This window comes from Mytilus edulis, chromosome 5 (assembly GCF_963676685.1).
Source record: "Mytilus edulis chromosome 5, xbMytEdul2.2, whole genome shotgun sequence".
NCBI classification, from domain to species: domain Eukaryota; kingdom Metazoa; phylum Mollusca; class Bivalvia; order Mytilida; family Mytilidae; genus Mytilus; species Mytilus edulis.
This window is the reverse complement of record NC_092348.1, coordinates 27447281-27519369: the sequence shown is the minus strand read 5'-3', so window position 1 is coordinate 27519369 and position 72089 is coordinate 27447281. Positions and strand designations below refer to the sequence as shown.

The 72089-nt window shown below is 32.2% G+C and overlaps 4 protein-coding genes and 3 long non-coding RNA genes across 10 annotated transcripts in view; 5 read left to right on the top strand and 2 right to left on the bottom strand.

Annotated features, from left to right (window-relative positions):
• The window catches only part of LOC139525020 (signal peptide, CUB and EGF-like domain-containing protein 2), an 11945-nt gene extending 5974 nt beyond the window's left edge, over window positions 1-5971 (top strand). The window contains exons 4-11 of the mRNA XM_071320196.1: window positions 432-717; window positions 1388-1549; window positions 1952-2113; window positions 2710-2899; window positions 3412-3575; window positions 4078-4260; window positions 5178-5404; window positions 5801-5971. Coding sequence (XP_071176297.1) covers window positions 432-717; window positions 1388-1549; window positions 1952-2113; window positions 2710-2899; window positions 3412-3575; window positions 4078-4260; window positions 5178-5404 — 1374 coding nt within the window. The 3' untranslated portion in view covers window positions 5801-5971. The remainder of the gene's footprint in view (window positions 1-431; window positions 718-1387; window positions 1550-1951; window positions 2114-2709; window positions 2900-3411; window positions 3576-4077; window positions 4261-5177; window positions 5405-5800) is intronic.
• On the top strand, window positions 5858-11684 carry LOC139525019 (uncharacterized). Its single transcript, XM_071320195.1, has 6 exons — window positions 5858-5950; window positions 6512-6662; window positions 6890-7147; window positions 8176-8361; window positions 11043-11194; window positions 11400-11684. Exons 1-6 carry the CDS (start codon window positions 5858-5860, stop codon window positions 11451-11453), a joined length of 894 nt encoding a protein of 297 aa, XP_071176296.1. The 3' UTR covers window positions 11454-11684.
• Window positions 11685-16058: 4374 nt separating this feature from the next.
• LOC139523329 (uncharacterized) lies at window positions 16059-17478 on the top strand. Its single transcript, XR_011664595.1, has 3 exons — window positions 16059-16283; window positions 16680-16850; window positions 17389-17478. It is a non-coding gene; the product is annotated as an uncharacterized lncRNA (long non-coding RNA).
• Window positions 17479-17501: 23 nt separating this feature from the next.
• Window positions 17502-21423, top strand: LOC139523328 (uncharacterized). The gene is made up of 3 exons (XM_071317207.1): window positions 17502-17994; window positions 18675-18738; window positions 20109-21423. The coding sequence occupies exons 2-3, from the start codon at window positions 18715-18717 to the stop codon at window positions 21348-21350; spliced, it is 1266 nt and encodes a 421-aa protein (XP_071173308.1). The 5' UTR covers window positions 17502-17994; window positions 18675-18714; the 3' UTR covers window positions 21351-21423.
• Window positions 21424-33697: 12274 nt separating this feature from the next.
• LOC139523333 (uncharacterized) lies at window positions 33698-37360 on the bottom strand. The gene is made up of 3 exons (XR_011664597.1): window positions 37127-37360; window positions 36383-36446; window positions 33698-35012 (listed from the first exon to the last, which is right to left on the bottom strand). It is a non-coding gene; the product is annotated as an uncharacterized lncRNA (long non-coding RNA).
• Window positions 37361-39269: 1909 nt separating this feature from the next.
• LOC139523332 (uncharacterized) lies at window positions 39270-42704 on the top strand. The gene is made up of 3 exons (XR_011664596.1): window positions 39270-39447; window positions 42012-42167; window positions 42618-42704. It is a non-coding gene; the product is annotated as an uncharacterized lncRNA (long non-coding RNA).
• Window positions 42705-48531: 5827 nt separating this feature from the next.
• On the bottom strand, window positions 48532-71075 carry LOC139523330 (tripartite motif-containing protein 2-like). Of its 4 annotated transcripts, XM_071317210.1 has the most exons (4): window positions 70906-71054; window positions 63553-63629; window positions 62134-62257; window positions 48532-51805 (listed from the first exon to the last, which is right to left on the bottom strand). In XM_071317210.1, the coding sequence occupies exon 4, from the start codon at window positions 51786-51788 to the stop codon at window positions 48870-48872; it is 2919 nt and encodes a 972-aa protein (XP_071173311.1). In that variant the 5' UTR covers window positions 51789-51805; window positions 62134-62257; window positions 63553-63629; window positions 70906-71054; the 3' UTR covers window positions 48532-48869. The 4 variants fall into 4 exon arrangements, with proteins under 4 accessions (XP_071173311.1, XP_071173309.1, XP_071173312.1 ...); XM_071317208.1 differs by lacking the exon at window positions 63553-63629 and having other exon boundaries at window positions 70906-71075; XM_071317211.1 differs by lacking the exons at window positions 63553-63629; window positions 70906-71054 and adding an exon at window positions 62887-63192.
• Window positions 71076-72089: the final 1014 nt, after the last annotated feature.

The window sequence follows — 72089 nt, the reverse complement described above, 5'->3', positions numbered from 1 at the left end:
TGATACTGTATACTCAATCAATTTACCATTGATTAATAAACTTCTTCGAGAACTCTCAAGTTGATGTCTTTTGTCTTTTGCTTGTTTTTGTGTGTCTTGTCGATCAGCTTTACATAAATCATACCTGTGCTTTTCTCATAATAATTGCTAACCTTTTGTCAAAACCGGCCTAGCTTTCTGTACATTATTGGGTGACATATTGTTTTGAAAAACCGTAAACTAACGTTAAGTTGACTTTATCCACATAAGTTTGACTCTAGTCGATATTAACATGTTATATTCAATATAAAAATAAATCGTCACACAGTAACTGTATCTTGAATAATTTGTTCGAATTCTATTCGAACTGATGATATGGTATCAAAAATTAGTCTGCTTAATATAAAAGGGAATGTATTTTTTTTTTAATTATGCATCGCATATTATTTCAGGTTGTTTGCGGAGAAACATCCCGAAAACGTTCAACTGGCAACATGAAAGTTGACGTAGAAATTTATTTCGGAACAGAAAACACAACGATTACATCAGTCGAATATGAAAAAGAAGTATTGACTGTAACCGAACTGATGTTTGTAATTGAAAACGAGTTCTCTTTAGAGAACGTGACACTTGTTAAGGCCAATCATACTACATACCTCTTAGGAATTTCGTCAAATGGACTGGAGATTGAATGCCCCGATAATGCCGTTCCAGTGTATGGTAATATAATAAGTTGTAGTAAGTATATCAGTATATTTTTTTTATTGAACTAAATCAAAATTATAAATGAATGCTCCGGTATGTCGCAACTGTTTTTTTAAACATAGAGTGAACTATAAAAGAGGGACGAAAGATACCAGAGGGACAGTCAAACTATAAATGTTCAGGAGAATTATTGACTTGTGCATACAGCGTTCGTATGTGATTTTTTTCAAATTACAATATTATAACTCAAACTGTATTAAATAATGGCAACAGTAGTTTACCGATGTTCAATTCTAATCAATCGATTAAGACAATAAAAATCAAGGTAACAAAGAGAAACGGATGAAGTTTTATTAAAAAAAAATTTAAAAAAAATATCGGTATCGGGTGTCTAACAGGGTAAGCATTAACTGCATACGATTTTACGCTAAGTCGTTAAACTTATGGACTCTTATTTTCAATCTTTATAATTTGGTAGACCATTATACAGTTATTACAATTATTACAGTTGAGCAAAGATATGCTCCACAACTCCTTTTTATGTTCGTGTTTCCTTTGATCAATGTGATGACCTTCTTTTTTTCGACAATTTGTTATTCTTTTACACTATCTATTCCTGTCCCATATGCATGTTTTCCAATTTTGTTTTATAATTTAGAAAATAAAATAATAAAAAAGAATATTTTTTAACTTTTTATGAAAGTGCCTTGTCCAGCTGGATCATATTATGACACTGTTGTGAGTGAATGCATCAAGTGTAAAAGAGGGTCATATCAACCAACTTCTGGACAAAGAAATTGCATTACATGCCCCGAAAGGCTGATAACAGCTAAAGAAGGGGCTATCGACTCATCAGAATGTGAAGGTAATATTTCTCAAATACTTCTTTAATTTCACCAATTCAACATATTATATGGACCATTTGATATATTTGCAAAACAGATAGTTTCATGTAAATTCAATTTCTTAATGACAAAGTTGTATCGAATTAAAATATTAAAATGATTGAAATCTTATGAATTAAGCTATGAATAGTCAATCTTTTATATGTGAATCGGTACTGTTAAAGCAACATATTTTCTTCAATTTGTAGCTAAAAAAAATAAATCAAATGTTGATATTGTAAAACAATTTAAGTAGAAATTTATGATAAAATCCATGAAGTCTGTAATAACAGTCACAGTTTGTATACTGGTATATTATCTGAAAGCAAAAAAATATCTAAATTTTACAAGATATGCAATTAATACGGTATTGAACTTTGTAGAATCCTGTGTTCCAGGAACATGGTCTACAACTGGATTACCACCTTGCATTAAATGTGATATTGGATATTATGAAGAGTCTTATGGGTCTGTGAGTTGTTCAAAATGTCCCGGTAACAAAATAACCTTGATGGAAAGAAGAAGTAATGTGTCAGAATGCTTTGGTAAGATATTTCTTATTGATAGTCGAAAGATACTTTTGAAAAATAACGAATCATAGTTATCATGCTGTTCATGGATTATAAATGACAACATCAATAGAAAAGTTCACTTTTTAAACAGATTTCTTTTATTGTCTTTTTTTATATTTTAAATTCCATATATCTTGTAAGTACTGTAAATGAAAGCAAAAAAGATAGATATTTTTAGGGCGTCTGAGGCCAATTTCTAGTTTGCTTGCATGAGGAACGCTCTTACCAAAATTTATTTTTGGAAGATAAGAAGGTAAAGGTAGTCGAATACGTACTTCAAAGAACAGACACCTAATCGATCGAACTCAATTTTTTCATTAGGAAGTTTCTTTGTAAATTCCAAAAGTAGAATATAAAACAGGTTATTTTGTAAGTAAGGATATTATCCAAACTAATGAGCTTTTCTCGGAACATAACAGTCCAGCATCAGTGCAATCGACTAAGCACTGTTGTAGATGAAATTTATATAGCAAAACATAGATAGCTAAGTTAGATTGTTATATTAATCAATAGAAACATTAAACCGCAAACCACGCATTCTAAGAAAAATAAATTTTGTCTATTTGCAGATTTTGACATAGGCTTTCCTAATATGTCAGATGTTAGTTATACGGACCTAGAGATATCAACAATATCATTCCCTTTCTTTATAACATTTCATGCAAAATGCGACTCGAATTCCTCCGGAACCATCTTTCGATTATCCTCAGGTTTGGTTGTACTTTTGGAGCTAGATGTAAATCATGTGTTATTTTACAAGTAAGTAAAACTATTTTAATAATTCAAATGACCAGCTAAACTGTCACCCCACTTAGGTAATCACTTGCAACTTCAGATTCGTGCTTTTGGTTTTTATTTCTAAAATTATTTGGTTGCTATTCTCAATTTTACAATAATTCTTTTCAACGTTAAACAAAAGATCTATCTATTAAAGACTCTCAAACATTTTATTCGGAAGTGTTTTGATCTTTAAAATCAGGATATGCTTCATTGTCACAAGATATATATTCTCACGTGAAAACTTGTTCAGTATTAAACCATTTTCATATAAATAACAAAAGAGAAAGAACTATGTGTACTTAAAAAAAAGACACAAGCACTGTATATTGAAAAAGTTATGACCTATTTCTTTTGTTTTCTAGAATACAGTTGTCTTTCTTCATGTCACAAAATCTGAAGCCATAATATATATTCCCCGGAATATTCCGATAAGCAATTTCGCATTAATCTAAATATGACGTTTTTATTCATATCATTAATTTTCCTTTTAGTAACACAGTACAGATGCCAGAAGATTTGTGTCAAGGATGGGTGTATATTGAGATACATGTGAAACATAATTTCACCATTATGTATATTGATAGGAAAGAAATATTCAAAACATTGATCAACTTTGATGTAGATGAGATCTCCGGCTTAAATATTACCTTAGGAGGTATATATGGGGTTTTTTTTCTTGAGAGTATAGTTTACCTCTGGTCAAAAGTCATAATGCAATTTGGCAAAACCAAATACGGGTAACAAGTTCAAACCGATGGAAAACCATCAACTTTAAGAGGAAAACAACGGACCAACGAAACACTGACCTACAAAAAAGCAGTAACAGTACAAACAATGAACAAACTATAAAATATGTCAAGACAATTTAAGAACAATTTTTAACAAGAAAAAATACATAACTAATACATATGAATATCAAAGTAATCATAGAACTTTTCCTTTTCTATAGTCTCTATCGGTCAGTTATATTTCATGACTTGTGATAAAGTATAAAAACGAAATTCTGATTTTTTAACGTTTACACAAACATTTACCTTTCACATTCAGTTAACCGTAGTGAATATAATTACTAATGATGTTGCTTTATTTGATATGAATGAACAGTTCAAAAATAATGCATACGTTTAACCTAGTTAAATTATTTTTTTTTAAATCAGGGAGTGGTTTTAGTGGCTACATTTCACAGTTTAATGTAAGGTCATTAGCAGCTAACTCAACAGAAGGTCATACATTCCCCATGTGCAGTAGTGAAGACATAGAAGATGGATATGTCAACTGGGAAGACTTTTCTTATAGTAACCTTGTCAACGCCTACATTCGTATTCCTGGCCAGTGTGATGGTATACCAATTAAGTCTTGTGCATGCATTTAATATACAGCTAAGCTCGTAATAGCATTTAATGTACTAGATGTACATGGTTCTAGATTAAAAGGACTAACTTAAGTGTACATTCGCAGGTAACTGTAAACGAATGCTCCTCAAGAACCGTTTTACATTTTGACTCTTTAAATGTTTCAAGTTTTCAACTGAATCACTCAGAATAGAAAAAAAACTCAAGCATGAATCAAACTAGCTTCTATATTTTAATTTCAATACCACACAATTATCACTGACTTGTAATTTCTAAATGTTTTAACGATTATGGATATGTGTATTTAACCCGATGAACAATACATTTGATTTCGAAAGTTTAATTTTTAAATTATGCATATTTTAGTGTAACTCAGATTGAAACTTTTATGTATGCTATTTAGAACCATAGTTATATTGAGAAATGCGAATACTATATGTATTTGCCACCCCTGATTGTGTTGTTAGAGTTTATGGATATTTGATTTAAGTTTCCGTCATAACATTTAAATTGTGCATAAAGGAAAAATGAGCTATAACTGTTCCTTTTGGGTTTCTTATCATTGCAAAACATATGCTATACACAAAGAACTGTCTTTTCAACCCATCAGTTACTAGTATTCATATCATAAAACAGGGGTTCAGTTACGTTTTTTCTAGATATTGCGCATTGAAGATGATTTTGCTTTTTGCAAACAGAAGTAAGATGTTTATATGAAAGATGCAGATTGATAAGTATTACTCTTACTAACTATAATGTTAAAGATCCCCAAAACACTGAAAAATGTTAGCCTGTATATGTTGAAATGTGCATTACTTCAAGATGCGCGTTTTGAGTTTGCGTTAGACTCCATTTTTTAAACAAAGTCATAGACGATTAATACTGTGTCATTTCTTTATGTGCAGCTATAGCTGACTGTATGAGTAATCCTTTTATACACGGGACGTGTACCGACTATGAGGCTACAGATGTAAGTGACAAAGGGGATTTATTGGATCAAACTGTGATGTTAATATCGACGATTGTATCGCTAATGTATGCCAGAATAAAGCTACATGTGTGGACGGTATTTCAGCTTATTCGTGTCTGTGCAGTTATAAATATACGGGAAGGCTTTGTGAAATTTCTGTAGGTTGGTATAATTTCTTCTTATAGTTTACTGCATATATAGTACTATTGAAGTAATTTTCCGGACATCAAACAAAAGGAAATTATGGATCATGTTAAGTTAGACATTTATATCATTTTTACATGTAGATGAACACTGAAAAGACATTTTTAATTGCGAATAGTGTGTAAATTGTAGTTTCATTAAACCACTAGACTGTAAATATTACAACAGCAAAACTAGACTTGGATATCGAAACTCTTCATTCACTCGGATTAGACAGTTGCTATCCGTTCGTTTGATGTGCTTGGGCTTTTGGTTTGGCATTTGATTAGAGAATTTTCATTTTGAATTTTCATCGGAGTTCAGTATATTTATGATTTTACTTTTTTCTACCACCACACTTATTCATGTATTTAGTTGATGGTGAATGGACTCATTGGGATAATTGGACTGAATGTTCTACTAGTTGTGGAAATGGGACACGACATAGAGGCAGATCTTGTTCTAATCCTCTCCCTGATAATGGAGGCCAAACATGTAATGGAACTGATACAGAAATTGGGAACTGTACTTTAGACCCATGTCCAGGTACCAGTAAAACTTTAGAGTTCTAAAAAGAGGAGGTGAAGAGTATACATCAATGGAAAACCTGTGACAAAAAATCCGATAAAAATAGACAGGCATTGTTCAACACTCTATGAAACAAACATATGTCAAGCTCTATAGTTCAGAAAAGGTTGAAGAAGTTACGGGGAATTACAAGATATTCTTTCATCACAAAATTCGATCCCAACAAATCGGTTCAGCAATCATAAAACACAACCACTGAAAATTAACCGGACGTCGGTCTAGATCATCCATTCCTTTTCTGAGTAACTGATATCTTTTTTTTTCTGCTAGAGACAAACTGTTTAAAATATTCAGTTAGGAGCGTAAAGACAAATTGGTTTATCAATAGTCGTATTGCAGTTCTTTATTGCACATGTAATAGCTATGATTTTGATAGTTTAAACATATTTATTCTGAAACAATCTTTTTATCTTAAACTGAGGGATTTATTGTTGTTGTATGCAATAACCATTATCATAAAGTGATATAGACGTATATGAATTCTTTTTATCATTTAAGAATGCCTTGAACTCCAACCTACACATCACTCTTCCCTATTCTGCAACGAATGAGGATGTCAGGCCTCATTATCGGTGTGGAAATGAAACATTCCATTTGTGGGATTTTCAAACAGAGGAAAATCCATATGCACGACTACCATCTTGCTCCAGTAAGTAATCGTTTAGATTGTTTATACGGGTAAACTTATTGCAAATATAGAATTTTCTCTGTTTAAATGACAACTCCTCATGCTAATTAATAAAAAATAGAAGGTTTTCAATCATGCGATTTCCAAAATCATTTTAATCTTCATTTGTGGGCGACTTTTTATTAAATGTATGGTACTCATGATCAATTATGCAAATGTTCGTTTTTTAATACATTTTTTGCTTTTAGATATTCAAGAGTCGTTAATGGTTTATGTGAACTATACTTCTTTTTACGACTTATTGGAATGTGACAGTGAAACAGAAATGGCAATAGCTTCAAAAATAAGCAATGGATATAAACAGTTGTCATGTTATATGTCAGCATCTTGCATTATGACAAACTATGAGATTCATAATTGTAATGAAAATTATCAGCGTACCAGGCGTAATATCAACAATGTTTATATTGGATATTCTGTTACCATCGCCTGCAATACCACAAAACGTAAGATTTGGATAGTTTAGAATAATACTTATAAAAGTCTGGGTGTTTGTAAAGATGTTCACAATTTTATTTTTGTAGCTTAGACTGAAAAGTGATTGACTATTTTTCATTCGTCTTTTTTTTCGGTTTTTCCTTCACGTTACAAAATATGATTAGTTCAATATAGGTAGTATCTTTGTGACTACAATCTATTTTCAAAAAAGGACTAAGCAACTCAAATCCTTATCATATGTGCATATGTTTTTTTCTGAAATTGACATCTTTGTATGTTCGTATCAGGAACAAATAAAAAGTCAGAACAAGGTATTATTGTATTACAAAAATGGAATCAGAACATTTGAGTATACTCCCGTTTTTCATTACATTCGTATGTATGAAGTACAATATTTGGTAAAATTTTGACAATTATACAAAAAGCTCGATTAAGGTTCCGCAGAACTATTAGCCCTGTCATTGGTTATGTTGATTGCCCAAACTTTAAGACCTTTTATATGTTAAATACCAAAGAGTTTGCATATAAATTTTCAAACTTTTCTCTGGATACTAACAATGGACTTATAAGCTCCAGTCTTGTCTAAATTTTTATGCAATTCTATGAAGGTTTATCAAAGTAATTGATGTCTTTATATCTTTAATCCAAGACTGAACCACCGTAGTGTTCACAACGCCTACAAATTACGAATTTCGCAGCGCGCTACAACAAAATAGAAAGTGTCACGGGACTTAATGTAAGAATAGTGTGTCTCACCTCACTAGCGACATTTGCAGTCGTAGATACCCAAAATTGTGGTCAAATCTGCAACTTCAACGACTATCTCCTATTCTCGATTGTCATAGTTTGACTGATTCTAGATTCGCATAGAGGCTGACGGTTATCCCGTCGAACAAATCCGATCTCGCTCAATTTAGAATTCATTCGATTCCATCACCTTGATATGGCGTCTTACTCCACCATTTAGTATGAGGTTTGAACAAATGTATTTGCGATAACGAATTTCAACTTTCCTATTCACACTTATTTATTTAAGATGACACACAGACATGCTACTATGGACTTGCAAATGCTGTTGCGGAAATGAAGTCTCTAGAAAACAATGGTCAATCGTTTAATATTCTCCTGGGTAACAATACCTACCACATCAAACAGAATCAATCGACCTCAGACAGTTGGTTAATGTGTCCATCTGGTTCTATTGCTAACGTGGCGTTTTGTGGTAAGATTAGAATATACATGTGTATATTGAGTTTATTTGAAATATTTTTTATTCAAATAAACAATAAGGATAAATACAAGAACGTGTACCCTATTTATCTATAATCTAACATTTACTGATGAAAAGTATTTTAATAGGAAAAAAAACTAATCTAAAAAATACAGTGTTCATCCCAAAGGCTTTTTGAAACACCTTCATCAAGTTTGCTTGTGATTGAACGTTTAAAAAAATAACAATGTAGAACATTTGAGACATTTAAAAATCCAAAACAGTCTATTCTGTAAATTGCAAGAATTATAAGTTTAAGAAAGTTGATGGATGTCAAGCTGGTTCAACATTCACCATTCAACATGTTCAACATTCATTTTTAAGTTTTTTAGCATTCATTTTAACATTAAACATTCGATTTCAACGTGCAACATTAATGAACATTTGTATTCCCTATTTATGGGCATTATGTTTTCTGGTCTGATCGATCGTTCCGTCCGTTAGTCCGTTCTGTCCGTTCGTCCGTTCCGTCCGTTCGTCTGTCTGTTCGTTCGTCCAGTCGTCCGTCTGTCCCGACTCAGGTTAAAATTGTTGGTCGAGGTAGTTTTTGTTGAAGTTGAAATCCAATCAACATGAAACTTTGTATACATGTTCCTTATGATATGATCTTTCTAATTTTAATGCCAAACTAGAGTTTTTATCCCGTTTTCACAGTCCGCTGAACGTAGAAAATGATAGTAGGATGGGTCATCCCTGTACATTGGATCAATTGGCACATTCTTGTTTTCGATTTTTTTATCATTCAACGTTCAACATTCGTTTTCAATATTCAACATTCGTTTTCAACATTCAACATTCGTTTTCAACATTCAACAATCGTTTTCAACATTCAACATTCGTTTTCAACATTCGATTTTCAACATTCAATATTTGTTCAAGAATTGGAAAGTTAGCGTTCAAAACTTCACGTTACTCTCAATAGATTATTTTGTATTGAGAAAAATAAAAGCTGTATCTATTCAATTGAACTTGAAATAAAGCATACAACAGATGCAGTTAGTTATTTTCATATCTAGATTAACATCTAGAATTTGATTCTAGAACGAACCATAACGACAAAAGACATAATTCCAGCTACCAATTATGAACTTAACATTTCGAATCAGAAATATTTCAGCAGCACCTGCATAAAGGGTCCAGTTTCTTCAAGTTGGTACAATATTCCAGACCTGCGTTTCTATTTCCAGAGAAGCGCTTTGGACGTCCGAAATATATGGATTAATTCATCGAAGATACATTGTACCAGGATTGTCATTTTGTATTTGCGCCAGCAATATCTTTATTTTCTAGCAATAGGTATCTATCACTGCAGAAGTATTGTTAGTCGCCGAGTTCTCGCCGTGTTCATTATGAACTCGGTAGTCAGTGATTTGTAATTTTACTTCCTTAAATTCCCTGTTTATAAAGGTATAAATTACTAAGCAAATTTACGTTAGATGAATTTTGCGATTAGACGTGTTTAGACATCCCTGCTTTTAAACTAGTATTCATGTTGGTAAATTTAGAGAAATCTAATTGAAAGCTTTAGGAACACCATCATCATTTTAGTTTATCGTTATGCAGTATCAGTTTCAAGTTTCACAGATCATCACGGATATTTACATGTATAGCAGCCACAACTCCGTAAGTGGGTCCCGTTTGGGGCATATTCTATTTAGACTTATTATCGAATTTACACTTACCATAAACAGCGATGAATTTTGCGATTAGACGTGTTTAGACATCTCTGCTTTTAAACTAGTATTCATGTTGGTAAATTTAGAGAAATCTAATTGAAAGCTTTAGGAACACCATCATCATTTTAGTTTATCGTTATGCAGTATCAGTTTCAAGTTTCACAGATCATCACGGATATTTACATGTATAGCAGCCACAACTCCGTAAGTGGGTCCCGTTTGGGGCATATTCTATTTAGACTTATTATCGAATTTACACTTACCATAAACAGTGACACGTGCCATATTTAGAGCAAGATATATTTACCAATCTGGAGCATCTAAGATTACTCGTGTGATTTTGATGTTGAACAGTGTTTTGTATCTGCTCCAACTGATCTATGAGAAACACGACTGAAATCGACATTACAAGTTTTACGGTGACCATCTCAAATTGTGTAGCGACTTGTAGTCTTATTTCTTTAGGTATCAGGTTTGTAGTCATATCTATAATTTTACTTCTAGTCCAATTCCCAAGTAACTGGGTAATGAGTGGGGTGTAAGAATAGAATAGACGGGGATGCTTATCCATCGACGCACTTGATCTCATTATTTTCGATTCCCTCAGTTTTTTATTTGCTTTCTAGATATACTTACGCGTACATATATGATATATGACCATTACTTAAAATATGTTGCTCCCCATATATCCATATTTTCGTCTTATAGTTTATTTTTTATGTTCCTCCCTTTAAATTGTTATTTTCCATTTGGTTAATTTAAAAAACAAAAAAGTAACACTCAAAAGGTACAAAAACAAAAAACAAAAACAAAGGCTTCTAATTTCATTTTTGGTACGGTTGGATTGTGTTTAAAACATTATATGCGTCACTCTCGTAATATGTAATTGCATTTGAATTTGTAAACATTAATTTGTATTCCCAATGGACAATTCATTTGTTATTTCATTTTCTTCAGTTCCTTGCAGTATTGGTCATTATCTATCAATTGAAGAATGTTTACCGTGTAGTGTCGGGACATACCAGCTATTGACAGGCCAGACATTTTGTTTTGTCCAACGGGAACAACTACTGGAGGAACTAGCTCAGTTTCTATATATGATTGTAACCGTGAGTCTTTATGTGTCCTTATTGCATACATTTGTAGAATTATTGATAAACGATTATATAAATAAATGTTAAACTGAATATTATTTCACGCCATAAACATACATATACATATATATATCTATAAACATTGAATATGTTATCAAGGCTTCGTTTGTTTTATTTCTTGCAATAAATTTTCTAATATTTATTTCTCAACTTCTTTCAGAATCAACTGCAACTGATGAAACAGACACTCGTACGTATCGTAAGTAATGTATAAGTAAAGCAATCTATCTTTTCTCTATTTATTGTATGGATTTTCTTTTACTTGGTGATATAACACGAGCTACGGTTATCACCGACAAAGCGAACGATTAATGATAAAATCAAATTACCATGATGGAAAAGCAACTACAATTCAACATATTTGTTAACTGTGTTAATGAAAGGAGTTTGCCATAGTTATCAGTTCTTTCTCCTGTTATTTATGACTCAGCTTTAAGATTTAAGATTTTAGTAGTTATAGGTTTAAATCATACAGATCCTATGTTGTGGATGACCACAAAAACATTAAATACAACGACCTTAACCCAATAACATATTTGAAAATTTAGTCAGTGATACAACAGAAACGTGAACGTTTACATAATCTTTGAAATTGTAAAAACAAAAGACCTAGCTGCATCTTGTAATGGGATATAAGTGATCTACATGTCATTTATTTTTAATGATCAATTCGGTAAATGGACATCATCTAATTGAATAATGCAGTTAAGTATACTGGAGTCCAGATGAGCACTTTTAGTTCCGACAACTATTTAAGAGGCATATTCACTATACAAAGCAAATAAAATGTCAACATCATAAATTATACTATTCGAGAACTGTTCAGATACTTAACTAATGCCGCTTTAAGTATTATCATGTGTATATCTATTACCATTCTTCTATTATTTCTTATACTGCAATTTCTGTAGTTTTTTTTTCTTTTCTAAAAGTGGTCAATACCTTACGATTTAAAACGTCATTTTGCCTATGTAAGTGTCAAGTTTTCCTTTTACATTATTTAACTTTTTAACATTATACAATAAAATCAATATCTTCTCGTGAACCAGAGATATTTAAAAGTTCAAATCTTACAAATACTGCACCATTCTTGCTGTTAATTATCCGATTTATAATTTAATTGTTTTTTGATGGGTTTTTTTACAGGTTTAACAACGTTGGTATTGATTATTGGCATATTGGTGTCCCTTATCATTTTCATGATAATCGTTATTCTAATTATCATTTCTAGACGGAAACGGTATGTATGAATACATTATGTATGCGTAATAAGTCAGTGTAATTTGCTTACATATGATGTAAGGTTTGTTTGGTGTCGCAACATATCAAAAATATTAAAAAATCATTTTAGTTTATTACATGTTAGACGTACTGTATTTTCAGTAGCTAAAATTGTTTGTTTGTTGGGGTGTCATTACTAGAGTTCTTACTGTTGACCCTGCAAGGGCATCTGAGATCAACAATGTGGTTTTTTTTTATAGATCGTGTAAGTCAATCTGTAGTGTGAGTAGTGCTTTGTTGACAGTTGATTCCGGTTTTTTTCTTTCTTTTCCTTTTTCCTCCTAAGATTGTATGATGACTACAAATTGTGGTTTTGATTGAACATCTTTTTCATCTTTATTTTGTCTTCAACTTAAATAAAATTTGTATGTTCTATTTGAATACTTTCAATACTATATTTTTGAGAGGTGGTTTCTGAAATCGGGGGAACTCTTTGACAAAATAAATTGATTATCGTATGTAAAATAATTTCTTACAAACAAATTTCTCATAACAGTATTGAGACGTCACTAACTATGAATCGTCCTATCGTTTTAAGAATGCTCATGTTCTCTGTTCAAATGGTTCACATTGGAAACTAAATGACATTACTGGAAAGTAAAAGTGATGTGTCAGAATGCTTTGGTAAGAAATTATTATTAATAGTCAAACGAGGCATTTGAGAAAAAGAAATATGCTTTTGAGATGCAGTTCATGGAATATAAATGACCACAGCAATAATAAAAATAGTCATTTTTTCAAACAGATTTCACGTGCAAGTTTTTTTCATCTTTGTCCTGGTAGAAAAATTACACTACTGGAAAGTAGAAGTAATGTGTAGGAATGCTTTGGTAAGAAATTCTTGTTAATATTCGAAACAGACATTTGCTCTCATGATGAACGTATTAACCAAACATATATGTTGAAGGTTATGATTGTAAAGGTACTCGATACATACCCAAAAGGACAGAAAAATAATAATTTTTCGGAAGTCCCAGCTAATTTCAAAAGAAGTTGCTCCGAACTTTAAAAAAAGGTTATTTTATATAAAAGAGGGACGAAAGATACCAAAGGGACAGTCAAACTCATAAATCTAAAACAAACTGACAACGCCATGGCTAAAAATGAAAAAAAACAAACAAACAACAGCACACACGACACAACATAGAAAACTAAAGAATAAACAACACGAACCCCACCAAGTAATGATATTATCAAAAATAATGAGCTAATGCTTACCTCTGAAGCTAACAGTCCAGCAGCAGTGTTAGCGACTAAGAACTGTTGTAGTTATAATTTATATAGCAAAACATAGATAGCTATGTTTGATTATTATATTTAAAAAAAAACACATTAAACCCCAACCACAAACTTTCAGAAACAAATATTTTGTCTATTTGTAGATTTTGACAAAGGGTTTCCTAATATGTCAGAGGATAGTTATACGGATCTAGAGATATCGACCATATCTTTCCCTTTCTTGATAACATTGCATGCAAAATGTGACACGAACTCCTCTGGAACCATCTTTCGGTTATCCTCAGACGTGGTTACTCTTTTGGAGCTAGATGTAAAACAAGTAGTAATTTACAAGTAAGAAAAACTGTTTCAATATTTTAATAGACAAGCTGCTTACCGACTTTAGTTTATTACTTGCAGTTCCGTGCTTTTGGATATTATTTTTCAAAATTCTTTGGTTGTTATTCTCGATTTTACAATAAATCTGTTCAACGTTAAACAAAAGATCTATCGATTAAAGACTCTCAAACATTTTATTCGGAATAGTTTTGATATTTAAAATCAGGATATACTTCATTGCTACAAAATATATATTCTCACGTGAAAACTTGTTCAGTATCAAAACATTTTCATATAAGTAACGAAAGAGAAAGAACTATGTGTACTAGTTAAAAAAAAAGACACAAAAAAAATATATTTGCAAGTATATTGAAAAAGTTATGAACTATTTTTTTCTAGAAAAGAGTTGTCTTTCTTCATGTCACCAAATCTGAAGTCAAAGTACATGTTCCCCATATTATTCCGATAAGCAATTTAGCATTAATCTAAATATAACGGTTTTATTCATATCAGTAGTTTTCCTTTTAGTAAGACCGTACAGATGCCAGAAGATTTGTGTCAACGATGGGTGTATGTTGAGATACATGTGAAACAGAATTTTACCATTATATATATTGATAGGGAAGAATTATTCAGAACATTGATCAACTTTGATGTAGATGAGATATCCGGCTTAAATATTACATTAGGAGGTATATATGGGGTATTTTTTAGAGTATAGCTTACTTCTGGTCAATAGTCATAATGTAATTTGGCAAAAACAAATACGGGTAACAAGTTTGAATCGATGGAAACACATCAACTTTAAGAGGAAAACAACGGACCAAAAGAAACACTGACCTCCAAGAAAGCAGTAACAGCACAAACAATGAACAAACTATAAAATATGTGAAGAAAATTTAAGAACCATCTTTAACAAGAAAACATACATAACTAATACATATGAATATCAAATCATACAACTTCTCCTTTTTTATAGTCTCTATTGGTCAGTTATATTTCATGAGTTGTGATAAAGTATAAAAACGGAATTCTGATTTTTTAATTTTTACACAAACATTTACCCTTCACATTCAGTTAACCGTAGTGAATTTAATTACTAATGATGTTGCTTTATTAGATATGAATGAACAGTTAAAAAATAATGCATACGTTTAACCTAGTTAAATATTTGGGGTTTTTTTAAATCAGGGAGTGGTTTAAGTGTTTACATTTCACAGTTTAACATAATGTCGTTATCAGCTAACACAACAGAAGGTCATACATTCCCCATGTGCAGTAGTGAAGACATATAAGATGGATATGTCAACTGGGAAGAATTTCCTTATAGTAACCTTGTCAACGCCTACATTCGTATTCCTGGCCAGTTTGATGGTATACCAATTAAGTCTTGCGCATGCATTTAATATACAACTAAGCTCGTAATAGCATTTAATGTACTAGATGTACATGGTTCTAGATTAAAAGGACTAACTTTGAGAAATGCGAATACTATATGTATTTGCCACCCCTGATTGTGTTGTTAGAGTTTATGGATATTTTATTTAAGTTTCCATCATAACATTTAAATTGTGCATAAAAGAAAAGTGAGCCATAACTGTTCCTTTTGGGTTTCTTATCACTGCAAAACATATGCTCCACACAAAGATCTGTCTTTTCAACCAATCAGTTACTAGTATTCATATCATATAACAGGGGTTCAGTTGAACATTGTGTACGTTTTTTCTCGATATTGCGCATTGAAGATGATTTTGCTTTTTGTAAACAGATGTAAGATGTTTATATGAAAGATGCAGATTGATAAGTATTACTCTTACTAACTATAATGTTAAAGATCCCAAAAACACTGAAAAATGTTAGCCTGTATATGTCGAAATGTGCATTACTTCAAGATGCGCGTTTTGAGTGCGCGTTAGGCTCTATTTTTTAAACAAAGTCATAGACGATTAATACTGTGTCATTTCTTTATGTGCAGATATAACTGACTGTATGAGTAATCCTTGTATACACGGGAAGTGTACCGATGAACTAGGAGGCTACAGATGTAAGTGTCAAAGGGGATTTATTGGATCAAACTGTGATGTTAATATCGACGATTGTATCGCTAATGTATGCCAGAATAAAGCTATATGTGTGGACGGTATTTCAGCTTACTCGTGTCTGTGCAGTTATAAATATACGGGAAGGCTTTGTGAAATTTCTGTAGGTTGGTATAATTTCTTCTTATAGTTTACTGCATATATAGTACTATTGAAGTAATTTTCCAGACATAAAACAAAAGGAAATTATGGATCACGTTAAGTTAGACATTTATATCATTTTTACTTGTAGATGAACACTGAAAAGACATTTTTAATTGCGAATAGTGTGTAAATTGTAGTTTCATTAAACCACTAGACTGTAAATATTACAACAGCAAAACTAGACTTGGATATCGAAACTATTCATTCACTCGGATTAGACAGTTGCTATCCGTTCGTTTGATGTGCTTGGGCTTTTGGTTTGGCATTTGATTAGAGAATTTTCATTTTATATTTTCATCGGAGTTCAGTATATTTAGGATTTTACTTTTTTCTACCACCATACTTATTCATGTATTTAGTTGATGGTGAATGGACTCATTGGGATAATTGGACTGAATGTTCTACTAGTTGTGGAAATGGGACACGACAAAGAGGCAGATCTTGTTCTAGTCCTCTCCCTGATAATGGAGGCCAAACATGTAATGGAACTGATACAGAAATTGGAAACTGTACTTTAGACCCATGTCCAGGTACCAGTAAAATTTTAGAGTTCTGAAAAGAGGAGGTGAAGAGTATACATCAATGGAAAACCTGCGACAAAAAATCCGATAAAAATATACAGGCATTGTTCAACACTCTATGAAACAAACATATGTCAAGCTCTATATTTCAGAAAAGGTTGATTAAGTTAAGGGGAATTACAAGCTATTCTTTCATCACAAAATTCGATCCCAACAAATCGGTTCAGCAATCATAAAACACAACCACTGAAAATTAACCGGACGTCGGTCTAGATCATCCATTCCTTTTCTGAGTAACTGATATCTTTTTTTCTGCTAGAGACAAACTGTTTAAAATATTCAGTTAGGAGCGTAAAGACAAATTGGTTTATCAAAAGTTGTATTGCAGTTCTTTATTGCACATGTAATAGCTATGATTTTGATAGTTTGAATATATTTATTCCGAAACAATCTTTTTATCTTAAACTGAGGGATTTGTTGTTGTTGTATGCAATAACCATTATCATAAAGTGATATAGACGTATATGAATTCTTTTTATCATTTAAGAATGCCTTGAACTCCAACCTACACATCACTCTTCCCTATTCTGCAACGAATCTAACAACATGATTGTTTGTTATCACAATTGTGATGACGGTTATTTATGGAAGCGCATATGGTACACCCCTTGTAAAGTTATTTTGTTGCTAATAAGTCGGAATTATTAGTCAAGTTGTGTGTTATAAGCTGGAATCTTATCATCAAGTTGAAGTCAAGTTGTCGGAATGATGTAGAAAAATTGTTTTACAATGTCGACTTGCTGATATAAATATAATGGCATAGTAATAAGAAGCCGGCATGTTGAATTCAACTTGTTAATTGATTAAGTCGACAACTTGTTTATTTGATATTAAATCATCATGTTGAAGTCAACTTGTCGGAATGCTACAGAAAAAGTTTTAATTACAATGTCGACTTGCTAATATAAATGTAAATGACATAAAATAAGAAGTCGACTTGTTTATTAATTAAGTCAACTTGCTTATTTGATGTTAACTTTATTCGTTCTCACGGTCAGATTCCCACGGTCCGTATTTTACTTCCTGTGCTGACACATTAAAGATGGAGATCGACAGCAACAACATCAGCGGGAGCAGTGGAAACGAGTCATAAGTAAGTTTATATTTGTTTTCTTTGGAGACTTAGCGTTATATTTTAATATGAAGCAATACTGAACACAAAATGAAAAAGATCATAGGGAGAAAAAACGTTATTGTTTGAATGAACGGGCATTGAAAAGTTACAGTTTAACGTGACCTGTGATAAGATCTAGAGTAAGACGTCTGCTATTATTAAAGATATATTTTACTTAAAGGGTTTCACCCCTCTCCCCACCATCCCATCACAAGTACACTACCCGTTCTGTACGACTGTCAATGAAAAATGGAAAAAAACTGAATGGTCCCTCCCTTTCGCCTTTCAGAGTCCTTTGTAGATCAATCTCCATGACTCATTTAATTCATAACAGCTAAGCAAAAAAAAATTAGTAATCTAAACAAATAATTTGATTCACAACTAGCAGGGTGGATCTTGTCATTTATAAGGGTTGGGTATGGGGATCCTAGCCCACGATAAAGGGGAGTTCCAACTATATGTCCCCATTCAATTGCATTGATCTTCCAAATAAATGTAAAAAAGGGTTCCAACCCCTGACCCCCTGGATTCGCCACTAATGCCAGGTAGAAAAGCATGATGCGAAACGAAATATGTGTTCACTTTATTTTGATATTGACCGATTAGAAGATTTTGCTATTCATTAAACATTTCAATTGAAGAAATATCGTCTATTTCAGCTGCTTGGTCACCTGCCCGTCTAATAAATGGTCAAAGACTATGGAATCAAGCAATATTTTAAAGGTAATGTTGAAAGTAAAACAAAGAAATATGTTGCTGACATCGAACATCAAATCAACACACTTTGGCTTAAAAACAAACAAAATTTGTCAAAACTTTCTTGTATAGTTTTTATAATGTTTTTCTTCATTTAAACTAATCAGCTCCATCTTCGTGGAAAGTATGAAAAAGGTTTAATACTGTATTGTGATTTATTTTTTGTAAAAACTGCACCTTAAACGGCCAAAAATTACAAAAAATAAAGGATTACCAAAATAGGAAAAATGAGCACACATTTACACGGCTCTAGCGAAAAATATAGTGAACCATGATATAAAGTTTTCTTCATATTTTGTCTAGCATGCGCAGTAAAAGCGAGACATGTAGGTACGGTTTTACAGGCGACGGTGAATATATGGCGTTAACATTGCAACCAAGTTTGCTGTTCATGTCTTTATCTCGTGAAGCATAACGAGTAAGGTTCTTATATTTAGGATGCAGATTTCCTACATATTGTTCTTGCCAGTCAGTCATGTGCCATTTATCTTTGACCTATTTTAAATGCTTGAATGACCCTGAAGAACTCTAATAGTCAATTTTGCAACCGAGTTTACTGCTTAAGTCCATATCTCAAGAAATAGAAGTCTAAGGTTGATAATATTTGGCATTAACGTCTCCAACTACAAGGGGATGATAGTCTGAAGTGTAATTTTAGCTTTGACTTAGGTTGATGATATTAGACAAGGAGGTTCCCCACTACCAGGGGATGTCATTTTGATACCTGTAATTTGATCTTGGCCTTGTTTTTATGGTTGATTGACTTTGACAATATGCGACCAAATTTTATAAATTAGTCAATGATTGATAAAGAACTAGATATCATGTTTAAGGAGGCATGATGTTACAACAAATTTAGCAAAAATTGAAACATATTTTTTTCATAACAAATTTTATTCATTAGGTACACTATTCGTTGTTTCTTTAAGATATGGTACAAAAATCAACCAAACAAAATAAATTCGTTTAGGCATCAGATGACTTTTAAAATGTTTATTCGATTGCAATATGCTGGAAGAAGATATGTCCTCTTGTTTGAAAATGAAAACATGTTCAAATGTAAAAATATCATATGCTTATACCTGATACCTATAACGGGTAAATTTAAAAATGAAATATGTTATAAATATCGCCATGAAGATTTATTTTGGATTGTCAAAACTTACTGTGTATTTTTCCATTTCGTATTCCATTAAATGTGAAGGCGCAGCGCATTTCCTAGTAGTTGTATAGTAAGCTAATGACGTCACAGTGAACACCCTATTTAGATATCAAGCCAATCGGATTTTTCATTTTATCATTACATCATACGTGTAATTTCTATCTTTATGTTTCAGTTACTCTGTTGTCTCCTTTGTGTTGCTGATCATGACGTTACAGGAATACCTTACCCAGGCGATGATGCTTCTGTGCCTGAACTAGTCCAATACTATCATCAATTATGCTACACGTCCCTTCAAATATGTGGATTTCTCTTGTTTGTTCACGGAACATTCATGAGTTGTTCCATGTTAAAAAGACTTAAGAGAAGATTAAATATCAGACGGCGTAACAACCAGTCGCCATTACCTACAGTTGTAAGGACAATCCTGGCTTTACACCGTAATGGCCTGTCTAATGTTGGATACAGGTATATGTGGAGGACTCTGAACATAGGCTTTGGACTTTGCGTCACACAATCAAGAGCAAGGCTTTGCTTAAGAACAATAGACCAACAGGGTGTACTTAACAGATCACATCGAGTTCTTCGAAGGAGAGTGTACTACAATAGAGGACCAAACTATCTGATTCATGTCGATGGTTACGATAAATTAAAACCCTACGGCATAGCTATACATGGGGCAATCGATGGATACTCTCGTAAACTTTTATGGTTGATAGCAAGTCCCTCCAACAATAACCCCAGATATGTCGGTTACTGGTATCTTAATTGGATCAAACAAAGAAAGATGCTTCCAAGGGTTGTTCGATCGGATGCAAGAACAGAAAACGTCATAATGAGGGATTTACAAAGATCGTTGCGACATAATCAAAACGATGAAATGTCGGGACAAAATTCTTTTCTCGTCGGCAGATCTGTTGCAAATCAAAGAATAGAAAGGCTTTGGGGTACACTAAAAACGAGTTTCACCCAGTTTTGGAGAAACCGTTTCCAGGATTTCCAAGACACTGGACTTCTTAATGTATCGTGTCCAGTACATAAAGAATGTGTTCGATTTTGTTTCCTCTCCGTTATCCAACATCAATTGGACATGTTTGCTGAGAACTGGAACTCACATAGAATAAGAAGACAACGTGCTGAAGTTGTAACACCAAGTGGTATTCCAAATATGTTATACTATCAGCCAGAGATCTTTGGTGGAAGAGACTGTTCATTTCCTTTACCATGTAACTTACAAACAATTGACAATCTCATAGAGGAATATACAGAGAACTTTCCAGAGCATGGCTGTAGCAATGAATTTATTAACATTGTCGAGTTGCTTACTGGAAACAGACGAGATCAGTTTCCCATCATCACATCATACGATGACGCAGAGCTATTGTTTCGGACATTGATTGCTGCCTTACCGAATTGAACATTTGCTATACATTTTTTATACAATAATGATTTTGCATAAACATTTTTTTAGAAATTAATTATATATATAATATAAGTTGGTTTGATATTTGGTTTTACCATACAAGAATTAAATCAAACAAAATTACTAGGAGTTACTATATACTGTTTCTTGGTCTAGATTTTTTGTTGTTGATTATGGTAAATATAAAAGAAAATACTCTCTACGCCTAGTGCAGCATGATACGATCACATTTATCAAGGGAACAAACAGTAGGGCAAGTGTTGACACAAAGCTCATGCCTGATTTGTAACGCCTGGTCTCGGCACAAAAAAGTTTGCCAATGGGATATGATATTCCTATGTTGATCGCATTCGTTTGAATGGTTTTGTTTCTACTTTCTTGTACTCAAGGATCTAGTTTAATGACAAACTTTTTGCGCCAATACTTTAGGATATGAAACAAAAGACTATTAAGAGGCTGTATCGCTCACATCAACCGTGGCTACATAAGCCAGCCCAATTTAGACCCCGATATAATATGTATGTTCCCCGTTATTGCCCATCAAGGATGGATATAGCACTGCTTGAAAAGTGTTCATACAAAAACAAATGTTATCAAATTTGGTCTCAGTAGTTTTGTTTAAGATCTTTGATCCCCCTAGCCTTCAGCTCAGGGTCCAATGTTAAACTATGTTGTTAGTAATTCCTGCAATCTTGGGTTATAGTCTTGAACCTACCAGACATAGTTTGCCTGTGCATTTTAAAAGATCATTGTGACCAAGTTTCATTGTAATTTGCACTGTACTTTTAGAAAATATCTTTCAATAAATTTCGCCATATGGTATAATCTCAACTACGTTCGTCACTGGCAATCAAGTTGGATTGTACCCTGTCCTGCCGAACACAATTTTGCTAGAAGGCCATCCAATGATAAGTTTTGCTTCAATTTGCTTAGTAGTTTCTAAGAAGAAGATCTTTCTATGCATTTCCAAATAAGATGCACTTACACTACGTTTTCCGCGGGCGGCCATCTACGATTGGAGACATACCTGACAGATATATTTATTGTAAGGATTTACTAGTAGTTTGTTTGCAATTAGTTCTATAAATTCTGTGTAAAAATGTGCTCCGTAGAGCGTAGCAAGTAACGACCGTATAAAGGGTACATTCGGGTAAGTGTTGACACAAAGTAAATGTAGACATATTAAATTGCTAGACTTCATCTAATTCAATCGCCCCGAAAGGGCCAATCACATCTCTAGACCCGATTTGGGCCTCTTGTTTGTTGGAAACGATAAACAAAAAACTTAAAAAATTAAGTAAAACACAATGTATGAAATCTACAAAATAAAAATATAAATCTATAAAGTATACACATGTCGAACAACATTTTTCGTTTCATCAAGTTGAAGCATTTTCAGTCTAGATCCTTTTTGGTACTCTTCTTTTTCAAAACCGCCAACAAATTACATAATCCATTAAAATACCTTCATATGATTTCTGTTCCAAACATCTTCATCAAAATCGGACAAAAAAAAATTGATTTCCAATTTGTTCTTGGTTCACCCCTTTTGGCCTTGTGTTTCTCAAAAACGGTAAATTCAACATCAAATATTTAAAACTATCTCCTACAGGGTCCAATGTGAAATCGTTGTTCCCCTCGGAGGCCTTGGATCAAACCAAAACCGGCCGGAAACAATTTGCAAAGGGAACTAGGTTTTGTTCCAATTGGTTGTTTTGAGCAACTGTTTAACTATGTTCCCGCTATGCCAGATCGTTTAAAAAGAATCAATACAAGAACCAATGTAAACAAGTTTGGTTCCAATTGACCTATAATTGTTAATGTTTGTGTCATTTTGGTCTTTTGTGGATAGTTGTCTCATTGGCAATCATACCACATCTTCTTTTTTATAAGTAAGTTCAGAGAAGATATTTGAATGCATTTCATACAAGTGAGGCAGTTAGTAGATAGATATAGGAAGATGTGGTGTGAGTGCCAATGAGACAACTCTCCATCCAAATAACAATTTAAAAATTAAACCATTATAGGTTAAAGTACGGCCTTCAACACGGAGCCTTGGCTCACACCGAACAACAAGCTATAAAGGGCCCCAAAATTACTAGTGTAAAACCATTCAAACGGGAAAACCAACGGTCTAATCTATATAAACAAAACGAGAAACACGTATATATTACATAAACAAACGACAACTACTGTACATCAGATTCCTGACTTAGGACAGGTGCAAACATTTGCAGCGAGTTTCTGATTTAGGTCTGGCATATCTGGAAAGTAGGATGAAAACAATTTTAAAACTAGATCATCATTGCTGAGTGTTATCCATGCCCGCCGTCATTTTACACCAAATTTATGAAATTTTGGAAGTCTTTTCGAATATTCTCTAGAAAATCTTCAATGGGTTTTTAAATTTTTATTGTAAATATACACACTGCAGGTTAATATTCATAGATCAGTAAAAAAAATATATTGTTCTCTTGCATCCAATCACGGCGTTTCTAAGTTGACTTCCTTCATCTGCCTTGGGTACACAAAAGGCCAACCTAATGTTGGGGAAATGTAATATATTGTAGTACCGGTTTCCCTTTAAATGATAATTTAATTTTTTTTTTTTATTTTTTTTTTACAAAACTTTGGAATTTGCCCAACAAATTTTGCATGCAGTATCACAATAATAATGATTTGTCCTCTGAAACGTCAAATATTACTTTTGAATCATATATTTTCTTGTTTTCCAAAAACAAATGCGTTAAATTTCCATCTTAGAAACTGCCAACTTTAAGTTTGAGAGTTTTACTCGAGGATGGTATTAAATTTATGTCTTCATCAGTCCAATGATCCTTGATTATGTGTGCATCGAAAAGTTTAATAAAAAGAGTCAATAAATAACAAAATGATTTTGGTTTTAGGATTTAAAGGTGACTACTAACACCGTAAATTGAGGTGTATACCCAATTAAAAGTGCTAAAATACAAAAATGTGATCACAAAACTTTTTATGAACAGAAAGAAATTTAAATCTATATACTAGTCTATCATTTAAAACAATTTGCAGCCGTGTTTTATTCCGGAACTGTTATATTATAAAAAAGAAGATGTGGTATGATTGCCAATGAGGCAACTATAAATATCCACAAAAATGACCCAAACATTAACAACTATAGGTCATCGTACGGCCTTCAACAATGAGCAAAGCCCATACCGCATAGTCAGCTATAAAAGGCCACGATAAGACCGGTAAAACAATTCAGACGAGAAAACTAACGGCCTTATTTATGTAAAAAAACAATGAACATTAAACTGTTAACTAAGCGTCTCTTTTGAGATCAGTTGCAGTACTGTAATGCCAATTATATAAAGAGGCACAGCCTGGACACTGTGTTATGTCTGGACGACCTGATCACTATAAGGCATCAGCCACATTTTGTAGCTGGGTCCTAATAAACCAATACATAACTGAACATACAAAATGCGTTTACAAAGAAAGATACAAGAATAACAGATACTAATAACATCTGTTTCATTGTTAATTTTGACTCAATCAGTGCCCAGATGAAGTATAAAGTCAAGTATATTCAACTTTTTAAAATGAATACTTGAATGTTTTGATAACCCAAGTCAAAGTAGACAGCAGTTTATTAGCATTCACAGTTCTAACTAATGACAGCAGTTCATTAGCATTCACAGTTGACAAATTCAAGGCAATGGCTAGTTTGCATAATGGGCATTTCATAGCAGTTTATTTAGCCTTCACAATTATTAGCATGTTTTTGTGACGAAAATTTTAAATGAGATACATGTACCCCAAAAAACTGATGTCAGCACTGAATATTCATGAGAACTGGTATACTAACAGCTATCAATAATGCATATTCATACAAAGTGCTAAGTTGATTTTCTAAGCTGTACATCAGAGAAACAGATTTCACCACTAATAACTCGTGTACTACAATATTTCTCCATTCTCCACAGTAAAATTTAAAAAAACTAAGAAAGCCTAGCACTTAAAATATTGAAAATTAACTGTCTCCAGTGGAGAAATATTGCAACACACTTGTTGCAGTGGTGAAACTATATTAATTCTCTTTCTCTTTTGGATTTAAAAAAAAAAAATAATACACGTAATAATAATGTTATGTAATATGTAAAACATTGTATTATGTTTCCAAAATTATGTTTCCAATTTTGGAAACAAACTTCAGTAACATACATCAACTTCATTAAAAGAGGGACGAAAGATACCAGAGGGACAGTCAAACTCATAAAATGGATTGTTTGGTCAATATTAACCATAACCAATCGGCTATTTGCAGCCTATGTTTACCTAATACTCCCTCCCCGTTTTTCAAGTCTTGAATAATGAATATGATGTATTTTTGTTTTTTAACAAAATCATATTAAAATAGTCGTATCTTCATTTTCAAATAACATCTTGCACTGCAAGTATATGATATTAGTTTATTACATTCCTGCCAACATCAACTATTCTATTTGAATAAACCAGTATCCCCCCTTTTTGGGCTGTCTGTGTGATTTCTGTTTTCCCCTACAAATTTATGTCAGAATATACACATGCATTAACTGTAACTTCAACTTACTGTACTGTGGGTTTGTGAATGCATTCCATTTAGCCTAAATTATAATTTATAATTGACAAAAATAGTTTTTCACTAGCAAGAATTTACACAGTTTGGAGCCAAAAATGCACATTTGATCATTCAAATGAAGGTTTACTTTCAAGCTGAAAACACAAGTCAGGTCCAAGTATTTTTATAACAAAGATTAAAATCCAATCAGCTATCTAACTGCTATGGAACTGCTGTCATAACTGTTGTCCAATTGACAACACTTTAAAAGGTACCATGACTGCTAAGAAATGGTCAAATTAGACAGTTTTTTCAAACTGGTATTATATGGAATGCTAAGAACAGCTAAAATAATGCCAAAAATATGAAGAACTGGTAAATAACAGCTATTAGCTAACGATAGCAGTTCAGTTTGACTTGGTAAATTCATAGTTTGGGTGGAATTAATAAAGTGATGACTTCACCGAATATTAATCACATTTTTCTCAGCAACTACCCATCTTTGAATCCTGATGGACAATTCATTATGTATTAATGCCATACCCTGGGTGCAATCAGAGAGCAATTAAACATTCACTTCTTCTTTATCGTGGACTTCATTTTATATGGCCTCAAACAGTTTTTGTGGTTGCATATTGGTATGGCATGAATTGTGAGATCTGTTCCTTCCTATGCCAATTAGAACCAAACTCTATCACAAGTATTCACGGATGGCGTCCTTTAAAAATTGTGTCTGGTAGGTTCAATCTATAAGATTACTGCCAGCATGGAACATAGTTAAACATTGGACCATAAGGAAAGTCTTTGAAACTACTTGCCAAATTGTAACCAAACATGGTCAAAATGGGTATCCAGAAGGTTCGGGTCCGATCCAAGATGGGTAACAACATGCCACAGATCTTAATTGAACATTTGAACTTAAAAGGGAAACACAATCTAAGATAGCTGAAAGTATTTGGCCAATAAGGATCAAAATTGATCATGGTGGTCCTTGGAATGTAACCTTTTTATGCAGTTAAGCTGCTTTATGCAAGCACCCTGGATTTGTGTTCTACCCAATAAATGCTGAAATACTTGCCATTGTTCTTATCTAGCTGGTAACTTTGCTATTTATAACTTAAAGGATAGTTTTTTCATACTTTTCGTTCTGGATTACAAAAGATATGACCAGAAAAACCTTAAATGATCGATTTTCCCAAAAGTTTTGAAGTTGCACGTAGGAAGTAGAGCACATTAGGATTCCTTATGTTGTTTATAATCCCCCGAGTCGAAACAGTCGAGATCCCCACCTTTAAATTAAACCATATATATTCATGATTGAGAACTAATCAAATGAAATATAGGGAGAGTCCTTAGGGTGACCCTACACACTCCTGTTTGATAACTTAGAAACAGAAATTTATATCCAAAATTTTCCACTTTATTTCATCTGGATTATAAGTCTGCTAGTCACTGATGTTTCAAATAATACTTCCTCAACCATATATATCCATGTATTGGACAACATAACAAATCAAATGAAATATACAAGGATCATCCCACCCCTCCTGTTTGAAAACTTGATAACGATTGAGATCCCCACCCCAAACCATATATATGCATGTATGGGACAAGATACAAAAACATTAAATGAAATATTAGGGCAGTCCCTAGGGTCACCCCATCCCCTCTTGTGTGGTTTTTGAGAACTTGTAAAAGATTGAAAAACCAACTCCTAAACTAAATCATATTCATTCCTGTTTGTCATTTCAAAAAGATTGAATGACATACAATGTCAATCTCATAGGCGTCACATATGCATGTCTTTCTATGTTGTGATGTTATGCTATTGTTTCTGTAAAAGGGAGAAGGTTTGGATCCATTAAAACGTTTAATCCCGCTGCAAATGTCTGCACCTGTCCTAAGTCAGGAATCTGATGTACAGTAGTTGCCGTTTGTTTATGTAATTTATACGTGTTTCTCGTTTCTCGTTTTTTTTTTATAGGTTAGACCGTTGGTTTTCCCGTTTGAATGGTTTAACACTAGTAATTTTGGGGCCCTTTATAGCTTGTTGTTCGGTGTGAGCCAAGGATCCGTGTTGAAGGCCGTACATTGACCTATACTAATTTACTTTTTTGAAATTGTTATTTGGATGGAGCGTTGTCTCATTAGCAGTCACACCATATCGTCCTATATCTATGTCACTTTGATAGACATAACCAACGTGTACTAGATCTTGCCCAATTTTCGGTGACCATAGGAATGAATAATTATTGAAGTTTTGTTTGAAAGACTTCATAACAGCATTATGCAACAATATTTTTTTTTTGATAATTGTAAAATTTTATTGATGGAAAATAATTAGTAGGTTTAAAGAATTTCCCTTAATTATAATTTGAATTATTACTGGTCCTATAAAAATTTGCATTTTCATATGGCTCATTATAAAGAAAACATATCTTTCAAGCCCAAGAATGTTTGACCAACTGTTTTTATAATTACCTGCCATTTTATTCCAAACTCAGACATCATAAACTTGGGGTGAAGGTGGGGGACATTAACATTTACTATGGACAGGTTAGTCAGACCTCACCTTTGATCCTTGTAGTAGTAAACATTTGTCTGATTTGTGTCTCATAACTTTTGTACTGTTGAACACAAACTCAGTTTTCTTTCCAGGGAAGCAAGTCCATTCATACTTTTACAAGCTCTTACTAAAGGCAACTTGAACTACTAACAGTCAACTTATACCAACGTTAACTATCAACTAGAAGAACTACAATCATTGCAAACTTGTACCACTGCAGACTCATTACCATGAAAAAAATATACTTGATATATGCGATGCTTTTAAAACTTTGACAAAATATGAATTATTTGCCTTAATGATTAATTCATTAAATGAACATAAATGTACAATATATGACTGTCTAATGTTTGTTCATTTTAAAAAAAATCTTTAAAAAAATTGAAGCAACATTGCCACAGTTTTTATAATTATGTTTGGCTTGGTTTTTGGTTAACTGCCTACAGCGCTTACGGTGCTTTGATTAAATTATGTCAGCAGTTTATGGTACCATCCAAGATTACCGCAAGAGGGAAACATTAAAACATTCGACCCTATAGGAAACATTCAAAGATATTTTCCAAGATGACCAACAGCTGTTAACAGAGTTTAACATTTAAACCTATGGTAAAACTTTCACAATTGTTTCCCTCTGGAACTAAATGGTCAATTAGAAGCATACTTGGTCTCAACGACTCTTAAATGGTACCCTTTGAAAATTGTGTTCGACAGGTCAAGGTCCGTTCCAGTACATATCATACATCATGGAACTTAGTTTAACAATGGACCTTTAATAAGGAAAAATACTTCAAAGATCTTTTCTGAAACTTAGTCACAATGGTCCTTGGATCACTTTAAAATGTTAGTCCAGTAAGTTCGTTTCTAAACAAAAATTGTTGACAACATACATGTAACATATCAAAACATAACAGGACCTTAACATTGAAGAATCTTTTCCTCTGAAATTACTTGGCCAATGGGGTTATTGAATGCAAACAATACATTTTCTTTTAAGATAGGGTTGTTGTATATCAAATGAAAGGTCATGATATGAACATATGAAATATCAAATTCCCGACCTCCAAAAATAAGTTGAATAGGGTTATTAAGTGCAAAAATCAAACTTTCTAGAACATCGAGTTGTCGCATATAAAATGAAAGCTCATATACTCTTTGTTACATATATCATACTTCCGATCTAAAAACAATTAGGCGGATGAGACCATTAAGTGTTATAAGCGAAAAGTTTTAGAAGGTATGCTTGTCGTATATCAAACGAAAGGTCGTACAAAGTACATTACGAAAACATCACTTTAACAGGAAAGACCTTTCAATTGTTTTACAAACAATTGAGATACTAGTTCTAGTTTGTAAACTGATGTAATAGAAATGACTGATGCCAAATGTGATGCGCTAAAATATATCTAAGTGAATGAAAACCAAAAACTGAAAACAATATATAATTTAATTAACAAAGTACAACTTTTATTATCACATGCCAAAGGTAATCAGAAATGGAGCATTCAATATCTTCAAACTCGTACTTAGAAAGCATGTAGCAAATGCACTAATGTACTATGGAGGCATGTAGCAAATGCACTAACCTAAATTCTGTTTTGAGAGCTTGGCTTTCCTTGGTTGGACTGAATATCAATCCTTAGAGAATTCAAGATAATAATCTAAAACAAGAGGCTGGCTGTCACAACGACAGCAAACCGGATTTATTATCATTTATTTTTGTCCTGCTAATATCACAAGAACCATAACTGATGGACGGTGAAAGTGAAAATTGTCAGTATCAAATTTGACCTCCACTTTGTCATCAGTATCAACATATTAAAATTTGAAAAGCTTAGATGCAACCACTTGAATGGAAATGCCATTTCACATTCTTTCAAGAACCATAACTCCTAAACGGTAAAAGTCAAAATCGTCATTATTGAACTTGACCTTCATTTTGTCATCAATAATAACATATTAAAATTTGGGAAGATTTGGTAGAACAGTTCATGTGTAAATGCATGGACACGACTGGAAACTTCAATATTCTATCTTTCAAGAACCATAACTCCTGAACAGTAAAAGTCAAAATCGCCATTATTGAACTTGACCTTCATTTATTTCATGTCTACCTGTGCGAATTTCAAACGCGCAATTTTACACCAGTACCCATACCCTCCTTCCTTGATGGGTGCATTTTACATAGACAAATATAATCGTATAATATAATCAAAATGAGGATGTTAATTTGATGTATGCCTTTTTGTGCTTCTTCGTTACATTTGTTGTTTTTATAGTGATTAAGATGATAACACAATGTTGACTGCTGTACCCCTATTTTTGACATTTTTACCTATTATGTCTGTTTGTTTTGTTCACGCATCGGTGACTATATAATGGAATTTGATGCGACTGTCATACAAGTGAGAGGTTTAGCTAGCTATAAAACCAGGTTCAATCCACCATTTTCTACATTTGAAAATGCCTGTACCAAGTCAGGAATATGACAGTTCTTGTCCATTCGTTTTTGATGCGTTTTGTTATTTGATTTTGCCATGTGATTATGGACTTTCCGAATTGATTTTCCTCTGAGTTCAGTATTTTTGTGATTTTACTTTTTAGTTGTCAGTAACAACATATTAAAATTTTAAAAGCTTTGGTTGAACTGTTCATGAGTTAATGCACGGACACGACTGGAAACTCCATTTTTCCATCATTTAAGAACCATAACTCCTGAACGGTAAAAGTCAAATTCGCCATTATTGAACTTGACCTTCATTTAGTTATTAGTATTTTAAAAGCTTTGGTTGAACGGTTCATGAGTTAATGCACGGACAACATTTGATTGCCGCCCGCCCGGTCGCCGTACATCCCCAATCAATAACCGACATTTTTGTCCCTAAAATCCGGTTAACGAGTTCTATAAAATATATAAGTTTCTCAAAGGTTTTGCGACGGTGCAAATATTAAACTTTACAATATAAATAGATATCCTTTACCAATGAATTCAAATAGCAAAAGCTATGCTATTTAACAAATATATAGCGAATAAGCTTCATCTAAATCATCAAATAAAGAAATATGAAATTTATAGTTTTAAACAAGGGAAATAATGATGACATAATAAATTTTGTTTATATAGATTAGACCGTTGGTTTTCCCGTTTGAATGGTTTTACACTAGTAATTTTGGGGCCCTTTATAGCTTGTTGTTCGGTGTGAGCCAAGGCTCCGTGTTAAAGGCCGTACTTTAACCTATAATGGTTTAATTTTTAAATTGTTATTTGGATGGAGAGTTGTCTCATTGGCACTCACACCACATCTTCCTATATCTATCTACTAACTGCCTCACTTGTATGAAATGCATTCAAATATCTTCTCTGAACTTACTTATAAAAAAGAAGATGTGGTATGATTGCCAATGAGACAACTATCCACAAAAGACCAAAATGACACAAACATTAACAATTATAGGTCAATTGGAACCAAACTTGTTTACATTGGTTCTTGTATTGATTCTTTTTAAACGATCTGGCATAGCGGGAACATAGTTAAACAGTTGCTCAAAACAACCAATTGGAACAAAACCTTGTTCCCTTTGCAAATTGTTTCCGGCCGGTTTTGGTTTGATCCAAGGCCTCCGAGGGGAACAACGATTTCACATTGGACCCTGTAGGAGATAGTTTCAAATATTTGATGTTGAATTTACCGTTTTTGAGAAACACAAGGCCAAAAGGGGTGAACCAAGAACAAATTGGAAATCAATTTTTTTTTGTCCGATTTTGATGAAGATGTTTGGAACAGAAATCATATGAAGGTATTTTAATGGATTATGTAATTTGTTGGCGGTTTTGAAAAAGAAGAGTACCAAAAAGGATCTAGACTGAAAATGCTTCAACTTGATGAAACGAAAAATGTTGTTCGACATGTGTATACTTTATAGATTTATATCTTTATTTTGTAGATTTCATACATTGTGTTTTACTTAATTTTTTAAGTTTTTTGTTTATCGTTTCCAACAAACAAGAGGCCCAAATCGGGTCTAGAGATGTGATTGGCCCTTTCGGGGCGATTGAATTAGATGGAGTCTAGCAATTTAATATGTCTACATTTACTTTGTGTCAACACTTACCCGAATGTACCCTTTATACGGTCGTTACTTGCTACGCTCTACGGAGCACATTTTTACACAGAATTTATAGAACTAATTGCAAACAAACTACTAGTAAATCCTTACAATAAATATATCTGTCAGGTATGTCTCCAATCGTAGATGGCCGCCCGCGGAAAACGTAGTGTAAGTGCATCTTATTTGGAAATGCATAGAAAGATCTTCTTCTTAGAAACTACTAAGCAAATTGAAGCAAAACTTATCATTGGATGGCCTTCTAGCAAAATTGTGTTCGGCAGGACAGGGTACAATCCAACTTGATTGCCAGTGACGAACGTAGTTGAGATTATACCATATGGCGAAATTTATTGAAAGATATTTTCTAAAAGTACAGTGCAAATTACAATGAAACTTGGTCACAATGATCTTTTAAAATGCACAGGCAAACTATGTCTGGTAGGTTCAAGACTATAACCCAAGATTGCAGGAATTACTAACAACATAGTTTAACATTGGACCCTGAGCTGAGGGCTAGGGGGATTAAAGATCTTAAACAAAACTACTGAGACCAAATTTGATAACATTTGTTTTTGTATGAACACTTTTCAAGCAGTGCTATATCCATCCTTGATGGGCAATAACGGGGAACATACATATTATATCGGGGTCTAAATTGGGCTGGCTTATGTAGCCACGGTTGATGTGAGCGATACAGCCTCTTAATAGTCTTTTGTTTCATATCCTAAAGTATTGGCGCAAAAAGTTTGTCATTAAACTAGATCCTTGAGTACAAGAAAGTAGAAACAAAACCATTCAAACGAATGCGATCAACATAGGAATATCATATCCCATTGGCAAACTTTTTTGTGCCGAGACCAGGCGTTACAAATCAGGCATGAGCTTTGTGTCAACACTTGCCCTACTGTTTGTTCCCTTGATAAATGTGATCGTATCATGCTGCACTAGGCGTAGAGAGTATTTTCTTTTATATTTACCATAATCAACAACAAAAAATCTAGACCAAGAAACAGTATATAGTAACTCCTAGTAATTTTGTTTGATTTAATTCTTGTATGGTAAAACCAAATATCAAACCAACTTATATTATATATATAATTAATTTCTAAAAAAATGTTTATGCAAAATCATTATTGTATAAAAAATGTATAGCAAATGTTCAATTCGGTAAGGCAGCAATCAATGTCCGAAACAATAGCTCTGCGTCATCGTATGATGTGATGATGGGAAACTGATCTCGTCTGTTTCCAGTAAGCAACTCGACAATGTTAATAAATTCATTGCTACAGCCATGCTCTGGAAAGTTCTCTGTATATTCCTCTATGAGATTGTCAATTGTTTGTAAGTTACATGGTAAAGGAAATGAACAGTCTCTTCCACCAAAGATCTCTGGCTGATAGTATAACATATTTGGAATACCACTTGGTGTTACAACTTCAGCACGTTGTCTTCTTATTCTATGTGAGTTCCAGTTCTCAGCAAACATGTCCAATTGATGTTGGATAACGGAGAGGAAACAAAATCGAACACATTCTTTATGTACTGGACACGATACATTAAGAAGTCCAGTGTCTTGGAAATCCTGGAAACGGTTTCTCCAAAACTGGGTGAAACTCGTTTTTAGTGTACCCCAAAGCCTTTCTATTCTTTGATTTGCAACAGATCTGCCGACGAGAAAAGAATTTTGTCCCGACATTTCATCGTTTTGATTATGTCGCAACGATCTTTGTTAATCCCTCATTATGACGTTTTCTGTTCCTGCATCCGATCGAACAACCCTTGGAAGCATCTTTCTTTGTTTGATCCAATTAAGATACCAGTAACCGACATATCTGGGGTTATTGTTGGAGGGACTTGCTATCAACCATAAAAGTTTACGAGAGTATCCATCGATTGCCCCATGTATAGCTATGCCGTAGGGTTTTAATTTATCGTAACCATCGACATGAATCAGATAGTTTGGTCCTCTATTGTAGTACACTCTCCTTCGAAGAACTCGATGTGATCTGTTAAGTACACCCTGTTGGTCTATTGTTCTTAAGCAAAGCCTTGCTCTTGATTGTGTGACGCAAAGTCCAAAGCCTATGTTCAGAGTCCTCCACATATACCTGTATCCAACATTAGACAGGCCATTACGGTGTAAAGCCAGGATTGTCCTTACAACTGTAGGTAATGGCGACTGGTTGTTACGCCGTCTGATATTTAATCTTCTCTTAAGTCTTTTTAACATGGAACAACTCATGAATGTTCCGTGAACAAACAAGAGAAATCCACATATTTGAAGGGACGTGTAGCATAATTGATGATAGTATTGGACTAGTTCAGGCACAGAAGCATCATCGCCTGGGTAAGGTATTCCTGTAACGTCATGATCAGCAACACAAAGGAGACAACAGAGTAACTGAAACATAAAGATAGAAATTACACGTATGATGTAATGATAAAATGAAAAATCCGATTGGCTTGATATCTAAATAGGGTGTTCACTGTGACGTCATTAGCTTACTATACAACTACTAGGAAATGCGCTGCGCCTTCACATTTAATGGAATACGAAATGGAAAAATACACAGTAAGTTTTGACAATCCAAAATAAATCTTCATGGCGATATTTATAACATATTTCATTTTTAAATTTACCCGTTATAGGTATCAGGTATAAGCATATGATATTTTTACATTTGAACATGTTTTCATTTTCAAACAAGAGGACATATCTTCTTCCAGCATATTGCAATCGAATAAACATTTTAAAAGTCATCTGATGCCTAAACGAATTTATTTTGTTTGGTTGATTTTTGTACCATATCTTAAAGAAACAACGAATAGTGTACCTAATGAATAAAATTTGTTATGAAAAAAATATGTTTCAATTTTTGCTAAATTTGTTGTAACATCATGCCTCCTTAAACATGATATCTAGTTCTTTATCAATCATTGACTAATTTATAAAATTTGGTCGCATATTGTCAAAGTCAATCAACCATAAAAACAAGGCCAAGATCAAATTACAGGTATCAAAATGACATCCCCTGGTAGTGGGGAACCTCCTTGTCTAATATCATCAACCTAAGTCAAAGCTAAAATTACACTTCAGACTATCATCCCCTTGTAGTTGGAGACGTTAATGCCAAATATTATCAACCTTAGACTTCTATTTCTTGAGATATGGACTTAAGCAGTAAACTCGGTTGCAAAATTGACTATTAGAGTTCTTCAGGGTCATTCAAGCATTTAAAATAGGTCAAAGATAAATGGCACATGACTGACTGGCAAGAACAATATGTAGGAAATCTGCATCCTAAATATAAGAACCTTACTCGTTATGCTTCACGAGATAAAGACATGAACAGCAAACTTGGTTGTAATGTTAACGCCATATATTCACCGTCGCCTGTAAAACCGTACCTACATGTCTCGCTTTTACTGCGCATGCTAGACAAAATATGAAGAAAACTTTATATCATGGTTCACTATATTTTTCGCTAGAGCCGTGTAAATGTGTGCTCATTTTTCCTATTTTGGTAATCCTTTATTTTTTGTAATTTTTGGCCGTTTAAGGTGCAGTTTTTACAAAAAATAAATCACAATACAGTATTAAACCTTTTTCATACTTTCCACGAAGATGGAGCTGATTAGTTAAAATGAAGAAAAACATTATAAAAACTATACAAGAAAGTTTTGACAAATTTTGTTTGTTTTTAAGCCAAAGTGTGTTGATTTGATGTTCGATGTCAGCAACATATTTCTTTGTTTTACTTTCAACATTACCTTTAAAATATTGCTTGATTCCATAGTCTTTGACCATTTATTAGACGGGCAGGTGACCAAGCAGCTGAAATAGACGATATTTCTTCAATTGAAATGTTTAATGAATAGCAAAATCTTCTAATCGGTCAATATCAAAATAAAGTGAACACATATTTCGTTTCGCATCATGCTTTTCTACCTGGCATTAGTGGCGAATCCAGGGGGTCAGGGGTTGGAACCCTTTTTTACATTTATTTGGAAGATCAATGCAATTGAATGGGGACATATAGTTGGAACTCCCCTTTATCGTGGGCTAGGATCCCCATACCCAACCCTTATAAATGACAAGATCCACCCTGCTAGTTGTGAATCAAATTATTTGTTTAGATTACTAATTTTTTTTTGCTTAGCTGTTATGAATTAAATGAGTCATGGAGATTGATCTACAAAGGACTCTGAAAGGCGAAAGGGAGGGACCATTCAGTTTTTTTCCATTTTGCATTGACAGTCGTACAGAACGGGTAGTGTACTTGTGATGGGATGGTGGGGAGAGGGGTGAAACCCTTTAAGTAGAATATATCTTTAATAATAGCAGACGTCTTACTCTAGATCTTATCACAGGTCACGTTAAACTGTAACTTTTCAATGCCCGTTCATTCAAACAATAACGTTTTTTCTCCCTATGATCTTTTTCATTTTGTGTTCAGTATTGCTTCATATTAAAATATAACGCTAAGTCTCCAAAGAAAACAAATATAAACTTACTTATGACTCGTTTCCACTGCTCCCGCTGATGTTGTTGCTGTCGATCTCCATCTTTAATGTGTCAGCACAGGAAGTAAAATACGGACCGTGGGAATCTGACCGTGAGAACGAATAAAGTTAACATCAAATAAGCAAGTTGACTTAATTAATAAACAAGTCGACTTCTTATTTTATGTCATTTACATTTATATTAGCAAGTCGACATTGTAATTAAAACTTTTTCTGTAGCATTCCGACAAGTTGACTTCAACATGATGATTTAATATCAAATAAACAAGTTGTCGACTTAATAAATTAACAAGTTGAATTCAACATGCCGGCTTCTTATTACTATGCCATTATATTTATATCAGCAAGTCGACATTGTAAAACAATTTTTCTACATCATGCCGACAACTTGACTTCAACTTGATGATAAGATTCCAGCTTATAACACACAACTTGACTAATAATTCCGACTTATTAGCAACAAAATAACTTTACAAGGGGTGTACCATATGCGCTTCCATAGTTATTGGTTTGATGAGGATGTCAGGCCTGATTATCGGTGTGGAAATGAAACATTTCATTTGTGGGATTTTCAAACAGAGGAAAATCCATATGCACGACTACCATCTTGCTCCAGTAAGTAATCGTTTAGATTGTTTATACTGGTAAATTTATTGCAAATATAGAATTTTCTCTGTTTAAATGACAACTCCTCATGCTAATTAATAAAAAAGAGGGTTTTCAATCATGCGATTTCCAAAATCATTTTAATCTTCATTTGTGGGCGACTTTTTATTAAATGTATGGTACTCATGATCAATTATGCAAATGTTCGTTTTATAATACATTTTTTGCTTTTAGATATTCAAGAGTCGTTAATGGTTTATGTGAACTATACTTCTTTTTACGACTTATTGGAATGTGACAGTGAAACAGAAATGGCAATAGCTTCAAAAATAAGCAATGGATATAAACAGTTGTCATGTTATATGTCAGCATCTTGCATTATGACAAACTATGCGATTCATAATTGTAATGAAAATTATCAGCGTACCAGGCGTAATATCAACAATGTTTATATTGGATATTCTGTTACCATCGCCTGCAATACCACAAAACGTAAGATTTGGATAGTTTAGAATAATACTTATAAAAGTCTGGGTGTTTGTAAAGATGTTCACAATTTTATTTATGTAGCTTAGAATGAAAAGTGATTGACTTTTTTTCATTCGTCTTTTTTTTCGGTTTTTCCTTCACGTTACAAAATATGATTAGTTCAATATAGGTAGTATCTTTGTGACTACAATCTATTTTCAAAAAAGGACTAAGCAACTCTAATCCTTATCATATGTTCATATGTTTTTTTCTGAAATTGACATCTTTGTATGTTCGTATCATGAATAAATAAAAAGTCAGAACAAGGTATTATTGTATTACAAAAAAGGAATCAGAACATTTGAGTATACTCCCGTTTTTCATTACATTCGTATGTATGAAGTACGATATTTAGTAAAATTTTGACAATTAAACAAAAAGCTCGATTAAGGTTCCGCAGAACTATTAGCCCTGTCATTGGTTATGTTGATTGCCCAAACTTTAAGACCTTTTATATGTTAAATATCAAAGAGTTTGCATATAAATTTTCAAACTTTTCTCTGGATACTAACTATGGACTTATAAGCTCCAGTCTTGTCTAAATTTTTACGCAATTCTATGAAGGTTTATCAAAGTAATTGATGTCTTAACATCTTTAATCCAAGACTGAACCACCGTAGTGTTCACAACGCCTACAAATTACGAATTTCGCAGCGCGCTACAACAAAATAGAAAGTGTCACGGGACTTAATGTAAGAATAGTTTGTCTCACCTCACTAGCGACATTTGCAGTCGTAGATACCCAAAATTGTTGTCAAATCTGCAACTTCAACGACTATCTCCTATTCTCGATTGTCATAGTTTGACTGATTCTAGATTCGCAAAGAGGCTGACGGTTATCCCGTCGAACAAATCCGATCTCGCTCAATTTAGAATTCATTCGATTCCATCACCTTGATTTGGCTTCTAACTCCGCCATTTAGTATGAGGTTTGAACAACTGTTTTTGCGATAACGAATTTCAACTTTCCTATTCACACTTATTTATTTAAGATGGCACACAGACATGCTACTATTGGCTTGCAAATGCTGTTGCGGAAATGAAGTCTCTAGAAAACAATGGTCAATCGTTTAATATTCTCCTGGGTAACAATACCTACCACATCAAACAGAATCAATCGACCTCAGACAGTTGGTTAATGTGTCCATCTGGTTCTATTGCTAACGTGGCGTTTTGTGGTAAGATTAGAATATACATGTGTATATTGAGTTTATTTGAAATATTTTTTATTCAAATAAACAATAAGGATAAATACAAGAACGTGTACCCTATTTATCTATAATCTAACATTTACTGATGAAAAAGTAGCTTTAGTTTTAATAGGGAAAAAAACTAATCTGAAAAATACAGTGTTCATCCCAAAGGCTTTTTGAAACGCCTTCATCAAGTTTGCTTGTGATTGAACGTTTAAAAAAATAACAATGTAGAACATTTGAGACATTTAAAAATCCAAAACAGTCTATTCTGTAAATTGCAAGAATTATAAGTTTAAGAAAGTTGATGGATGTCAAGCTGGTTCAACATTCACCATTCAACATTCATTTTTAAGTTTTTTAGCATTCATTTTAACATTAAACATTCGATTTCAACCTGCAACATTAATAAACATTTGTATTCCCTATTTATGGGCATTATGTTTTCTGGTCTGTGTGATCGTTCCGTCCGTTAGTCCGTTCTGTCCGTTCGTCCGTTCCGTCCGTTCGTCTGTCTGTTCGTTCGTCCAGTCGTCCGTCTGTCCCGCCTCAGGTTAAAATTGTTGGTCGAGGTAGTTTTTGTTGAAGTTGAAATCCAATCAACATGAAACTTTGTACACAAGTTCCTTATGATATGATCTTTCTAATTTTAATGCCAAACTAGAGTTTTTATCCCGTTTTCACAGTCCGCTGAACGTAGAAAATGATAGTAGGATGGGTCATCCCTGTACATTGGATCAATTAGCACATTCTTGTTTTCGATTTATTTCAACATTCAACGTTCAACATTCGTTTTCAATATTCAACATTCGTTTTCAACATTCAACATTCGTTTTCAACATTCAACAATCGTTTTCAACATTCAACATTCGTTTTCAACATTCGATTTTCAACATTCAATATTTGTTCAACAATTAGAAAGTTAGCGTTCACAACTTCACGTTACTCTCAATAGATTATTTAGTATTGAGAAAAATAAAAGCTGCATCTATTCAATTGAAATCGAAATAAAGCATACCACATATGCAGTTAATTATTTTCATATCTGGATTTACATCTAGAATTTGATTCTAGAACGAACCATAACGACAAAAGACATAATTCAAGCTACCAATTATGAACTTAACATTTCGATTCAGCAATATTTCAGCAGCATCTGCATAAAGGGTTCAAGTTTCTTCAAGTTGATACAATATTCCAGACCTTGCGTTTCTATTTCCAGAGAATCGCTTTGGACGTCCGAAATATATGGATAAATTCATCGAAGATACATTGTACCAGGATTGTCATTTTGTATTTGCGCCAGCAATATCTTTATTTACTAGCAATAGGTATATATCACTGCAGAAGTATTGTTAGTCCCCGAGTTCTCACCGTGTTCATTATGAACTCGGTAGTCAGTGATTTGTAATTTTACTTCCTTAAATTCCCTGTTTATAAAGTAATAAATTACTAAGCAAATTTACGTTAGATGAATCTTGCGATTAGACGTGTTTAGACATCCCTGCTTTCAAAAAGGTTAGATTAATCCATGTAAAGTTACAAGTAGCGCTTAGAATGCGATTTTTAAAATGTTGTTAAAAAATTCTTGATAAAGTGTTGCTGCTGTCAATGCAGATATTAAACTAGTATTCATGTTGGTAAATTTAGAGAAATCTAATTGAAAGCTTTATGAACACCATCATCATTTTAGTTTATCGTTATGCAGTATCAGTTTCAAGTTTCACAGATCATCACGGATATTTACATGTATAGCAGCCACAACTCCGTAAGCGGGTCCCGTTAGGGGCATATTCTATTTAGACTTATTGTCGAATTTACACTTACCATAAACAGTGACACGTGCCATATTTAGAGCAAGATATATTTACCAATCTGGAGCTTTTAAGATTACTCGCGCGATCGTGTGATTTTGGTGTTGAACAGTGTTTTGTATCTGCTCCAACAGATCTATGAGAAACACGACTGAAAGTGACATTACAAGTTTTACGGTGACCATCTCTAATTGTGTAGCGACTTGTTTGCGTAGTCTTATTTCTTTAGGTATCAGATTTGTAGTCATATCTATAATTTTACTACCAGTGCAATTCCCGAGTATGAAATTTTAACTGAGTAATGAGTGGGATGTAATAACAGAATAGCCGGGGATGCTTATCCATCGACCACTTGATCTCATTATTTTCGATTCCCTCAGTTTTTTTATTTGCTTTCTAGATATACTTACGTGTACATATATGAGATATGACCATTACTTAACATATGTTGCCTATATTTCCATATTATCGTCTTATTGTTTGTTTTTTTATGTTCCTCCCTTTAAATTGTTATTTTCAATTTGGTTAATTTAAAAAACAAAAAAGTAACACTCAAAATTCATCTTTTGATCATATAAGTACAAAAACAAAGGCTTCTGATTTCCTTTTTGGTACGGTTGGATTGTGTTTAAAACATTATATGCGTCACTCTCGTAATATGTAAATGTATTTGAATTTGTAAACATTAATTTGTATTCCCAGTGGACAATTCATTTGTTATTTCATTTTCTTCAGTTTCTTGCAGTATTGGTCATTATCTATCAAATGAAGAATGTTTACCGTGTAGTGTCGGGACATACCAGCTCTTGACAGGCCAGACATTTTGTTTTGTATGTCCAACGGGAACAACTACTGGAGGAACTAGCTCAGTTTCTATATATGATTGTAACCGTGAGTCTTCATGTGTCCTTATTGCATACATTTGTAGAATTATTGATAAAAGAGGGACGAAAGATACCAAAGGGACAGTCAAACTCATAAATCTAAAACAAACTGACAACGCCATGGCTAAAAATGAAAACAGACAGACAAACAATAGTACACATGACACAACATAGAAAACTAAAGAATAAACAGAACGAACCCCACCAAACAACTATGGGTGATCTCAGGTGCTCCGGATAAACGGATTGTACAAAGTCACAAATTTTATATAAACTGATAAACGATTATACAAATAAATGTTAAACTGAGTTTTTTCACGCCATAAACATACATATATATATATATATATATATATATATATATATATATTTATAAACATTGAATATGTTATCAAAGCTTCGTTTGTTTTATTTCTTGCAATAAATTCTCTAATATTTATTTCTCAACTTCTTTCAGAATCAACTACAACTGATGAAACAGACACTGGTACGTATCGTAAGTAATGTATAAGTAAAGCAGACTATCTTTTCTCTATGTATTGTACTTATGGATTTTCTTTCATTTGGTGATATAACACGAGCTACGGTTATCACCGACAAAGCGAACGATAAATGATAAAATCAAACTACCATGGTGGAAAAGCAACTTCAATTCAACATATTTGTTAACTGTGACAGTGTTATCAGTTCTTTCTCCTGTTATTTATGACTCAGCTTTAAGATTTAAGATTTTAGTAGTTATAGGTTCAAATCATACAGATGCTATGTTGTGGATGACCAAAAAAACATTAAATACAACGACCTTAACCCAATAACATATTGGCATATTTAGTCAGTGATACAACAGAAACGTGAACGTTTACATAATCTTTGAAATTATAAAAAAAAACTTAGCTGCATCTTGTAATGGGATATAATTGATCTACATGTCATTTATTTTTAATGATCAATTCGGTAAATGGACATCATCCAATTGAATAATGCAGTAAAGTATACTGGAGTCCAGATGAGCACTTTTAGTTCCGACAACTATTAAAGAAGTATATTCACTAAACAAAGCTAATAAATTGTCAACATCATAAATTATACTATTCGGTAACTGTTCAGATACTCAACTAAGGCCGCTTTAAGTATTATCATGTGTATATCTATTAACATTCTTCTATTATTTCTTATACTGCGATTTCAGTTGTTTGGTTTTTTTTTTTCTAAAAGTGGTCAATACCTTATGATTTAAAACGTAATTGTGTCTATGCCAGTGTCAAGTTTTCCTTTTACATTATTTAACTTTTTGACAGTATACAATGTATATCAATAGTTTCTCGTGAACCAGATATATTTTATAGTTCAAATCTTACAAATACTGCATCATTCTTGCTGTTTATTATCCGATTTATAATTTATATGTTTTTTTTTGTGTTTTTTTTTACAGTTTTAACAAAGTTGGGATTGATTATTGGTATATTGGTGTTCCTTATCATTTTCATGATAATCGTTATTCTAATAATAATTATCATTTCTAGACGGAAACGGTATGTATGAATACATTATGCATGCGTAATAAGTCAGTGTAATTTGCTTACATATGATGTAAGGTTTGTTTGGTGTCGTAACATATCAAAAATATTACAAAAATCATTTTAGTTTATTACATGTTATACATAAAGTATTTTCAGTGGCTGAAATTGTTTGTCTGTTAAGGTGTCAGTACTAGAGTTATAACTGATGACCCTGCAAGGGCATCTAAGATGTGTTTTTTTATAGATCGTGTAAGTCAATCTCTAGTGTGTTAAGTGCTTTGTAGATAGTTGATTTGTTTTTCTTTCTGTTCCTTCTTTCTCCCAAGTTTGTATGTTGCATACAAATTGTAGTTTTTATTGAACATCGTGTTCATCTTTACTTTGTCTTCAACTTAAATAATTTTTTTATATTCTATTTGAATACTTTCAATACTATATTTTTGAGAGGTGATTTCTGAAATCGAGGGAGTTCTTTGACAAAATAAGTTGATTATCGTATGTAAAATAATTTCTTACAAACAAATTTCTCATAACAATATTGAGACGTCACTGACTATGAATCGTCCTATCGTTTTAAGAATGCTTATGTTCTCTGTTCAAATGGTTCAATATAATAAAACTACAAGTCCACTAATCGAAAAGAATTTACGAAATATAAGCTTCGAAAAGAAAATGACAGGAAACTATCGTGCGAAACGTTAAACTAACCAAATGTTTCTTGAAATGTTGAATAAGGACAGTGATGTCAGATGATATAGTAGCTAGCTCATTTTGCTAGGATGCGAAAGTATAATAATTCTATTATTTGACAACAAAATAGAATACCAATGTGTATTGCATTTGTTTTATACATTGTTTGAAAGGAAATTACAACTGCCGCTAACTTTTTTGTCGTTTTGATAAGAAATGCTATGACGTAACATATGTATCTAAAGCTAATTCTAACCATTCTTCAATTTTTCTTATAGTTCTAATACAAATCTAAACGTTAAAAACAATTCTGTGGAGATGGTTGAAATAGAGAGGGTTTCAAGTTCGTTGTGAGTATGCTTATCTTAGTACTTACCAAATATACATTATACTCTGAAGTTTCTAATAAACGTCACTGACCATATGTCATGGAAATTTTCCACAAGTTCTTTGTAAAAAGTATTTTAAAAATACCGAATTCTAAGGTACATTCAAAATGAGTTTTCCTGAAGAAATTGGTGGGTTATAACTGTTTTATAGCTAGCTATAATTTTCACTTGTTTTACAATAAAAGTGTAACTCCATTGATGACGGAAAGTGCTCATACTCTTGTGGAATCTTTTTGCAGATTTTAGGTAGGTAAAGTGCAAGCAAATGAATGTAATTTTAATTACTTTACAAAACTTAACAAAATAAAGTATTTAAAGACTTTTAGGAGAAAGTGATCACATTTCTCGAAGAAAATATGGCACTTACTGGATCAACAGTAGAGAATATTTCAATGTAGAATATTAAACACTTCATGTAAATTTCAATGAACGTTATAGCAGACGTCTTTCTCAAAGCATTTTCATAGAGAAGGTCTTTTAATACGAGTTGCATGTGTATTTTAAATGAATGTTGATTGCTGTAAAGCAGAATTATTAGCTTCAAGTAATTTCTGAAGGACAGTATGATATAACTCATCACATAACAAGTTATCAGGAATTCGAGCTAATTTGTTTTGAACTTGTATATCCAAGTTTACAGTTGTCTATTATAACCAAACAAAACGATTTCGAAGTAAAATTTAGAAAAACTAATTAAAGCTAGTTAGTTACTGTGCTATGAGAAAAAGCAACTGGTGGTTACTATGAAAAAAAAGTAAAATCACAAAAATACTGAACTCAGACGAAAATCCAATCGGAAAGTCAATAATCACATGGCAAAATCAAATGACAAAACACATCAAAAACGAATGGACAAGAGCTGTCATATTCCTGACTTGGTACAGGCATTTTCAAATGTAGAAAATGGTGGATTAAAGCTGGTTTTAAAGCGCTAAACCTCTCACTTTGATGACAGTCTCATCAAATTCCGTTATATTTACAATGATGCGTGAACTAAACAGACATAATAAAAAAAATAGTCAAAATATGAACAGATTACTACAGGTCTAACACAAGCCTTATATCATTATACCATTTAAAATGTTAATTCAAAACACAGTTTCAATCACCCAGTTCATTTCTAAGATTTTAGTTTAAAGCAACTATATGTATTCGATTTATTTGTTTTACAGAATGATTCAGAAAAAATACCGACATAACTAGATAATACAATTAATTATTTAATTACTAACACAATTCTATAATAATATTCTTGTAGTTGTTATAAAATACATCAAATCAAGAGTTACAAATAAAGGCAACAGTAGTATACCGCTGTTCAAAACTCATAAATCGATAAAAAAAAATCCGGGTTACAAACTAAAACTGAGGGAAACGCATTAAAGATAATAGAACAACGTCACAACATTAAAATGTAACACACACAGAAACGAACTAAGCATTAGACAAAATCCGATGAGAATAACAAAGGTAACATCAAAACTAAATACATGAATTTGGGATAGAAAAGTACCGTGACATGTCTTATAATAATGTTAATTCACACTCAAATATAAGAGGAAACAAACGATACAAAAGAAACACAACATTAAAATGTAACACACACAGAAACGAACTATAATGTAACAATGGCCATATTCCTGACTTGGTACAGGACATTTTTTAAAAGAACAAAATGGTGGGTTGAACCTGGTTTTGTGGCATGCCAAACCTCCCGCTTTAATGACAATGTTAAATATAACATTAAAATGATAACAAAACATAACAGGACTACAATACAAATAAATAGGAAAACATATTGGACAAAGAAACAATCGAATAATAGCTAACAAAAGGCACCAGATTTAAAATTTAATACGCCAGAAGTGCGTTTCGTCCACACAAGACTTACTTGTGACGCCCAGATACAAAAGTTCGAAACTTGATCTTGAACAGTATCAATAATTTTTGGAAATTTAACTGCGATGTCACTTTGGTTGCGTTGATCCAGTCGTGTGAAAGACAGTACGTGGTTCTGTTGTGCTGTCCTGTTGTTTTACGTGTTCGTTTTAATTCTGTGGTTAACATGTCGAAATCTACTTTTGTATTGTTTATTGGTGTATTTATCTGTCCTGAATGGTATTGTATTTATTTTTACTGTATTGCGGTCATGACAAGGTGTCATATTAGTGTTATATTTAACATTGCCATAACAGTGCGAGGTTTGGCTAGTCACAAAAACAGGTTCAATCCACCATTTTTTCGAAAAATAATCAATAGTCTTGATATCATTGTACTGAAAAAAAAGACTAAAAAAACAATCGCTGCATAAACTCTTTAAAAACGTGTTACTTTAATTGATAGTTTTAAAATATGGTTGTTTCAAAGTAGATCTTTAAATTTTGATCTGAACGGTTTCAACCAGAATTCACAACATTTGTTTGCATTTGCAGTTCACATGAGTTACGTTTGCTGAAATATCTTGATAACATGCTGAACTCGTTTTTCTGCCATTTCTACAGTCTATTAGAAAGAAATCCAAAGCAGACTAGAAGTACATACTGTTGATTTTTTTTTATATTTCAGATCATAAGAGAGCAGTGAATGTATTACATATGAAAGTATGCTATCTATATATATGACATCATATGATCTCTATACCTACACTAGATTATGATCAAGGTCATAATTCAAAACCTTTTACAATGTAGCAGCCAAAACGAAATAAGAAATTAGTTCCATGTTGATTATTATTAACTTATTTATTATGAACTGCTTTATATTTTCAAGTGGATAACACAAGATGTTATATTGATGTTGATATGTGTACAATGTCCTCTTTAGTCCATTGGCTTCCATACCAGTTGTATATATTAATGAAATCATCTTACCAATTACCCCCTTGCCTCTAATAAAGGTCAATTTCGTAAATTGATGAAACTTAATAGACTTTGCATGTTTTAAATAATCATCCCAATATTTTAAGGCCATTGTGTACTGTAGAAAGAATAGTAGTCAGCACTTTAGAAAGGAGTTTAGTCGAACATCTTGAGAATCCAGCTATGAGTCGTTATTCATACGGAGTTTTGTGAAGTTTTGAATCCAGTACAATGACGGCAGATTTTCTTTGTTTTCTTTGACGTTAACACCAAAAGAAAGAAGTACAGATTTGTGACTTTGTAAAAGTTCATCAATTGTAAATGATGTTACAGGGTATGTAGGATTACCAGTTGTGCTATTCATTCCAAGCTTTTTTTTTAAGACCTTGCAAATAATGATTTTTACATACGAAAACAATGTTATTGAATATTTTGATAGTAGCATCTCCTTTCATTAATATTGTCTTATTTTTAACTATGCTAGCATAATATAGTATAATAATAATTATTATGTAATTTCCGACGATTGATTTAACTATGACATCATAGCAAAGCAAGGTAACCATAGAGGACGTCAATCATGATAAGTGCCTAGATACATTTTTTTTTGTAATTTAATAACTCAAATATACTGTCACTCACGAGGGATGTTAGCTACGTATACAATCAGGTTTAGTTCACCATTTTTTTTCTTGCCTGTACCAAGTCAAGAATATGACAGATGTTTTTTCGTTTGGTCCGTTGGTAGATTTTGTTGTTTTTATGGACGTCCACTTGTTTTGGATTTACATAAGAGTTCAGTATTTTTGTTAATTGTTTTACCTGAAGCTGTTGTGGTATTATCGACAAAATGTTAACATGTATTTCAGACAGAAATATTCAATAATTGTTTATAAGTGTACTGAATATCGATATAATGATAAAAATTAAACAATTTATTAGTAATAAATAACATTAAATATGATACAATACTATATAACAATGAATATTAATATCAATATGAACTGGCGCTACTTTGAAAGACTAATATTTTGTGTTTGATATTTGTGAAAAAACATTTTTTACTTTATCAAAAATAAAATAAATATATGACCTCCTTGAAAATTATAGTCATTAGACTTGTTTCCCTTTTGTCACTGACGTAATACTGTGCAGAAACTAAGCTAATATGGAGTAGCTTTCTTTTTTAAGGTCGAATTGAGATCAGTGTGTAAACATTAATTTTACCCGGATTTATAAAGTTCGTTTCCTGTCAAAATTTGAATACTTTAATGTCTCCGTTTTCCTGTGTTACAATAAGATGTCCAAATGGACTGAGACATACGGCAATAGGACTAACCAGACCGTCATTGGATGTCATCACTACATATTTGTATTTCCCATCAATCCCTAACATATGAATGGCGTTTCCATTTTTGTCGGCGATTAAAACGTTTCCGAGTCTGTCCGTGCACATTCCTCGTGGATCTTTAATTACACTCTCATTCATTGATTCTTCGTACCTAGCTTTACCGTTTCTACCTAGACATATCAAATTGTTTCTTGACTGACAATCAGAGACAACTATTTCCCCTTGATTATTTGTGCATATATAATATGGCCATGTAAACAACAGTCGTCCATGTTGACGATAGTCATCGCGGTAGGTTTGTAAAATTGCGCCATCTACCGTCAATACGTCAACACACTGTCCACCAGAGGAACAACATGAGACCACAATACAAGGATTTCCCGGAACGGAGAACGCATCACATGCAACTCCGCGGTATTGTTTTGCAGTTCTTATTCTCTTCCGTATTCTCATAACTTCGTCTTTTAGTATAACAAATATGAGAGTTGAAAGTTCCGGAAGTGTGACTACTAACTCTGTACTTGATATGTCCACTATTCCGTGAGGCCAACTTGGTACTGATGCCTCCCCCACGACACATCCACTTGGATCAAATGCTTTAATTTTCTTATTGTGAAAGTCTGTAATTATCGGCGTGCCGTCTTCAAGAACTGCGATATCGATTGGCCAGCATTTCTTTGAATCTCCATCCGTCTTGCCGTTAAATGAAAATAACAAGGGTATACTCTTTGACTTTTGCATATCAGGTTTAGCAGGTACCAGTGGACGTGGCGGTGTGTTCGATTGTGGTTCAGTATTGCTAGGTGATATGTGATTTCCATTTGAATTTACCGGTGTCTGTTGTAACTGACCGTTTAAACTGACAGACGGTATGCTACTGTTCAAACTTTCTATCTTCTTTGGTGACATGCCTTCGTCTCTGTTCTGTTCTTGGTTTTGTGTTTTAGGCATAGGGATTGTGTCGTCTATCACGTCTTCTATAGATTTAGAGCGACTTGGTTGAGATTTAGATGTTACAGATGATGCTACAACATTACCTTGTTCTTTCTTTTCTATATTTCGTCTGCCAGTAGGTGGAGAAAATGGCGTAACCGTAGCTTCGGGTGGTAATGGTGGTTTAATTGAAGTTCTCGATGTACGTGAAATATTTCCCTGGGAAGTAATCTCAGAGTCAGCTTTTCTTTCGGGCGATAAAACATTTCGTTGTGTTGACGTTCTCACTGAATCTCGTCTATTTTCGTTATTTAAATTCCGAACAGAAGATTTAATGCTATCTCGGTTTGTTTTTTCCTCTCTTATATCAGCATTACTGTGCGATTTTGCTCGATTTACACTCGGATATCTCGGTGTTCTAGGTTGTCTCGGTAATGTTCCGGCACGGTTAGGTACAATCCTTTCATTCGGTTTCAAATTATCCTTATGAACACCTCGCATAGGAGTATTACGTCGTCTAGGGGGAACAGGAGCGGCTTCTTGTGAACTTACCGATTCACTCGACGTCGAAGACAAACTATTTGTCGGAGTTGAAGATTTGCCTGATGGTTTTTCAACTCTAAATGTACCTGTTCTTTTAATGGTACTTGTACGATTTTGACTTTCGTCCTCATCGTAGCCATTCATACTCAAATAGTTGTCTTTGTTTAAATCTACAACATCAATAATCCTACCAAACGATTTCATTTCGAGTATTCGCTGTAAACATGGATCTATGGAAAATTTGTATCTCGTATTCAGTTTGTTTAGTTTAGCCTTTTGGATAGCAGATCTCATGTCATCAACTTGGACTTTGATAGTGTCAAAGAGAGACAGTATTTCTGAATCACTTCCGAATTTCATCAAGTTTTGTAATAAGTTGTCTGTATTTTCAACGTTCTTTTTCATTTCGTCAACATCTTTCAGCCTAACATCGACTTCATTCATAGTGGATTTATGTTTCTCTTCTAATTCGCCGATCAGATTGTTTTCTAGATTAAGTAACAGTTCGTTTATTTTTGATCGAACGTCTGATAGTTCTGCAATCAAGTGTGTCTTGTTATCTGCAAGTTCCGACAACTCTTTGGAATGATCGCTTGCCCACTCCGATAGAATTTCTCGTTGTCGCAGTAAATCTTTGTAAACATATTCAGTTTCTGGTTTTAGTTTTTGAACAGCGTCTGAAACCGTTTCAACCATTTCACATCGTCGATGTTGAACTGCAACACATGAAGAACAAATTGCAGCATGACAATCGACACAGTAAAACTCAATTATCTTGTCTCTATGATAAGAACAGGGTATATCCTTTCTCGTGCTTAATATCGACTGCATTGGATTACTGCGCATGTCTTCCAAAGATATCACCACGTGTTCACGACATGCTTTGATGACGTTATGCGCGTTGATGCAAGATTGACAAAAAGCTATTTTACAAGTCTGGCACCAGTTTTCAGCTTTATTGCGACGTGATTGTCCTTCGATACTACAAGATTCACAGTGTTTTTCTGTTGAGTGCATATCAAGTTTCTCCATTAAACTTTCGATAAAATGATTATCCGGGAAAACCTCTGCCCATTGCTGAACATTTCTGTTTCCAATGGGAATGTCGAGTTGTATTTCTGATCGACATACGGGACATGAGAAGCATTTACTAGTCTCGTTACAGTTTTCATCACCACTAATAACTACTTCCGGTTGACTATCGTCCAACAGTTTGTTTAGAGATTTAGCCAGACAGTCTTTACAGAACGTATGAAGACATGGTAACAGTTTAGGGCTGCTGTATCTCTGGATACAGATCGGACACACAAGAAATTCTTCTTTGATCTGTTTTATGGTTTCCATCTCAAATCAGTTATTCCCTGAAATAGCAAAAACAATTTTAAGTATTTTATATGAGTATGATAACGTGGGTATGTTGTTATATACCAATTAAAAATAGATGTTATTGAAACTCAACATAGATACCAGTACTGAATTTTTGTAATTGCGCCAGACGCGCGTTTCGTCTTCAAAAGACTCATCAGTGACGCTCGAATAAAAAAAAGTTAATAGGCCAAATAAAGTACGAAGTTGGAGAGCATTGAGAACCAAAAATTCCTAAAATCTGTGTCAAGTACAGCTACATTAATGCGTCAATAATTGTACCTGATTTATTCATAAACAGAAAGTCATTTCTCTCTCGATATATTTCACCCCGTATCACTTCCCTTTTTAATACTTTTTTTTAACTTTCCATTTTAGTTTTAACATCATGTCGGGATGAAATCATAAATTAACATTGTGAAGTGATGCGTCTTTGGTAGAAGAAACGTTCGTTTGGATTACAAAATGTATGGCCTTGTATCTATGATGAGTTCATTTATACCATTTACGTTTGATACTTTTTGATACATCTGGAAATAATAATTATCAACAAGACTCACTCATAATCAAATTTGCATTGTTTTCTCCATGTCTATCCCTGTACAGAAACACACTATGGGGGACAAGCTTCTTTAAAAATATTGATAACAAAGAAATGAAATATAGAGATTTTGAGATTGAAAGGAAGTGAAATTATTTTACAATTGCTTAAAATAATCAAATATTAATTGGAAAAGCTTTAAAGAGTGTAATAAATTTTTAGCTGGTCAAAAATTCGATTCAATAAGATACAATTTACTCATACAGTTTTAACATGAAATACTCCTGGCTGTCCGATTTAAAATGAATGCATCTAAATGTATATATAATAATTTCCGTGATTCATCATTAAAATCCCTTTTTCCGCTCTGTTTTTTCGACCGATTCATTATGTCGTTAAAAAAGAATATAAAGTTATGAATAGTTCATATATTAAAATATGAAATACAATATATACTGTGTTCTTTTTTTATATTTTACAATAGCTACATACTTCAATTAAGTCACTTCATCGTATTTCAAAGCTCAGTGAACTTTGGATATGAAATAGTACTGTACTAAATGTAGTTCCGAGTAACTGATCTATATCTAAATTTGTTTATACAATTTATGATCATCCTACACACCATGTAAGACACATTGTATGAAACATAAGAGCCTTAAACATATTGATAAATATCATAATTATTTCAGAAAAAGATAACATTTAAAATATTGTGTCTACACATAGACAATACACGCAATGACCATGCCCTCAGTTACTTAGTTAGAAATAAAAGATTTTAAAAATATAATTTTTTATCTACATGATCTAGTTATGTCTGTTAATTATGTAATATGTTGTTTCAACTATTCTTTTTGTGAGCTGTTTATTCAATTGAATTGAAAACTATTTTTTTATTCTTATCAAAGTGATTTCGCATGTATCAAATTCAACAAAGTGTCGGATTTTAGTCTTTGTTACTTTTTATCTATGGGATTTTATTTTAATGATAGATTTTAATTATTTTTGAGATCATTACTTCAATGATACTCTGCTGAAGTCATTTACAACTGTTCAAAACTCAGATTGTAAAGACAGTTTGTTTATTGTTAAGGACGACATGTTGACCTCTAGATGTCTTTTGTTTTGTCTTTTGTTTTGTCTTTTGACTTTTGAATGATCTACCCGTCAAAACTAAACACTGACAGGGTTTAAACTGGATGAATCCGTGTTCCATATCCTTCGCATTGTCCTGAGCCTAATAATATGAATTGTATTTTGAGTTGGTTTTTTTTTAGTTTTTTTTTCTTGGGGGGGGAGGGGGCACGGAAAAAAAAATAATGGGGTTTCCTTATAATTTTATACAGAAATATAAAAATACATCAAAGATAGCAGGCTTATAATTTAGTACGTCACAAGCGCGTTTCGTTTAAAGACTCATCAGCGGCGATCGAACAAAAACAGTTGGAAGGTCAAAACATTGTCATTCTTCTTCAAATGTTAGAGCGCAATGTCCACATAAACACTATAAATCTATGTTGATGTTGGAGAAAGGAATATCTTCTCTAGGCTCGTTCAATTCAGATGTCAACCGCATGCAATTTTGTTATGGACGTAAGTCTTTTGTTACCTGCTGTCAAATGGATTGACGTACAAAACTGCTTACTTTGATGTATTGGAGATATATTTCTTTTTCGTAAGATTATCCGAGTATGCTTTGAATAATAAATTTATACTATTACGTATAAAAGATTACGACTAACAGACATAAGAACAACTTTCACTTTTTCATGCGAGAAATTGAAGGAAAAAAATGTTCAATTGTTTAAATATTATCAACACATTTATATATATTCCTACCTGAATTATAAATCAAATCCACATTTTACTCTCTAATAACTTATTTGAAATATCGAATATTAAAACTCTGCACATGTTTTGATTTTCATCCTTATATTCAGCTAAACAAATCACACCTTTATGCTATCAATATACTTCATATGTTGAGACACCTCAGGCAAATTATTAAATCTGTTTGAGGAATTTATATATTTATTATAGTGTAGGATAATGTATGCGTATGGACTTTAAAAATTTGTCATCAACGGCCTTTCGTCATAAACACGGAGTGTTTTCTTTCAATTTAAAGAATAGATGTAATAAAAATATTTAGTTTCAGTGCTTGTTTTTCTTCAACTTTTGGTCATAAGTTTCTCAAGTTCAAAATAATCATCGTTCATTTCCCTTTTTTAATTTTTAAATGACTTTGATATGTTATTAAGTGGTAATATGGTTATTATTGACATCAATGATATACGGTGTGACTTTCTTAACGTTTTTATTACAGGGATCATACATAATTGTTTTGTTATAAATTAGTTTTACAATTGAATTGTTTCATATTTTTCTTGTCAGGACCTTCTAAAGACAAATTAAAGGTATGGATTTTCTCATTGTCGGAGGCCGTACGGTTGCCTATAATTCCACTTCATTTGAACACTGTTAGATAGTTGCCTCACTGGCAATCGTACCTTAATTATCTCCTTAGATCTATTTTCATGTTGAAGTAATAGTTGTCACAATTTTTTTTAATGATGATGATGAGGAGGAGGAGGAGGATGTTTAATGTCCAGTAGCCAGTATTACATTCACATGATGAGAAGATGTTTTTAACGCGCTAGTTCACAAAACACTTTAGTTAAGTAGCAACACACAGGAAGCTGTGTAGGCATATCCGGCATGTATCATTGAGACTCTGAACCGATCAGTCTGCAGAAACAGCAAATACCTAGATAGCGTCTTTAATTCTACCCGGCCAGAGATTCTAACACCTAAGACAAGCACGCCATCAGGGGAAAATCGAGGCGAGGTGGTGTGAAATATCACAAGACCATATCTCAAGTATATAAATATTACGCTTTCGTTGGTTCTTTTCTGTTTAATCACTTCATCAACCCTTTATCAATTTTACAAAATTAATTCTTTTCATTTTTGGTTATATATTTGTTTTAATGAAAGGGATCTTTTATGAGAAATGCGTGTATGATATATAGACTACCACAGCAAACGAGACACCAGTTTTATAGCTTATGACATGGACATGACATTGGCACTCACACCACATCTTCCTATATCTATGTGTTTCTTAACAAGCTGGAAAATACATCCTATAGAAAAAAAATCGTTACTTTCATAAAAGATTTTTATCATCATTTTTTATGTATACCCAACGAGGCCGATCTGCGACAATGAAGAACACAGATAATAAATTAACAAGCATAGCTCATACGAAAGTAGTCATACATATCAAGTACCACCGATGTCAATGCTGCTAATTGCTGCTAATATAATTTTATGAGAGATATTGTTACGCTGTCTGTGTCATTGAAAATGATAAGTAAAATACACTGAGGAAAAAAAACAGTTTATTGAATCAAACTTATGTAAGGTGTTCCTTGACTGTCATAGTTCATGTTTGTCTTATTCAGAGGCACTTAACGCATTAAAGATTTCTTTACCTTAACCCGAAACCAGAAAAAAATAGGTATGTATTTAAAGAAAGAGGTCTTGAGTGCCAATAAATATTTTATAAGCAGATTAAGTCCGTTTAAAATGCCATGTTTTATCTTTAGTTTTGGTTTATATTTTATTCAATGCTAACAATATCTACTCTGATTACTTTTATCAACACTTTTAATAACCATGTACAAACGGTATTAACGAGGACCTATATAAAGAATATTGGACCTATTATGAATTTCACACGTCCTAATTCAATTCATGTTCTTAATGCAATACACATTCATTTGTAATTTTCCTAAGATGGAATTATGATGTGATTCTTTAATTTATTTTTAATGTAAATAAACTCTGCCTTAGGTCGTATGACAATACTAATATTACAAACAGTTCATATGTCTATTCATAGTTTAAGAATATATTTGTCTTGAAATTGAAAAATATAATATATATATCCTCTGGCTCCTGTTTAGTTTAAAACCCGATGTTCAGGAGTTTATCATTACTTTCCATGCATGTATTTTTCTGTTATATTCTTCTAGTTCTGTCCTGAGAATTTGATCAAAATAATCTGGATGCAACTAAAATTTATTATTGTTATGTTAGCATTACTATATTCGTGCATATATATATATACTTATAAGTTATAACAAATATATGCAACTGCACTGTTTCAACTTGAGGTTTAATTGTAGTACAAGATGGACAACACAAGATTATTTTTTTTAATTCTTTGAATTTTCCATCTTTTTAAACAAAATTTATTTCCCGAATGTGGAGGCGAAAAGAGATATATTTCTCGGAAAATAAAAATGAAAGAATAGATAACATGTATCTTATTTCCAGTTGATGTCTTTTCAAAATTTTATTTTAAACTTATTTTGAGCAAGTTAATTACAGGGACTACCCAGTAACTGGTGATATATCAGGATCATTTGCAGGCATGATGAAGTTGCAAAATGAAAAAAGTGTCCGTATCATGTACAGTATTATTCAATATATTCAAGGATTTGTATAGTCAAATACAAATCCTTGGAAAAACTAAGCATTTTTTTAACATGCCTGAACATAATTGTACTATTCTAACCTTCAATTTCTAGTGAAATAATTAAGTTTGGTACTAATATAATTTGATATAAAATTATGTTTTATCACTGTCAATAAAACTTACGTCAAATCTTTTTTATTTGAATTCCCGATTAATAGTACAATAAAGAAAGAAAAACTTGACTCGTATACATTGTCTGTTAAAAAGGAAAAGTAAAATTAAAGATCTGTTATCTAAAATAAGTCCGGAATTAAAAACGTGATTTGGAGCGATTTAGATCCTATCATATAGCTAGTGTAGGTAATAAATTCTTGGTGAAACGAACATTTGAAATCTGATATAAAGGTTTTTAAGTCAGTTTTGTACCGAGAGGTCGCAAATTTGGCAATAACTTTAGAGTCTGACAGGTATGAAAGGTTATATTCCAATCATACAGGTGCTTAAGTTAAACAAAACGATAACGAGGTTTGAATAATGCCACTAGTGGAGCAGGATCTGGTTACCCTTCTTGAACATATGTACAATGTTTTAGCTGCTTTTGTGTCGCTCAGTCTGTAGTTTTCAATGTAGAGTTAGTGTTTTATTATCTATTTAGTCTTTTATTATCTTTCGTGTTTTTCAATGGCGTTTTGAATGTCCCATGAATAAGAGATGTGGATATACACGAAGGAGACAGTAACCCAAAGACACCATAAACTAAAAGATATCTTAATTGAATGATTCACACGAAAATCTTAAAGTTACACGTGGATTTCACGACAACTTTTTAAAGATCTATAGTAAGTCAGAACGTTTATGTGAATTCTTTTCCCCTTCAATACCAATAATATATATATTTATTAAATCACACAGCAATTACGGCAATTGGAAAATATTTTAAAACCTTCTATAAAAGTTTAACTTTAGTTTACAAACACATATCAAAAGCCTCATTAAAACGTAAAAGTATGTAAGGTTGATGATATGAAATAGTTATTGTCATTTTATTACTACAAATTGCTTCAGTAATAATTTCCTATCTTAAAAAGACAATCATCACGGTTGTAAAGTAAGATCTGCAGGGTAGGTAACAGTCACTGGGTTATACTCATTTGCATATTTAATGCAACTTAAAAGGTAACATTTAACATATAGATCTCATTCTTATCAAAGTTAATTTACAGTCATTTGAAGAACAGTGTCTGATCTTTTTTATTTTATTTTTTACGTACATTAACTTTTTTAAATTTTGTTTGTTTTCAAAGAGATAATAAAGAAAGAATGTTACGAAATAGTCATCGAAAATGTAATTTTAAATATTATTGCTTATGATTTCTCAAGCCAGGTACTATCTTTTATGTTTGGGAAACATTTAAATTAAGTTTTCTAATAATAATGTTCATTTTTACGATTAAAATTAAAGAATGTTCATCTCATCAAATTTTTTTTAGTGTTAGTTTGAACTATTGCTAAACGAATAGATGAACTATGTACTATGACACTGAAATCTCTAAAATGAAGAATTTATAAACAAAATTCCAAAGGGAAGCAATCCTTCTAAATGTCTGCTTATCGCTGGTCTCTTCAGTATATAACACATCTTCGTGAGACCTTTTGAGACTACTAGTGCTTCAGTACTGGCAATATCAATGTGTGAAAGGTACTTATCGAAGAGTTGACTGATTTAGAGTTGGGCTTATTAGGGGTTGGCGAGTATACGTGCTGTATTGCAAGCGTTTTGAACAACTCTTAGAAAAGAATATCATAAGAAGCTTCCTCAAACTGAAGGTTTAATTTATAACAAAGTGAGCTTGAGTTGTGTGTATCTGGATAGAAATATATATGAATTTGTACAATTGGTTTTTATAGATATTTTTTTTTGCAGATAGGGCAATGCTTATATTACATTTTTTATTATATGCCGATGATACTGTTCTAATGTCAGAAACAAAGGAAGACCTTCAAATGCAATTGAATTGCTTCGGTGAATATTGTGATACTTGGAAACTTAAAGTAAATACATCTAAGACTAAAGTTTTAATTTTCTCTAAAGGAAGACAGCCTAATAATATTAATTTCATTTATGAAAAAAATGAAATTGAAATAGGGAAAGAATTTAACTACCTTGGACTATTGTTTACAAGATCCGGATCCTTCAATAAAGCAAAGAAAAGACTATCAGAAAAAGCAACAAAAGCTATGTACAACGTTATCAAAAAAGGAAGGCAGTGTAATTTATCAATTGAATGCCAATTAGAGTTATTTGACAAACTGGTGAAGCCAATTCTTCTATACGGATGTGAAGTATGGGGATTTGGAAAAAATGACATTATTGAACAAGTTCATCTCAAAATTTTAAAGCATTTACTACACCTCAAGAGATCTACCCTAAGCATGATTGTGTACGGTGAAACTGGACGATACCCATTGGAAATAAGCATTAAATGTCGAACATATTGGTGCAGGCTGCTTATAGATGAAAATAAGTTATCATCAATCTTATATAAATTTGTATATTCCAGATATCACACAAACAATGATGATATTTTATGGATAAAGAACATTAAAAATATATTGGACAATGCCGGATTTTCAAACTTATTTTATGTGCAAAATACAGACCTCACCAACTGGTTACCAAAAAGTATCAAACTTAGATTAATTGACCAGTTTAAACAAATTTGGATTTCAGCTATTCAGAACACATCCAAATGCATTACTTATAGGCTCTTTAAGGAACATTTTGAATTTGAGAATTATTTCAACATCATAAAATGAACGAGATATATATACACTTTGTAAATTCCGAACATCGAATCATTCACTGCTAATAGAAAAGGGGAGATGGCATAACATTGACAGAAGTGATAGAAAATGTTCAATATGTACGAAAAGAGATATCGGAGACGAATACCACTATATTTTTGTTTGCCCGGCTTTACAAGATGAAAGAAGAAGATTTATCCCAAATGAACTTATACCAAGACATAACATTATTGCATTCAACAAACTGTTTAATTCAAAAAAAACCAAAGACACTAAGAAACCGCTGCAATTTTATAAGATGTATTAATAGTAAGCTCACTCCTTCTTAACAACCATAATTTATTTACCATACTTATACTTATAGAAAGTATTTCTTTATACAATTTTAACTTTTACATTTGACTATATAAGTCTATATATATATTCTTTTATATGTTATCTCATCCGAAATTTTGAATTTTATGCATTTTTAATGCATTTTTTATTTTTATGTATATTATTTTTTAACTTCTCTGTAACCTTTGTACTTGCATGGTTTTATGAGAATAAACTATCTATCTAATAAAACTAGTGGTCTGATATTTTTTTTTAAATGAACTATATATCTTTTGTTTTTCGCTCTCAATAGTCTTTTACTTTTAGAAAAACATGCAAACTACTGAGGGATGGATGGAGCCTGGCAGTCAACAGTATATTTCATCTACGATTTAACATAACATTTAAGTAGAATAACAAAGATCTTAATCTGGAAAAACAAATCTCCTGACACCTAGATCTTAAGAAATTACATAATTACAGAAACGGAATAAATATCAAATTACTGAACTTCACAAAGAGTTTCAATTTTGTATATATATTTTTTCAATTTATAAATTGAATATATATATGGATATATCAAAGAATTGCAACACCTCAAGGAGATATAGTTAAACGTGTTTTTCTATAATTTCATTATTTCTCCACTAAAAAAGTAGTTTGCACGCAAGTGAAAAATATTTTCTCAGTACTGAATGGTTTGGACCACCAAGCAGTGTGTCCCTGCGTAACCTTTAAATATCATATGCCTTATTAAAACTATTACTTACAGAATGAAACATATTAAATTTAAATACGAAATATTATACATCCTTTCAAAAACTAAGAACTTTAATGTTATACAATGAAGTATCTCTAAATACTTATTTTAAGTGGTTTTAGGGATAATTAATATTTTCATCAGGGTTTAAGTGGCACTAATTAGGGGCTAAAACTTGAAGGAGTGACCGAATGTATTTAAAAGTAATACTGTTATATATTATAGTTGAGAAGTTTAAATCTATTTAAGAAAGGTTATTCCGGTAGATTTAGAGATAAATAATTGGTTTCGTTCATTACGGCACCTACTTTAATTGTGTTTATGAAATTAAGCTGTGTACTTGTCATCATAGAAACTATGCTTTGCCAGAGAAATCGGAAATTTCTGGTTTGATCAAAATGTGTCCAAACAACTACAAGTGAGACGTATATAGCTAGCTTTTAAACCAGGTTCAATTCACCATTTTCGACATAAGAAAATACCAGTACCTAGTCGTTATCCATCGGTTTGATGTGTTTGAGCTTTTGATTTTGCAATTTGATTAGGGACTTTCCGCTTATATTTTCTTCGGAATTCAGTATTTTTGTGATTTTACTTCCTAATGAAGATTAAACTTTATAAATATCGTCCGTTCAAAGAGTTTTTCTATATTAGTCTTACTCGGCACCGTTGAGAACTAAATATGTGAAAGCTAGTACTATAGGATACGTAGAAACATTATCTACAAGAGCTATATGACAGAAAAGGACCTAAAAAGAATTGATTTTTTTTAGACAAGTATGTTATAATCATGTCAGTCTCGTAGCACGGACTTTACTGAGCTGATGATACCACCGGGTACTAACTTTCAACCAGCAGCGGTATCGAATCCGTGGTAGTCAGAAAACAAAACAACCTTTTCTAAATTTCGGCGGTTCCAAAGCTGTGCCTTCTTTCAAAAAAAATAAACAAAAAGATGTTTTTATGATTTTGCAAGATTTAAGGATGTACTCAGGTCAGGTTTAGGAATTTTTGTCAGATTTTTTTTTTTTGTTACGACACAGGGTAAAATATTATACTCCATATCATCCAATATTCTTTTCTTAAAAACTTCAATAGCTCACAAAACGGACATTTTTTTTCAGCTTACTACATCCTTAAAAAAATAATTAACAATTGAAAGTACTGAACATTTAAAACAAATCATGCACGTTTTAGTATCCTTCTGACTTTTGTTTTTACAAAACAAAATGTGTTACTGTTGTTGTTTTTTATTATTATTATCATTATCATCATATTATAAAGTTTTCTGTATATTAAGGATAGTAAATTTTTCTCTGGTTATGTCTGACGGCACGTGATGATATTAACATTGGTTTAATTGATAAGGGGAGGTTTGGTTTATAGAAAAGGGAAACTGTATTTTGTTACATACCTATAATATACCAGATGGCTTATGACCAATAGTTTCCCAAGAACTCCATGCATGTACTCTATTCGTCGATCTAGTTGTTATTTTGTTCTTGTCAATGATGGAAACAGTATCTTTTTCTTTCATGCTGTAAAAGAAGAAAAAAGAGCTTGTAAATATCGAAAGTCTAATCTGTTGATTCACAAAGTCAACTGTGTATAAAGTAACAGTCATGACAGATACGCATTTCCAGACCACTAACACTTACATCTACAACCCATTAACCTTATTATTTTAAAATATGTGAAATACATATAGTTTTTCAGAGGTCTTTCGCTATTGCACTTCTGATTAAATAAATAAAGGAAAAGAAGATATTTCGAAGGCATTTGTCTTCGAAAAAAAACCCAATATACATTATTTTGTTTTCAAAAACAAGTAGCTGTGAGCCAATGACAGACTTGTTTACTTGCAAATCTCCGTCTATGGCAGATATAATGTTTCCAGATCACGAAATGTTTTGTTTACCAAAATCATTGGCAGTCAAAATAAACAGAATGTATATACTAGTATGGGAAAACTGTTGCAAGAGTACACAGTAGTATTTCCATTTTACAATGTTTTCTGATTTAAAACATGTATTACAAATAAAATGTTGATAAACTAAGCAAGATCACCATTTAATAATTGCAAGTTCATAAACAATCAAAAAACTGTTTAATAATATGCAATATTACATTTTAAAGAAACAATCTGTCACTAGATAGTTAAACTTACCTTTAATTTGAATTATTAGATTAAATTTTCAGGTAAACATGCACATCCAATACACAACCAAATAATTTATATATATTGATGTCATGTAAATAAAGGATTAAATTCTAAACAATCCTTCAACACTTTGTATCCAGTCGAGCGTGAACCATTTAACCTCCCTATCCACTTTAGATAAGGGTTCAAATTATTTTTGAAATCCAACTTCTTAAATTTTCAATCTAAATCTTTTCGTGTTTTCGTTCCATTTGCTTCGGAACGACGGTCAAGTTAAAATACCCAGGGTTGTTTTCATTTATAAATAGGTATAAAATCCTATAGAAATGTACCATAAAGAAAAGTTTAAGAATTTATTTACAAAGCTTTATCCGGATTTATGCGTCGATTGATATTTGCTTTCTTTATGCGTCTCATCTTTGAAGATTTTGTCATAAATTTAAATTTTAATTGGTACTATTTTAAATTAACTATTGTTATTCTTGAGGGATGACAGGTTTATTAACCGGTGGTCAACATTCAAGTGGAAAATGTTTTTATTGGTTGCTTAACCCGGTATTTAGACTAATTTTACTGGACATTCCAGTACGCTTACCCGGAAATCTAAACAGTCCAAAAGGATTATTTATGCAATTTGTGAAGTTCAATATTGAGATATTTGAGATAACTTACTGATCAGCTGAGTCACCGACTAGTCATTTTTGTGGATACACGGATTTTTTTTTCTTAGGACACACGTTTTCTCTAAACTTGAATTAAACAAAAAACAATAAAATACAGGAGAAAAAACACGTTTCTATGATATTTTAAGACTTAATTGGTATCATTACACCAACATGGAAACACTCCAATTTGTTTACTATTACCTAGGAGGGTATATTAGATATACTTTTTATATATATCATTGTCTAATTCGATACAAAAGACCACTTATCTATAAGTGGAATCATGTTTTTTCATATATTAGAATAGATTTTTTCATGTTCTTTATTTAAAAAATGTAAACATTTTTTTTTTAGTTTCCAAGTTTACAAATAGGAAATTAAACAAATGTGAGAAATGTAAACGTAATAAACTATAATACTTTCAATTAAAAAGTTTGTAAATATATTCATTAAAAAAAAAGATCTCTATTTCAATGTATTTTTATTGAATCTTTAAATTACATATATATCAAATAGAATCAACGACTGAACGATTTTTATTCCGTGACCTGTACATTGTAATGTGCATTCCTGCCGTAACATTGCAATGCAATCCTTTAATCAGATTGTAAATCTTATGTATTTAACAACACAACCTATATAAGCCCCTGTTCTATTTTCAAATGAAATTTATTCAACTTTGAAAATTTTACCTCTGCATTATATTGAGGACAGTCAACAAGTGCATGACGTACTTGCAATGTTAATTTACCAATGTAGCAACATAATTGACAATTCTGAACTGATTTATAAGAGATATGAAAGGTATACTTATTTAGTTTATAACACTTTTAAATTGATAACAAATATATCGAAAGGAGCATTTTAGAACTGGAGAAGTTCGATATATCTTTGGCATATTAACAGTAGTTTCTTATTATATCATTACACATACATTCAGAGGTGTACATAGATTGTCCATTTGTTGCAACAGAAGTTTTGAACCAGTTTCAATCATAAATATCTTCTCAACTAGTGGGTTATTTCACTCAACCTTTTGTTTTCTTTTTTCTTTTAATTGCAATGAAACATCTTACTTCACATTAGATCTAACGCAATAAAAATAGTGTTTTCTGTGATATAATCTGACAACTGAATAAGAGGATCCTGACTTTCGACTGGTACATATAGAATACAGTTTGCTAACACATGAATGGGATACACTAATCCTGGTATAAACCTGGTACAGTGGCGTAACAACACAATATGTGAACAAACTGTAAACAGTCGTTGACAATATCTTAATCCATCAGATCGGTACGAAGAACCAAAAACAATAACTCGAAGCAACAAAACTAACATTGAAACAAGTACAAAGCAAAAAAACGAATATTTAATCAAACAATACTCTCCAAGACTAATTTTTCAAATAGTGCACAGCAATGGACATGTAATAGTACCAAAATAACAGCAGGATTAATCTCAAATCGGAGTAACGGGGGGCATTTCAGCTCAACAGTCACATCGATATAGACCTAACAGTGAATTTTATTACAAGTGTCTACTTGTTTATTATGGTTTGGTCATATATTTACTTTAAAAACCTGATTAAACTTACTAGTATGCAGATACAGAGATCTATCATATAGTCAATTATAGATTGATCAGAATTTTCTGTTAAATTCGTATGATGACTAATGGTCTGGATGAGGTTTACAGAATAGAGAATATTGGACCAAAATTAAAGAAAATGGGCCAAATAAGCATAAAGAAAATAGACCTAAACAATAATGATAGAGATTAATAGAGTGCATACACACACACATATATATATATATATATATATATATATATATATATATATATATATATATATATATATATATATATAAGGACTGGGGAATAATAATAAAAATTAATTAAGAATTACTGATAGACCTCCATCCAGACCCCCATGTCTGCTTCCGTCATTTGATTGGCAATCAAGGCACGAAGCTCGGTGTATCTTCACGCATTGTGAAAACATTGCAGTTGCTGTGCTTACTTTCTAAATATGCTTTAATAGTTCATAATAATCAGGTCTGATGAGCTTTTGTACATTTCGATTGCAGAAACCGTTGTACGTTCCAATATATCTACAGCTTTTTTTTTTTTAAGTAAAACTGTGCTTTGGCGAACCGATATAATTTACCAAGTTATTTTGACCTTTGAGTCGCACCTGTTGTTTGAAATACTTATCTAAAAGGTTATTGGCTTTATTTTTCTAGTCTTTTAATGAACTCGACGATTTTGTTTACTTTTCAATATAAGGTCTACTTTAATTCACCTGTCAATTTCTAACTGAAACCTCTTTTATACAAAGAACAAACAAGTCATCGTTATTATAAACTAGTGGTGGTTGTTCATTTTGGATTTGTACAAAAGCAATTTGGGAAATTTAATTTTGTTTATTTGCTTTATATAACAGTCATTATACAGTAATATGGATATGGCGTCGGGTTGCTTTTTTATATCAAAAATTGGCTATCTTTTATCGTTTATTTAATATTGATTCTTATTATTGTAAATTACTTTTTAACTTGAGTATGAGGGACCATTTATGGATTTAAACTAAAAGGACTGTGTATGAACATTAATTAACATTGCTATATGTATCGTATTCAGTTTTTTACTCGAGCTTTTGTGGTACAAAAGAAAAAGATGTGGTATGCTTACCAATGAGACAACTCTCCAGAACAGACCAAATGACATATAAATTAACAGCTACAGGTCACCGTACGGCCTTCGTCAATTAGCAAAGTCCCTACCGCATAATCAGCTATAAAGGGCCCCGAAATCACAATTGTAAAACATTTTAAACGAGAACACTAACGGCCTGATGAATGTACAAAGAATGAACAAAACACAAGAATGTAACATAGGAACTCACGGCAACCAATGAATTACAGACTCGACGATGGAAGTGTTTAACGACCTTGAATGGCTATGCAGCCCTTGCACGATCGGTTTACAGGCGTGGCAGGTTTAGACACGTTAGCGGGATCCCAACCTTCCCCTAATCTGGGACAGTGGTGTAACAGTATAAATTAAGAACGAACTATAAAAATCATTTGAAAAAAGCTAAACTCATATATTAAACATTGTATGTTTGATTAATTATTCAAGTTGCTTTCAAAATTTAAAAAAATTTACTACGTCGGGTCAAAGCATGACAAGTACTGGATTTACAAGATGTCAAAACAATAGTTAAATAATACAAGTTTGTCACATACACTTATAAACATGTACAGTTAAAAGCATATAGGTCTGTAGGTATAAAGGTAAGCGGGACATTGTAAATGATACAGTTGCATAATTTGCTGCAGTTGATATGATAGATAAGATTGTTCTATATTCAAACCATTCAGAAAAGATTTTTAAACAGGAAATAATTATGTAATTTTGAGTGTCGTATAGCATATAGCAACTTTAAAAAATATTACAATTCGAATATCTAGCTGAAAAAAAAGAACTTCTACAAATCTCATTTTTAATTTATCATGCACATTTCTACGAGAAAAATAAATATATGGCATTTATACATGCTTGTATTTTGATAGGTGATTGTTTGAATTAAGAAATATCTACAATTAATAATGTACCCTTTTTTAACCTTGAATTGTGAATTTTCACAACGAAAAATATAGCCTATAAAGCACATTCCAACTTTTCCCACTAACAAACTGATTTCGTGACGACCTTATACCTGGCAACTTATAAATCTCCGAGGGCTAACTAGAGAAATCCAACTCATACAAACTCCAAGAGGTCATTATATATTCAGATTATTAAATTCCTGTCATTTTATTTTGATAATAATTTAAAGTGGTAATTTTTCCTTCTGTGTGTAATAAAACCATTTCGAACTACCTTGACTAAATTAAGTGGCATTAAAGTCTTTTATATTCTTATAAAATCGTCTATACTATTTGATCTTGGTGATTTTTAAACGATTTTCAATTATATATCGTTTTTGAAAACTACCGATTTGTATAAATTGATTTTAAGTGATAAAACGGTTAATGTATATCTGGAATTGAAATTTCATTTATTCAATGTTGTATCACAAATGACTTTCTGGTGAATATACAGAATCTAATTTAAATCCTTGATATGCCATATATTAAGTTTCTTGTCCAGATAAAAGGATTAAAAGGTCATAAAGTTGAAAAACTAACATGTTGACAGAGCTATATTTTCAATGTAGAAATAAGAAGATGAGGTATTATTGCCAACTAGACAACTCTCCACAAGAGACCAAATGACACAGAAAGTAACAACTATAAGCCACAAAATTGAAGTTTGTATTTCAAATACTTTTAAAAGACCAAAACACGTGTTTTATGGGATTTTGAAAAATCACATTTCATTTCATTACAAATGATGCTTGCTATCCTTTAAGTATCTTTTAAGTATTAACGGTAGCCAGGAACATTTGATTATCTATAATTTCATAGCAGGTATAGAAGTTTCGATCAGGGGATAATATTAAGGAACTGTATATTTAAATATAAAATTCCTTGATAATATTTAAGACACAATTAGGTTGACAAAGCTTGACGATATACGAGTTAAAATTTATTCTTCCTTTGATATCTTCCCCCACTGTTTTATCAAAGTTTAGAAAGGATCATATTTTGTAAGTGTCTCATATATACTGTGGGTGTATACTTTCGACTTTTGGAGTGGCAACCCTATGCCTAGTTAGACGACACAACATAATCACTGGAAAGAATTGCATTTTCCAACGTGTATACATTGCAGTGTACAAATGTTCAACAATTAAAAAACAAAATATCATGTTTCTCACGAGTTATCTGCAAAGGTTTTCAACATTCATTACTATTTCGGGAATATGCACCCAGTTATCTATTGCACGTTTTTGCTTATGATGATATATATCTCGGAAAGGAATAAGAACTAATGATTTTGTCTTTTGATATATCAAGTGACAGTTTGCGGTTTTTGTTGTTGTTTCTATATCTAACAAAATGATTATGTAGCAAATGTAGGACCACAGTAACCACAATACTCAAACCTTCGCATTAATATAATTATAAAACTACGTACATGCATTAATGCACGTCTTTAAATGTCAAAAATGTAAAAGACATATTCTGTTGATATTTGACTTTAATTTAGTCAACTGGCAGTTTTCTCATACTTTTTTCACGGCGTCACGATTTTGAGCATAAAAGATTAGTGTTTTTTTTTATATATTGTAATGCAGTATAAACAACAACAACAACAAACAAGAGGTAATTGAGTGCAAAATAAAGACATAAATGAATAAATGAGAAAAAAGCATGCAGGGGGGTCAAATGTTGAAAGTTTGGGCGAACTGGTCCCTGTACCTATATACAGCAACATATTTCATGTCGATATTACGGTTATAAAGGTTATATAGATAACAGGGTTTATTAAGTATAATCAATGATTTTTTTCCTTTTTTTTCGTGCAGTCCTTTACAGTATAATGTGTTGTTGTCAAGTTCAAAATACAAATGTCTTTTAAATAACTGACAAAACAAATACATCAGTTTTATGACATTTCATTTGAACTACATATATTGTCCATTGAATTAAAAAAGCTTTTAATTATTGCGTGTCCTTACGTATTTAGAATGGGTGTTCCCATAAAAAAATCATAACAGTCGTATAACAATAAACCTATTAAATGAATTAGTCGAGAAAACTTATGAAAAAAAGAATGGATTCAATTTAAAAATCGATTTGACTTTAAGTTGATTTTTGACACAATGACAGCCTTTTCAACTCTAAAACAATTAATTGTTAAGGACTGAAGTATACAACTTAGAAAATGATGTTATTTTTGTCATTTATTTAAAATCATGTAAAAAGAAATGGCACCAAATGAAACAGTTCAACAGTGCATTGTGATCAGGGGCAAATGGAATAGTCTTTACCCCAAATCAATCATAAGCCGCTCTATCATGTCTCATTCATTGCAGAGGAGGACAAACTGAACCAGAGACGGTAGAGATGCAGAAAAGCAATACTGTCCCTTTAATACAATTGTTATATCCTCGTATTTTATAATAGGCGGTTCTTGTACTTTCACATCTTATTACTTTTTTTAAACGTATATTTCACCAAGAAAAATCATTAAAATGTTCAAATTGTAAGAAATATACACAGGTTATGATCAGAACATCCAAATACGTGTGTATTGTTCTGTAATGGACTGCAACCCAGTGCATTATATTCAACTTGGTGCTATTGTTACGAATATAGCAACGGAAACGGGGTCCTAAGCAATAACCAAGGAACATTTAAGCGACATGTGTTAGGAACAATAAATATCCTAATCAACTTTAATTATTTTAATCTTATTATTTAAACAAATATAAGTACACAAAAGCTTGCATATACATGCATTAAAACAAGGACGAATTCCTTACTAATACCGCTTATCTACTACTTAAGTCTAATATAAGCTCTGACCACAATGCTTGCCTATGTCTGGGGCCAAATAAAAGTAATCAATAAATTACTTCAGAGTACAATCAGAGTCAAGGTCTACATAAAGAAATTTAGTGCCAAATTAAATATTTGATGTGTGTAAACTGTCGTCAGTTTTATGGACATTTATTATCACTGCTACGTGAACTGAACAAATTGTTGTAACAATTTTGACATGCAATATTTATTCGATACATTTAAAGTAAATATATACAATTTTGATAAATGGTTTAGGGATCGATTTTGACAAGTTATTGACATCAAACAGAAGAAAGGACTACTGATATTATAGAGCGAAATCGAGAATTATTTTTTGAAATTAGTATTTTAAATTTGAAATGATTTGAATAAAAAGTGACAAATAGATTTCCTAAACTTGCGATACTAAACTGAAAAGAGGAGATTTGCAACAACATTTAAAAGACACGGGAAGAAAACTCCTTTTTTGTAGAAATGATTGAAATTTATAAACTGTTACAGATTAAATAAGTAAAACATATAGTGCTAGGCCATTTTTTATCAACGAATTCATAAATGCAATCAATTTTATTAACTGGAGATCAGATATTATGCCGACTACAAGTTTTATTTACCATTTTACAAGATCATATCGTGCTTTTAATATTTAGAACCCATCACTGGACATTTTTACTGATTTGCAGAAACATCGTTTCACAAGGTGATCGCATATACAATGCTTATCCATAATGATCGCATATACAATGCTTATCCATAACGATCGCATATACAATGCTTATCCATAATGATCATACAAAAAGACTTGTATACCCGAATAAGACAAGTTACATTTATATATAAATTTAACAAGAATTCAGAAAATAACATATATAAGTACTTACCAAATTAAAAAAAATCTGTTGACGAGCCTTCAAAGATAACATTTCATCTGATAAACTTTTCCCTAGGCTCACACCAATATTAATGACATTATTCGCCTCATATCGATGCATTTGTTAGATATTAACACTTGAATAACCACAAAAAGTTTATATATACATTTAATATAAATGTCTTTAAATCACGTGACGCTTGTCAATACACATCCCTTTTCGGAATAAATAAATTTGATGAATTATTTCTGTATAGATATTATATCAGTTACGAGTGTTTGGATTGTTTAGGTTTTATGATATTGTACGTTTAAAGGTTTTATTAATCTTCACACATATTTTGTAAAAAAGTGTTTACGTAATATATTTCCTAATATCATTTGACATAAAATTGGATTTGAATTGAGCTGAATTACCTACATATATTTGATCAATAAATAGGATTTTTTTCGGTTCAGACACAATTCAGTTTCTCTGAAGGGCACTTTCTTGATACGTAGCTTCCTATAAATCTGTCTTTTTAACTACAAAGATTTGGTTCTATTACATGCAAAGCGTTCTCGGGGCACTAGGTAAATAGAATACAAGTGCAATATATAACATATAACATATAATGCCTAAATGTTGACTTATATAACTTTTATTACATATAAATTTGCATACATAGCTATCTTTTCTAATTGTATCTCTCTATGTCTCGATTAAGATACGGTGCACCTATAAATCCACCCGGTTGACTTTCAAAATATTGTTCCCAAGCGTTCTAGGTCACCATGTCAGTAGTTAACCAGTACGTTGATTTTATATACCTTATCTTTACCGTTTTGATTTTATTTCTAGATTATATAGTTAATAGATATGACGATTAAGAACCCAAATACAATAAAAATAAAATTGAGATAAACACAAACAAGATGCTGCAAGAAATCTATAGCTCTTACCAGGTTTCTTTTTTTACCTTTTCAGTTACTAATGCTTCCTTATGAAGTTATATGAAAAATAGACCACATAAAGGTTGCTTGGTTTCCAACTTCATTAAGACCAACACAATGATATGAAAACTTTGATCACACCCTATTACAGATACAGTTAATAATATAAATCTAAATGTTTTGTTCACGATTGCAATCATTCGTAGATTTGCAATGGCAATCGGAACAGCAGGAAACATTTTTTGTTCACAGCAATTGTTC

Excerpts from the sequence above, each read along its gene's own strand:
- LOC139523330 (XM_071317208.1), bottom strand. The coding sequence starts at position 51,788 with ATGGAAACCATAAAACAGATCAAAGAAGAATTTCTTGTGTGTCCGATC.
- LOC139525019 (XM_071320195.1), top strand. The coding sequence starts at position 5,858 with ATGGGACACGACATAGAGGCAGATCTTGTTCTAATCCTCTCCCTGATA. Across the intron at positions 5,951-6,511 it reads TGATACAGAAATTGGGAACT|AATGCCTTGAACTCCAACCT; the intron begins GTACTTTAGACC and ends TTATCATTTAAG. Across the intron at positions 6,663-6,889 it reads ACGACTACCATCTTGCTCCA|ATATTCAAGAGTCGTTAATG; the intron begins GTAAGTAATCGT and ends TTTTGCTTTTAG.
- LOC139523328 (XM_071317207.1), top strand. The coding sequence starts at position 18,715 with ATGGAATCAAGCAATATTTTAAAG. Across the intron at positions 18,739-20,108 it reads AATCAAGCAATATTTTAAAG|TTACTCTGTTGTCTCCTTTG; the intron begins GTAATGTTGAAA and ends TTTATGTTTCAG.